The sequence below is a fragment of the Ambystoma mexicanum genome, chromosome 9, assembly GCF_040938575.1.
Source record: "Ambystoma mexicanum isolate Mex_15411 chromosome 9, UKY_AmexF1_1, whole genome shotgun sequence".
Taxonomy (NCBI): Eukaryota; Metazoa; Chordata; class Amphibia; order Caudata; family Ambystomatidae; genus Ambystoma; species Ambystoma mexicanum.
In genome coordinates, this window is record NC_090931.1 from 1,374,337,997 (window position 1) to 1,374,410,085 (window position 72,089).

Here is a 72,089-nt window from a genome sequence, read left to right on the forward strand (position 1 = left end):
TATTGGGTAGGGATCCATTAGGATGTCTAGGAGGTTCAAAGGTCTTAAAAGTTGACATAGGGCCTATGCCTCCACCGCCTAAAGTTATGTCCTGTAAAGAACTTGAAGCTTTAGCATCAACTGAATTAGTTGACTTAAATGTGCCGAGTTGTTCTAATAGCAGCCCGAAAGCGGACACCAATGACTTTGAGTCCATTCTTGATCCACCGTACATACTTGGTTGGGAAAGTGACCCCAATGTTAACGGCAAATTAACTTTGAATCGGTCATCCCTCTTAAAAGCATTTCACACAATACCTTGCCTGAGAACCATAGTATCAGATGATATTGATTGGGTAAGACTAGCTAACAGATATAATAACAGGATGACATGTGGATTCTATTCCAAACTTATAATGAAACTTGTTTGGGAACAAAAAGAAAACTTTGAATTTATTGGTTTGACCCCCTTTTTATTACAGTCTGATTCGGATGCTAGAATGTTTCTTGATAAACCAATTGCTTCCATAGTCACCAGTGACCATAATACGATGCTAATGCAGCCTCCCCAAATTAGTGGTGATCTGGTTAAACAGTTATTAGCAATGGCTGCTGTATTATCAGGTTTAAATACACTACCTCATTCTACATCGGCGACTGTATCGGTGGTACCACCCTAGCCCTGCGAATTTACAATCAATTGAATGTTTGTCATGGAACTGTTGTGGGTTGGCCAACCTGAAAAGATGGTGGGGTTCCACCGACCCAAGTGAACTTCCGGCTATTTTGCTATTACAAGAGACAATGCATGCCTCCCAGCTGTCGTTTGATGGTTTTGTTTGTTACTCTCAACCTGCAACCCAAGGAGTGAAGGGTAGACCGTCGGGTAGTCTTGCAATTTTAATAAATAATGCTTGTAAGTATCTAACGGAACTTGTCTATAAGGATCTGAATGTATTAGCCATAGAAATAGCACCAGTCTCTCCGCAAGGTAAATTCCTTATCCTGTTGTGCATATATTGGAATAGATTGACGATAACGTTTAATGAAATCACTGATATTCTGGATGCTATCTTAGAAGGTGCTTTTGCTCGACACAATGAGGTCTGTGTAGTGGTTGGTGGCGATTTTAACTCTTCATGTTTATGGCAAAATCTGTGTCCGGGATACCAACCGGCTCCTAATGCGCCTAGTTCGGCTAGGAACGGGTTGAAATGGATAGAGTTTTTCCTTAACTGGGATATTCAGGTAATTCCTACTAACTCAATGTATTATACATACACTTGGTCTAGGGGAGGTTTGTATTCACACATTGACCATTTTTTTACATCCTTGAATACTTGCCTCTTAGCGGACAATCTGAATATCAAGAATCTGGGATTTGGTGATCATAACGCTATTTCAATACAATTGAAATTAGAGGGTTGGGGTTTTACCCCATCTTACCCTCTAAAGTTGGTCGAGAATGATCGCCCAGGTTTAACGGTCAGATGGAATCCCTCGGTATGCTTTCAACTTACGGAGCGTATTAGAGATGAATTGGGGTTGATCACATTTTTGAATGTTTCCCTCCAGGACCCTGCAGGTGTTGACCAGTATATCTCTAAAATGATTGAATTCCATCTGCTGGAAATGTCCAAGTATAGAAAACCACTGCTAGTCGTTAAACCACACCGACACAAATTTAATATTGAAATTTACCACCTTAAGAAGACCAGAAATTATAAATTACATAGATTATCGAAGTTGTTGCTTGAACCAACACAATATCTCATGCAAAGAAAAACTATTCTAGCTACATATAAAATTGCTGTGAAAATGTTTAAAACGCAGCTATACATGAATGACAACTACAATATGCTTTATCACATCTTGAAAAGTGATACACGGAAAACTTGGGCTTTGTTAAGAATGATAAATGGTAACAATGAAGGGTCGAAAGAAAATGCTATCTCAGCTGATCGATGGGTCAGTTACTTCAGGCACAAATATGAATTACCCACAACGTTCTTAAATTCTACTTACTTAGTGACCCAGAATAATATACCTATGTGCTCCCCTTGGAGCCTAGATGATATTTCTCGGGCCATTAAGAAATCTAATCCCTCTAGGGCCATGGGCCCTGATGGTATCCCAGCTTGTCTCTATAGATCAGATATTCAGTTGTGGGCCATGATCCTGAAAAATAAATTTGATGCAGTATTTACTTCTCAAACTATTCCGAGCTCATGGCGCTCCGCTAATATCATACCTATATACAAACATGGCCCTATTGATTATCCCAGTAACTTTCGCCCCATTGCGCGTCCTCTAAGGTATTTTGTCTACTAATTCTGGAAGAACTCCAAGTATTTATGAAAACTAATGCCACCCTTTCTAAATTTCAGACTGGTTTTCGCCAGCAAATGGGATGCACTCTTAATGCCACCATTATCGCCCATATTGAGTGGAATTCCAAGCATAATCACTCTGGAGCAGTTTACATGGCTGCTCTGGACTTGAGCTCTGCTTTCGATACTGTGGTAAGGGACCTCCTGTGGCTAAAGATGAAGGTGTTGGGCTTCCCTGGATATCTAATAGAGCTTATACTCCTACTCCATACTGACACCACTTATAGAGTGCGCCTTAATAAGGAAGGTATGCTAACTGGACAAATACCATCTAAAGTGGGGCTTAAGCAGGGGTGTACTCTAGCAGCCGTATTGTTCAACTTGTATACCTGTGATATTGAGGAATGTTGGTCAAACGAAGTGATTTACCCAATTCGTATAGGTCGAACCAAATTGAACTATATTGGCTTTGCGGATGATATCCTTATTTTTGACAAAACTCCTTTTGGCCTACAGCACAAACTTAATGCTTTCAGCTCTTATGCCAATGCCCATAATTTGAAAATTAACCATGCCAAATCACATATTTTGATGTTTAAAGACGGTCATAAAAAAACTTGCACCTACACATGGTTTATGGAAGATACTCGGATTGCTATAATTCAAGAATTGAAATACTTGGGGTATCCACTTTCTAATTAATTTTCAAAGTCTTGGTGGAGAAATAAAATATGTGAAAAAATTAAACCCCTCATATCCCAAATGAGAGTAATAATGGGTAAATACTGTGGGTTCTCGCTCTTGGCCGTTCTTCAATTTTACACCTTAAAAGTGGAACCTTCAATTCTCTACATGTTAAATATGTGTCTATATGAAATAGACGACATCTTAGACACACTTCAAGGAGGTATTTGGAAAAATGTATTAAGGCTTCCTCCATCCGTTCCAAATGAAATAGTTCGGCATGAACTTGGTATCATCCCATTGCCAGCCAAACGGAATTGGAGACTTTTGAGTAACTATGTGAAAATTCTCAATCCTCCTGCTAATTCATTGTATGAAGACTTAAATGAGCATCTTGCTTTGGGTTGCATGAAATCCTTGTCGAAATATGCTGAAAAAAATGAATTGCAGTCAATATCCCAGTGGTAGTACAGTCATAGTACAATTGTAATATTCATATGGCCTACCCGGTTCACATCTACCATATTCAGTATTTGTATAGCCAATAATGACACAGCTTCATTCCTATTTGTTTAGAGATTGTATTAATCAGGAACAAGTATTCTATTCAACCACATATTCCAAAAAGATGTTAGCCTTTCTTCATGCCAATAATTAACACAGGTCTGATTATGACACAGCTTCATTTCAATTTGTTTAGATATCGTATCAATCAGGAACAAGTATTCTATTCAACCAAATATTCCAAAAAGATGTTAACCTTTCATCATGCCAATACCTTACACAGGTCTGATTGTCATACTCATGGGGTCTTATTGTTTCGATGCTTGGTAGATACTATGTTCCCAATGGTATTACAATATCTTTCAGATTTACATGTGATGAGATTAACCTACATTTGAAATTCGGTTGCCTCATTATTTACAATGGACTACCAGTTGACATGGGTAAAGTTCACTGTAATATGTATTCATGATGGATGTCATTAGGGGAGCCCCCTGGTCATTTAGTCAGATCTGCATGGTTTGGCGGCTGTAGCCATGCTGATAAATCGGATGCTGCTTATTGATGTATCTGAAATCTAAAGGTATATATATGTCCGATATCATAAGTGCCAATCTATTGTTGTACTACATAGGTGTTTAGAGAAATGCTCCCAAATCGAAGTCCTCATTCATCCCATATGGGCTCATACTGTCCAGTTTATCTATCCAGTAGAGTTCACGTTGGTCCAATTTTTTTGGATAATACCGCAATATTGTACATTAAAACAAATTCTTATTCTCAGTTCCATGCACCATGAAATGAAAATCAGGATGAGTTAGGATGATTCCATGCAAGGAGAATACGACTGGAAAAAATTGCATAATGAAAATATGCGCGCAATGCGAAGACGTGTATTGTTTACACGTGACGTCATCACGCACACCCGCATATACGTCATGGCAGTGAATCATACTATCGAGTGTCCCCACGGTTTGTTTTACTCACGGATAGCAGGGAGAGCTTCCTTGGGTAACCGACTCGGATTTAATTGAGGTAAGAAACTGAACACACTTAGCATCTCACTTTTCTTGAGCTGGACCACCTGAAGTTTTGGAAGCAGCTCAAAACCTTCCTTTTCTCCTCTTCTTTCTCTCCTTCCCTCCCCTGCTGACCTACTGTCTGGTGCACCAACTGGTTGCTTGGTTACCCTCAGAGTCTCACTAGGTACCTCGCTCCTCTTAACCAGTCTCCCCCACACTGCCTCTGGGCCTGTTGCATACTAGGGGCTGTAACTATAACCTCTTCAGTCCCACGCCTCCTTGCACTTGATCAGAGCAATGCTGCCCTGATTGCACTTTCCCTTTCCACCCTTTGCACTTCCCTTCCACTTCCCCTGCACTTTGCATTACTGAACTTGCACAATCTGAATGACACATGGCCTAGTAAAATTGTTTGTCTTGTCCTCCCTCAATACCCTCAATTTTCTTATCGTGCGTAGAAACACATGTGTACAGACACACAATGAATGACTTATCATCATGGGTGTTGCTAGGTCTGGAAAAGATCTGGGGCTACTCTAATTTTGGAACTGTTGGGACTGGGCTGGGGGCTAGCTAGCCTTTTTGATTGTAACCCCTGAGCTTCTGTCAGGGGCTAGAACCAAAAGACCTGATGCTTTAGCCCCCTCAGCCCCCCTCCCTAGCAATGCCTCTGCTTATCATGTCTGAAAATGCAACATGCATAGGTAAACAAAGTTCACTGATGTTAGCAACAAATTGTGGCCGATGTCTAAGCAGGGCTCAAGTGCCCTCCCTCCCCCATCACTGTGTGTGGTTCATCAATAAATAGTCAAACTGTTGAAAGATCCCACTATTCTCTGGCTAAAAAAAAGCTAAGTGTTCCGATGAAGAAAGAGTAAAAAAGCTGTCAAAATCTAAAATAAAATTGTGACTTGTGGGCATGTGATTAATACCGTATTAATTCAATGGGTGTATGCTCACCGGCTTTTGACAAATACAATCAGATTCAATAGGGCAGGCCAAACAGAAAAAGGTTGCTGTCATCGAAGATGAGGCTGAAGATATAGTAATAGATGTGAGTTGAAGCGAACATCCATGAAGCTCTATTTCCATTAGCCATTGCCCAATTCTTTATTTGAGTGTGTTTGGTAGAACAGCAGAGGAGGAATTCCATTTCCAGGGATTCCATTTTAGGGAGGTGGTTCACATCCAAGCTTGAATGAGTGAGGGAGGGACTGAGTTTTTGTTGATGTTTGTCATTGTGAGGACGACTTTCAAGTGGTGCTGGGTGATGGCATGATTTAATTCACTGACCTGCAGCGCATTACTTGGTTTTCTACCTCCTCCAGTCATCCAGTAGAGTTAATCCCATATTGTGATTGTCTTGATTTTGTCAACAGAGTGTCTTGCTATGAAATAAGGATTTTTCAGTTTTGATTGGACTAATTTACCAGTATTCCAAATCTCTGTTTAAAAACAATCTCAACGTCATTCTTTTGTTACAATTGCAATGAGCTTGAAGCAGCACCTTTGCTGTTCATTTTTGGCAAGTTATTATTATTTGCATTATGAGTAGTGTTATTGTTAGTATTATTATGTTTGTAGAATGTAGGGACTTATTTAACTTCCTCATAAAGTCTATGTGGCATGTTACATTAACACAGCAGTACCAGGCTACTATGCAGAGAGCTATTGGCAACATTGTGAGCATGGGTGATATACAGCCTAGGTGTCCGATATACAAACTACGCAGATGACACTCAGGTTGTTATTCAGCTTAGTGGTCATTACAAGAATGACGCAGCAACCCTCAACAATATCGACAGTGCCATTCAGAAATGGATGGCCTGCAATTTGTTGGCCCTAAATGACAAAAAACTGAACTCATGATTGTCACCACCAAGAATACTCGGAGCAAGTTAACATCTGACTATTCTAATTTCTTGATTGCTGATCATGTCATAACAGTATCAACAAAAATGAAAACACTAGGCGTTACTCTTGATAACAAACTTTCAATGAAGTCACATGTATCCAATATCCAGTTGAGATGTGGACTCATTAATAAACAGACACAATACATCTGATCTTTCATAACAAAGGACAACTACACTCTGCTGTCCACAGCACTTTGCTCACTCTGGCTCATAAATGTGTTTCTCTCACAAGCCCTGTATATCTATCGGAGCATTCTAAGATCAAGCCTAATAATAGGAATCTTCATTCTACCACGGCCATGGTACTTGTTCAGCAAAGATTCAAACTAGCCTGGTTTGGTGGCACTAGCTTTGACACTTAGGCTCCCACTCTCTGCAACGCACTCCCGGCGCTATACGCCAAATACAGAACTACCTTCTCTTCAAAAAGGCCATAAAAACCTACCTCTTCAACCGCAGCCCAGAATAACCGTTCTAAGTTTCTGCTCACGCACTCTCCCGCCTGCTTTCCTTTTGTGTGTCCCGTCATTGTATGAGGCCTGAGGGCATGAGGCGCATTATAAGAATTAAATTAAATAAATAAAAATAAATAGTTTAATGTCCGATTACAACTGCTGCTAAGGCTGAGCAAGTCCCCATTCATAGTGTGCATACTTTGCAATTGCCCTTTGTGGCATGTCATTCCTGTAATTCATCCCATGGTAAATCATCCATGTTATGGTTGTCAAATGGAGGAAAGAACTCTGACCAAGTGATGGAGGAATATTGCAGTGCAGTAAAACTGGCATGAATTCTGCTACTGACACATCGTAAAGCCTCCCAAATTGAAATGAGGTGTAATGCATAGAATACCCAACAAATGATACATTACATTGTACATGGTATGAACTGTGGGATGTATTGACCCACTCTGCTATATTATGTGGCCTCATTCTGCTATCTATGGTGTGAGAAACAGCAAAATGGCGGCAAAACCCTTGTGTGCGCCAAAACCTCAAAAACCGTGTTTTCAACACACAAAAATATGGCTGCACAACCCACCACGCATGGTGCATGCGTGGTGGAACAGAGCAAACGCTGCAGAAAAAGTGCAAGTGGGATCCATGACAAGTAAACAGAGAACAGAGGGAGAAGCAGCGCTTTGCAAACGAAACTCAAAAAATGTGCTTGTAAATAACATTTACTGTGCTGCTGAAACTTCCAAATGCCTGTACATAATACTTTTTCAACACTCAAAATCCTGCTTGGCGTTACAATTCATTTAATCTAATGAAGCACTGTGAATTTACAAAGTCCTAAAATGTTAAGAGCAAAACATTTCTCAGCAAAACTGGATTGCCTGGGAATGACAGTTCCTATCAAAAACCTGTGTGCAGCCACACTGAGCAACCTGTGAATGACAGCTCCTATCAGATGGGCTCTCCTGATTATAAACTTTAAAGTTGTCTAAAACTAAAGATCTGCCAGATTAGCAAGTATAAAAGGAATGTTGCTGAAAGAAACATGGATCTCAGTTGTATTGATCCCACAGGTTTAAAGCTAAGAATGTAATTTATCTATGTCATCTGATGCAACAAGTTTGTTTTGTGCTGGATTTCAAGTCAATAAATAAAATTTTAACTTAGGCTGGCTGGGCCTGCAAGAAGTTGAAAAACAGATTTCCACACAAGGGGAGGGTATTCCTCTCAGCAGATGCTCACTGACATATGATAATTGTGGGGTAGGACAGACTTGTGTCTGCTCCCAAGGACTGAACAATGACAGATTCTCCAGGCCAGGAAATAGTCACGTGAAAGGGTCGTAAACTAGGCCTGCAGAAGGACATTCCAAAAAGGTGGGGGCTACTCCTTGCTCCAGATACAGACAAAAGGATGACAATTTGCTGCAAAAAAAATAAAATAATGAACATGTTTTAGAGACTTATAACTCAATGTCAGAAGTGGTGAATATAAGAAAAAGGGCAAAATTGTTACTTTAATTTTTGGCCCTACATTGCAAAACGTAGTGGAACTGTGTAGCATATTCTGAACAGGAATGGCAATATAGTATGAGGTTTTATGGCAACTGTATTTATGCTAGAATAGTTAGACTTTGCACACACATTCCTATGGTAAACACACATATTTGTGTAAAATTGCAGAATGTTTGGAAAATGTGTTCATGGTGAAATGTACAAAATGCTGCAAAAAGGCGAAACAAGGTCTCACAGCTGTGGGATTTTGAGGAACAGATACTCTATAAAATATGTAATCCCTGTATGTGATGTTCATAGAGGTTACACATGTGTAAATATGTATTTAGGACAAATTTCGATTTTGAAACTAGTGGGTTGGGGAGGTTTCTAAGGATTGTAAAAACCAAACCATAAATTTTACATCATCTGTCCTTTATCCAATCACTCGGATGCAAGGTGGAGAGGAGGCTATGATCCAATCCCAGTTTAGAGGGGCATGCTTAGTTAAACCGCAGTGCAAAACAGTGCGGTTGACCCGTTATATCAAAAATTGCATAAGTAAAAGTTTGCCGCAAATTTACGTTTTGCAAAAGTTTTACACGTGTGAATTGCCTTTAAATGATTTCCCACTTTGCTTTTGAGATTCACAATATTTCTTTTGATTAAATCATTGCTTTTGCTTGCTTGCATCTGTTCAAAGCGGCTCCCATAGAAATGTATAATAATGTAAGCATTTTTGACCAAATTTAGTGTTTTTGCTCAGCCAATTTCAAAGAGTGATATTATGTTTGTTCTGTTTTATTCCAGAGTAGCTGCTCTCTCCTCACATCTATTTAAATTGCCTATTGGTGGGTTGAGGGGTGTTGCAGGGGGAACCTCTAACCACAGTGCTATCTTTTTCAAACAAACCCAAAAGTATTATTTTCTGTGCTGCATTATTTTTGTTTTCATTACCTGATTCCCAGTGCATTAAAGATAGTATTCATTGTTCTTGTCACCCATTGATGATTGTTGCTACCTATTCAAAATATATAGTGATTTTAAATTCTAAATAAATAAATATTTACAGTTGCAAACTAGCCTGAATCCTGGTTCAGTGTGACCAGTGGGTATTTTGAGAAGGGTGTGATATGAGTGGTATATCATTCAGAATATTGAACTTATAGACACAAATAAATAATAGAGTCGGTTAAGAACAGATAGTCACCTTATAAAAACGCCTAGACTCATTAAAAGAGGAAAATAATAAATTAATTATTAAAGAGATCCACTCCAAGAGGAGTTTGATGAGGAGCACCAGAAATCTAGTGCATTTAAAAAACAGAGGGATGACCTGGTTTAGCAGAGGGGCAGTCTAACTCAGGAGAGGGATGCCTTAGGCCAGGAGGTCAGCCAATTGAAAAACTAAGTTAGAGGAAAGAGAGCTGGCCCTTCAGGAGTTTAGTGAAATTAAAACTGATTATGAAAAACTACTAGAGCACACCAGGCGGGTGGCGGATGCTCTGGCAAAGAACACTCAGATCAAGAAGGACCAATTCAGGAGGTGAGTCATCTGCAGCAGAAATTGGCACACTATTTCCAATCCAGTCAGGAAGCACAGAGAGACAATGAGGCTCTCTTCGAAAAGAATGACAGGCTCCAAAAACAAATAGCCATACAGAAGCAAATCATTGAGCCCAGTAAGGCCTTAATAGAGTAGCAAAAGGGTCATCTTTTAGCATGTCACCAGGGAATAGGGGCTGAAAGAGATGAGGTAAGATGGGACAGAGAAACTCCTGAGAATAACCTCAGGACCCCTGTCATCAGGGACTTTAATCCCTTCAGTTCCATGCACTCTGCCACCCTCATGTCCATTGGCTCATATGAACCAAGGGCCACTGGGATGGTAGACTTCAGCACAATGGGAAATATGGGACTGACAGATCAACGCCTCCCAGAAATGGATGGGCGGGCATCTCTATACAGATTCCTAAATGTGAGGGCTAGCCTCTCTGATCAGGAAAACTCCAGTGAGGGGAGAATCAGAGAAGTGGATCCTCAAAAATATTGCCTACCAAGGGATCAGTCTGTCAAATCCGGTGGGGAACTCCATCAAACTAGACCCACCAAGAGTTTATTAAAAACCTCTTCCCAGCTAGGGCAGTGGGGGTGGACTCAGCCAATCCTGGGAGCAAGAGAGAGTCAGAAGACTCTTCTGAGCACAAGAGGTCTCAAGAGACTAGGCCCCCACATTCTGCAAGCCATTCTCAAGCCCGCAGAATTAGGGAGAGCCTAGAGGATCAGATAGCCACCTCCTGTAGCAGTGCCTCTGAGTCAGAGGATGAGTGGACAAGGGTGACCAAAATGAAAAAGGCCAACAAAATTAAGAGGGCCTTACTGAAAGATTCCCTGAAACAAATCAAGGCAATTTGTGGCGTCATAACTCCCTATCATAAAAATGCTACATGTTCAGTTTGGGAGCACCTCGAGTTGTATGAGCAAATGATGGATACTTTCGACCTGAACGATAACCAAAGTTGCATTAAATATGTCAAGTGGACATTTTCCCCTGAATACTCCACCTTCTTTGCGGGGCTGGAGGATCAGAACCACTGAAGATGGTCCACCTATAGGGCGGCCATCTTAAAGCATTTTTCCATAAATAGAAACCCTCAAGAGGGCTGCAAGGCGGCCTACAATCTGCAATGTGGGGAAGACCAGGCCCAACAAGAATTTGTACAAGAGTTAAAACGTGCCTTTGAGCAGACCAGTTCATCAATACCTTCTTTCATGCACTCCCTAAATACATCATGACCCAGCTGGTGAGGGACTTTCATGAGAAGAGATAACTAGACTGGATCATTGAACAAGCAACTCGTATTTATGAAGTGCAGAAATGATAGAAAATAAAAGTACCAATACAAACCCCAAACCAACCAACACCCATGCTGCTGCTAAGGTGGCGGGGGGGAAAGTTGCCCCCATATTAGATCTGGAGATGGGGGTCCTAAAAATATTAATGTGCAAAATCCTCCCAACCAAAGACCCAGAAGGCCCTCGGGCCAATCCCAAACAGGGAGTCAGGGAGGTAACCCCACAAATGGGGCCCCTAACTCCCCTGACTACATCAGCCCCTGTTACAAGGGCAGCAGACCCATCCTGAGCTATGTGTGGACTCTGCCAGCCCAAGGGGAGGGGGATACAACCAGGTAGCTGCCAACCCAGGAAACTTCCATCCCAATTGTCCCCATAAGGGCAGTAATCCCCCAAATGCCAGGTTGAGTTTCTTTCCCCGGTACCCGCCAAACATCAACCCCAAAAACAACCCTTCTTTCCTTCCCCACTTTCTTGAGCCCAGACAGCCCAATCCAGGAGAGGGGAGGCCAAGGGTGGAGGGGTACCAGAACTGTCCTAACCAAGGGTATTATGGAAGAAGGGACAGTTACCCTGCCCGGTATCCACCTAGGATAGACCAGAGAACCCCATACCAGCCAGAGCGGGTGTCCCAACTGGAGCACCAGGTCCAGAACTTGGCACAGGATCTGGGTTGCATGTGGAGGGCTCGGCAGAACCCTCAGATGAACATGGTGGCCCAGGACCCCTAAATGAAGGGTCTAGTACTCCAGAGCAATGATGGGGAGAGAACCCCGACAACCCACTGGTTCCCAGGGAGGAGGCACAGGGGGAAGGGGGTGTAAAGCCTTAGAGGAAGCTTCCTTCCCCACTTGTGAAAAGCCCATGTAAACCCAGGAATCAGAACCAAAATCTCCTGCCTCTGAAAGTCTGCAACCTAAGGAACAAAGGGACTAAAAATACCCATTTTGTGGAGGAGTTCAGAATCTTCCAATTTGAAGGAGAAGGGTCCTCAGGGGATTCTGGGAAAAGGATCTTCTCCTTCTGGGATGGGGGAACTCCTCCCAAAGAGAAATGGGTCCTGAGGGAATCCTAATCCAGACTGGGTAGATGTGAGGAGTTAAAACCGCCCATCATTGAACCCCAGAATGTCCAGCCAGAGAATCACCTGGCCCAAACCAATTCTGGTGACTGCCTCCATAAAGGGGGGCAGGGCTGCCCAGAATCAGAACCAAAACTTCCCCTATATCCCACTGTTCCATTTTTTTTTTTGTGCAGATTCCCAAGCTTCCACACAGCATCATGCCCAAACCTATTCTGGGGACTGCCTCCAAAAAGGGTAGGACAGCCCTGAATCAGAAAAGGAGGAGCCTGAGACTCCTCAAATCACTGAGTGTGAAATTGCTTGCTCAGATTCCCAAAACACCAAACTTCATTCTGGGGATCGCCTTCTAGAAGGGGGGCACCCAGAACCAGCACAAGAGGAACCCCAAACCTCACCAACCACTTCTGTTGACTGCCTCCAGAAAGGGGGGGCAGCCCAGAAACAGAACAAGGGGAGCCCGAAACTGCCCAAATAGCAGTGTGTAAAAATTCTGTGCTAGATTCTTTCACTCCACCACCGTCTCTTGACCCAACTATCCCGGTGTCAGAGGCAGAAATGAGCAAATTGACCATCAAGCTTACCAAGAGCACCCATTACATTTGCCCATTGAAGGAGAAGGAAGGTAGATTCTACACCTCCATCCAAGTGCAAGGGCAATGTGCAATTCCAGCACTGGTGGACACTGGATCCCAAGCAACTTTGCTGTCAAAAAGGATCTTTGAGCAGCTTAATTCAGGAAGGGGGGGAAGATACCAAATTCCTCTCACCCCTCTTCCTGGACAGCTCCAGAACTTTGACCGGAAGGAAATTCCTGTTGAAGGGTCTGCAGAGCTGGAAATTAAAATTGGGCGACACAAAATGAAGCACCCGGTCCTAGTTGTGGTGCCAGAGGGAAACCCCTGTCTATTAGAGAATGATATCCTCCGCAGGCTGTCTCCCCTCATAGATTGTGTAAACAAGGTCCTCTGGACCCAGACTCACAGGCCAATTTAATTAAAACAAAGCGTCAACCATGTTAGTCTAAATGGCACATGCCACATGGTTGAACAAATACCAGACCAAATCAGGTTCTACTTTCAAAACAATGACATACCCGACATCACCGTCATAGCTGTGGGACAACCAACTGGTGACGAGAACTCCTCTCCATTTCTGCAAATCAGCCTCCCTTCCCATCTCAAGTGGCATTCCACCCTGGAAGGGATACATTGAAATGTTATACTAATGTATAATCAGAAAGTCCCAAGTCCATAGCCAAAATTGATATCAAACCAGCATAAAACTTAGCTGGCATTTTGAAAAAGGGTGAACAGCTCTTCATCCCGATCCAGTTAAATGATGGGAAGGAGTCTGTCCTCGCCCAAGTTGACTTGAATAGCGAAGAAAGCTTCATCAGCAAAGTATTATTAAAAAAACTCCCAGAAGACCAGACCTTACCCGCCGTAGAGTCAGTGCAGCAATGTGTATGGGGCCTGGAAACGCCCTGTTCCAAACATCCTCTGCTTAGCAGTTGCATGATCCAAATTTTTAGGGATGACAAAAGCATAGTACATGCTTGCTGGGTCGCACAAGGTGTTCCTTCTGCCTTTTATATGAGCAGTGACCTCCTCAACCAACTTGAGATTAATTCGGACCCTAGTTATTGCCAAGCCCGGTCCCAACTAGAGAGTAAATCTTAGGGTCCTTGCAAACCTAATGAAATCCTTCAGGTCAGCACTAGTGCTACGGTAGGAAATGGAATTTCAGAAATGGAGGAGAGGTGAGCATCCCAGTCCTCACCTACAGAATCCGCATGCCCAAGAGCAGTTTGACAGAAGGGGAAGACAAGTGGATGCACATAAACCAGCTAAAGAGTTGCCACTCCAGGCATACTTTGGGGCAGATGGAAGAGCGTACCGGAAACCCATAGGGGGAAAATCTGGACACTTAGAAAAATTATTTTTAAATGAGTAATGCTCACTGAATAACAGATGGGGAATATTGCCAATTGTTAGGGAATGCAAGTGTCTTTCCCACTGCTGAGATCCCCCGAAGATGTGTGGGCACAGTAGTGGGAACATTTTCAGTACTGTGTTATGTTCTGTTTTCTAGTATTGGTACTAAAATCCTAAGAATCACCAAGGAGGACCACTCGGGGACCGGGAGGAAAAACCCAAGGAATCTGGAATATCGTCCCATCCCAACCCGAACTGGCGAGGAGAGCGTGTCACCTTAGTCGCTGACGGGAGAAGCAACTGAATTTCTCTATATGGACAGAAAAGAACATCCCAATCGCCCGACTCCCTCTTGACTGGAAGTCAAAATTAAGTCATGAGGGGGGATTTGTGGGATGTATTGACCCACTCTGCTATATTATGTGGCCTCACTCTGCTATTTATGGTGCGAGAAACCGCAAAATGGTGGCAAAACCCTTGTGTGCGCCAAAACCTCCAAAACTGCGTTTTTCAACACTCAAAAAGATGGCTGCATAACCTGCCACGCATGGTGCATGGGTGGTGGAACAGCGCACACACTGCAGAAAAAGTGCCAGTGGGCTCCATGACAAGTAAACAGAGTACAGAGGGAGAAACAGCGCTTTGCAAATGAAACTCCAAAAATCTGCCTGTAAATGACATTTACTGTGCTGCTGAAACTTCCAAATGCCTGTACATAATGCTTTTTTAACACTCAAAATCCTGCTTGGCGCTATAATTATTTTAATCTAATGAAGCACTGTGAATTTACAAAGTCCTAAAATGTTAAGAGCAAAACATTTCTCAGCAAAACTGGATTGCCTGGGAATGACAGTTCCTGTCAAAAACCTGTGTGCAGCCACGCTGAGCTACCTGTGAATGGCAGCTTCTGTCATTTGGGCTCCCCGGATTATACATTTTAAAGTTGTCTAAAACTAAAGATCTGCCGGATTAGCAAATATAAAAGGACTGCTGTTGAAAGGAACATGGATCTCAGTTGTATTGATACCACAGGTTTAAAGCTAAAAATGTAATGTATCTATGTCATCTGATGCAATAAGTTTGTTTTGTGCTGGATTTCAAGTCAAGAAATACAATTTTAACTTAGGCTGGCTGGGCCTGCAAGAATTTGAAAAAACAGGTTTCCACCCAAGAGGAGGACATTCCTCTCAGCAGATGCTCGCTGACATATGATAATTGTGGGGTAGGACAGACTTGTGTCTGCTTCCAAGGTCTGAACAATTGCAGATTTCCAGGCCAGGAAATAGACATGTGAAAGGGTCGTAAACTAGGCCTGCAGAAGGAAATCCCAAAAGGTGGGGGCTACTCCTTGCTCCAGAGACAGACAAAAGGATGACAATTTGCTGCTAAGAATATGTAATGAACATGTTTTAGAGACTTATAACTCGCTATCAGAAGTGGTGAAAAATATAAAAAGGGCAAAATTGTTACTCTAATTTTTGGCCCTACATTGCAAAACGTAGTGGAACTGTGTAGCATATTCTTAACAGGAATGGCAATACATGTGGTTTTATGGGAACTGTATTTATGCTAGAATTGTTAAACTTTGCACACACCTTCCTATGGGAACTTTCAAGGTGAGCCCTCGGGTATACGCTGTCCTTCTGCTCTGACGAGGCTGTATAGTTTATGGTTGCTCCGGCAACACGTAAGCATCGTATCGGTACTAAGTTAATCAGTCCGGCGCTCTCGCCTGTATTAGTACAAGCGGTCTTCATTATCTCCTTCTATTTGCTGAGTTCATTGTTGCTTCGGCAACATGCAAGTAACACTTTGACACTAAGTTAATTAGAACCCCGCTTTTACTTGCAATCAACTAAGGATGTCTGATTCTCTTTTCTGAATCGCACAGCCCAGTGACTCTCTGGAAACACGGAAGTCTTGCACAAACGATCTAACAAGGCATGAATAATGTTTAGAGTAAATAGCACTAGTTATGAATAATGTTACGGTCACATGGGAATCAATAAAGTGTGTCCAGTGCTACTCCGGCAACCCGAAACACGGCATTTTAATGTTTCGTGTAAATAGCGCCAGTTATGAATCGTGTTATGGTCTTATCTCTTTAATACTATTCTGATACTAATAACAGATCAGACATCTATCTAATCAGCAAAGATAGTTGCCTCATATTGACTGAGTGAAGCAAATACAGAGGTGACCAAACAGAATCTAAACGTTACGTGAACTCAAGCTCATGATCATTGAAATAGGCCTCTTGCAGGTGGGATTTAACCCGATATTTAGCAACCACTTGAATTGAAAATGTTATTAGTCAATATACCACTACTGGGTAAGCAAAACATTGTTATCCTATATATAAAAACAAACTCTAGTCTAATTCAACACTGCCAATTTGGAATTTCTAGCTTAGAAGTTCTGCTAATCAATTCCTTTTATTGCCCCATTTCTCTCTCGCATTCATGTTTATTATTTCTTTTCCCCTATAATATCTACCCCTTATCCCCCTTCCTGTTTTTCTGTCTTGACAATTTTTAATTTTTGTATTTTGGTCTGAAATAATGTTCCTTCACGTATTTATATGTTTGATTCTTAATTGTTTTACGCACTATCTAATTATATGTTGATGACTGAATGTGGTTACATTTATAAATCCACAAATGTTTATAGCCCTGACTGACTGGAAAAGGCAGAGTAACTGCCGAAACACGTGTCTCACTAAAGGGCATTAAAATATAAGTATTTTCCTAAACTGAAGCTCATGTGAAGTACTTATTATTGGCACTGCCTACCATGTGAAGAAGAGCTTTTCGCTCTTTTCTTTTGTTTCTACATTCCTATGGTAAACACGCACATTTGTGTAAATTTGGAGAAAGTTTGGAAAATGTGTTCATGGCGAAATGGACACAATGCTGCAAAAAGGCGAAACAAGGTCTCACAGCTGTGGGATTTTGAGGAACAGATACTCTATAAAATATGTAATCCTTGTATGTGATTTTCATAGAGGTTACAAATGTGTAAATATGTATTTAGGACAAAATTTGATTGTGATACTAGTGGCTAGGGGAGGTTTCTAAGGATTGTAAAAACCAAACCATACATTTGACATCATCTGTCCCTGATCCAATCACTCGGATGCAAGGCAGAGAGGAGGCTCTGATCCAATCCCAGTTCACAATGGTATGCTTAGTTAAGCCGGCCCATACACCCATTTTTGTGATGTCATTTGAAAGTATAACTAGAGACATCTGACAACACATAGGGACTCTCTCTTCTGATTCCAGCAAAGCACTCTGATCCAGCATTCAACATCCTTCCAGATCCAGATGCCAATCACCAGACCAAGCAGTAGCTGAACCATTTTCATCTAGGCCTCAATTAATCCTGAACTAATCCTTACAACCCAGTGGAGCGCTGTGGTGTAGAAACGCATGCTGAAACTAGCTGGCTTGCTACCATAAATGCTTGCCTGATGAACTTGCAATCCAACTGAATTGAAATATCCAGAAACAAGAAGGGCAGATCCTGTGAAGTTCCGGTGACTGGCCTAGCTGATCCAGTCCCGCGCCTGATGTGCTGTTTTTCCCTGTTAGACCCGAACCATTGACCAGAATCTTAACAGGCCTAAAATCTTAAATCCCAGTGGATTGTGAGTATTAATAGGATGCTAGAGAACTATTGTATACCTTGCCTGATCTTGTTCCACTCCAATCTCTGAACTAATCATACTTTCATAACCAGTAACAGTGTCAACATCTTTAGTGCTATCTAATTCTGTCTATTTGCTAAAGTGTCATTTTCATAGTCATTTTTATTTGTGTAACTCTCATCCAAAAATCCCACTTCGAGTGTGTGGACTGGTTCCGCCGGGGAAGGTGCTGGGGATCTTTTATTGAAGTCATAAATCAGTGTCAGAGCTTACTGCGGCCCAACTTTGTTGTCTAGTCTGCATGCTCTAGTCTTGAGTGGAAGCATAAGCCATATTTTATTTAAGTTTTTGTCCAAATTTGTGTCCTTATTACCGAAAAACATCTCTCAATAAAACCTCCAAAACTCCCTCAGTTTTTAAAGATAGAAACAAAATTTCAATTCCCACTTATACCTAACATCCTTAGCTATATCCACAACCCAAGACCGCAGTGTGAAACAGTGTGATTGAACCATTATATCAAAAGTCTCATAAGTAAAAGTTTGCCGCAAATTTACATTTTGCAAAAGTTTTACACATGTGAATTGCCTTTAAAATATTTGGCACTTTGCTTTTGAGATTCCAAATGTTTTCTTTTAAAGCATTCCTTTCCGATGATTTCAAACAGCTGACAGATTATTTTATAGGGGCCATAGCATCGCCAGTGCCAATCATGCCAGCATGATTGGCACTGGCGATGCTATCAATCCACCAGCACATTGCAAGGATCATGTTTGGCAGCCACTATTATCTTCTATGTTAGAGGGAGCAACAGGTTTACAATAGAGACTGAGCTGATCCCACCGCAGTGGCTTCATATAAGGATGTATTTCCGAGGTCCTTGGTGTGGGATCTCAATGGAATCGAAAAAGGATGCAAATAATGATCGGACCATCGAACAGGGAGAGGCTTAAAAGTGTCTAACCCACTAATTTCAGAGGCTGTTCCATAGGTTGTGGGTGGGTAGATGATTCCTCAAATCAAAAGAAGAATCTGCAAGAAGGGCAACTACGTTTTTAGCATAAGGAGTGGCAGGGCTATTAGACTATAAGTTAAATTCACTCAAATGAATAAGTTTAGGATAGTTCAGTGATAGGTCTGCCACTATTTGGGAAAATTCAGTCACAAAATTAGCCACGTGTGAGAGGCTGACCGATAAACCATTAGAAAGTGAATAGAGACATTAGAGGAAGTATGTAACCTAGCCAGCAGTAATTCACAGGGCAAATTGTGGTTCAGGGGAATGACAGAGCCATTCAGAATTGACAGGTAAATTAAGGCTAGGCCACACCCACTCGAGGTGAAGGTCTGTCCAACTGCAGAATACTATACTGGGGAGGCAGTATCTGCACAATATCATAACCCAAAGATGTTGAAAACCAGGTTTTGGTCAAGTGGAGAATATCAGGGGGGGAGGTCCTCTAGTACACAAAATGATTTTGCTCTTAGAAGACTGCACTTGTAGATGTACACATTTGTTGCACTTGGAGCAAATTGTGTAAGTTATCACACACACTGCACTTGAATAGCTGAAGACTAGCACATCTATTGCACTCAGATGTTATTTGTAGGTCAGCACTATTTTGCGATCAGAATCGTGTGAAGGTCAGCACATTTACCACTCTTAGAAGAACTATGATGATTAGCTTGTGTTTACACTTGGCTGCAAATGTGTAGATTAGCAAGAAATGTAGGTATGTGTAGTACTTGTTTGTACCTGAAGATCTTTGAAGTCTAGCAATTTGTGAAGCACATACATTAACAGCATGTTGAATAATTTACAATGTCTTCTAATAAATACTAGTCTTCCAGGTGCAGTACAAGTGACACTTGTACTACACTAGAAGACTGGTATTATTTATACGGTTTGGAGGGTCGCCAGTGTGTTGCATTAAATTGACCTGGGAGTGGACATGTGTGCTGCACCTTAATGTTGGCCCACCATTTACGCTCAAAGATCTACCATAGTAACCCTTTCATTGCACTAAATGTTCCAAAGCTAGCCATGGTATCCTGATATTGCAGTTAGTAGATGGCCGTTGGTCAAGTTTACAGATCTTGGAAGATACTACCAGGACTTTAATGGTAACCTTGTCTATGGGGCTTAGAGAACCTATTTCCAAAACCCTATAGTAGCCTGCCTCTCATGCCTAGAAGATGCACTGGAAATAACAAGGGGGTCCTTGGAGACTCTCTGCCAGACATGAGTCCTGGTTACAAGACCCTTGCCCAGAGTCTTTAGCTCACTATCTTTCACAGAAGAGAAACATCCCAAACATATCAGTCTTTGTCCTGCCCTGGGGCAGTCCAGCTCTGAAATGCTAGGCAATTCTCCTCTGAACAAGAGTACCAACAGCAACCCCAGACACGTGTTTCGTTCTGGTTGAACCTCATCAGTAGGGTGTAGCTGTGCCTCTCTAAGAATAGTGAGCAAGGGGTCCACGTCTGGATTCCTGTAGTAACTTAGGGTGAAACCCAAAGTTACTTGAAATATGCAAATGCCAGACATGAGTCCTTGTTACAAGAGCCTTACCCAGAGTCTGTAGCTCACTATCTTTCACAGAGGAGAAATATCCCAAACATATCAGATCACAGAAGATGTACTGGGACAGCCAGTGTATTGACTTTGCTTAAAACACTTGAGGGTAGCCTCTCCATAGTGTCTATTAGAGTATATGAGGGAGCTGATTTCTTCTGCACATATGATCTGATGAAACTGTGACACCAAAGACATGCTCCATCTGTGCTCTAGGTACGTATACGTGCACCACTTTGGTGGATATTTGCCGGAGGCACGGCTATCCATCCACACACATCAGAATGCAGCTACGATCTAAGACAAATTTGGTCTAGCTGGATACATAACCTGCACTTGTACACACATGCCTGACCCCTTGGGTTGTTTACTGGAGTTTAGCCAGCCCATCTAATCCCTAATCTTCACCAAATGCACACACACATTCTAAGCCTTTGAGAATATTCACATATCTGGACGTTGGTCCCCAAGGGTGTTCCCACCTCAAGCGTGTGGAGACTATAGTAATGCTAAAAGGTGCTATATAAATGACGGCTACAATTACAATTACAAAATTGCAAAGAGCTCACCAATGAAACAGCAGTGTTATGACCCTCCACTCTAATGGTCAAGAATGGCGCCTCGCATGTAAACGGGCATTGTTACGGAGACTCTATTGTTTATAACTCTACATTGCGACTTCATTTTTTGCGTCTTATGTCATATCCGACTTCAACCTGCATAAAAAAGTTAATTAAATGCTAAATTGCTGTTAATAAATAAAAAGCCTCATGGTCCAGTACTCTATTAAAATGAAGCGCATAATGCTCAATTACCGTAACCATAATGTAAAGATGCTAATGCATCTGCCTCAGCATTGTGATGACACCAGGCATCTAACATCATCTCTGACTTCAATGTTCATCAACAAAAACATGCATCACTTTTGTACGGTAACTGAATAGCAAGACCCATGATAAGGTACTCTATTGTATGTAAATGCATCATGGTCAATCATCCTAGACACAATATTCCTGCACATTGGATTCTGTCCAAGTACCCTCATCCGGACCGTTTCTGTCAACAATAATTTCAGTAACTGTGGAAGTCAAATGCTGTCAACTCCAAAAAAAATAGCTGCCATGCTTAAAATTGGCTGAAACAACATTAATTTATTTATTTATTTATTTATTTACTTGTTTTTAATCGGAAAAGAACCCTTCTTCTTCTACAGATGCGCCAAGTCGCTTTTCACAGTCGTTTTTATGATGATGACGCTTCTGAGTTCATAGTCACTTTCCGCCTTCTCTCTCGGGAATTTCGCTGTTATTTGATTATTTCTCGGATTTGGCTTGCAATGGGCGATTTCACTGTTCCAGCCATCTCTGCTATTTTCATATGGGCCTGTGTGTTGGAAATCTTTTCGAAGGCAAGGTCTATCAATTTTACTGCCGCTATGGTCCATCTCGTTGTTTCTCCGGAGATTAGCCTATTCCAGACCGCCTCTTCATCTAGCGTCGTCGCCCCTTGCAGACATGGTTGTATATATCTGTCTCTATTTATGCTGGTTTTTGGGCATTTTAGGACTAGATGTCGCAATGTTTCCACTTCTTCTTTATTTTTGCATAGGCGGCAACTTTTATCCATTTTTGATGATCTAATGGCTAGGATTTGGTGGGTCATCAGCAGGTTTAATCATGCCTTCAAGAATGTGCTCCTCATCTTTTTGTTCGGGAACTTTTTGCAGTAGTTCAGTGGCTCTTTCACCCTGTTGAACGTCGGTGGAAGGTGGGTGAGTAGCTTATTTGCTCTCGCTGTGTCTACAGTGTGGATCCAATCCATGAGTTCAATTTTTATCTTTACTCGATCTGGATTTTTTTTTAGATCTTCTTCTGTGCATGATATTTCGTTTAGTGTTTCTTGTATTGTTGTTGCCCAATTGTTGAGCGCTTTACAAGTACGCGTTTTCAATTCTTCTGCTATCACCGCACATATTGGCAATGAATCGGCCATTATGATTTTTCTATAAAGTCTCAGCTTGCTTTGCTTCACTGATGTAGCTAACGAGACCAGGCCCAATTCCCTTCTGATTGCGGGCATGGAGGTTGATTTCGGTAGGCCTAGTACTGCCTTCCACACGTGTCCTTCCAATTTTTGCCATATTGAGTTCGGTAAGTTGAGGGCGGCTTCCATACCATAGGTGATAGAAGGCACAACCTTTGCCTTGTAAAATTTTATTGCCGGAATAATGGAAAATTTCCCAAATTTGTTGTCGACCAGTCTAGTTTGTGCCGTAAGTCTTTTGACTTTGTCCCATAACTGATCTTGTATTGCGTTATTACCTGTTGATCCATCTAAGGTTACCCCTAGGTATTTGAATTTGTCGACTACTTCCAGTTTGGCGTTCTCCAAATGCCAATTTGACTGCTTTGTATTTTTGTTTGCGGTTTTTTCAAAGACCATCACTTTAGTTTTTGTTGTATTGATTTCCAGATGGTTTGTTGACATATAATTTGCCAGACTGTTCAGTTTTCGTTGCAGCCCAATTGGTGTTTGGTCAATAATGATGGCGTCGTCTGCGTACCATAGTCGTGGTATGATTTAATTTCCAATTTTTGGTGGGAAAGCTCTTATTTTCTTTTCTTCGATCTGGTAGTCCCCCAAGAAAGCGATGAACAGGGCTGGAGCTAGTGGGCAGCCCTGCTTTACACCTCTCTGGATTTCAATCTCTTCCGACAAGGTGCCTTGTTTATTCAGTTTTACTCTGATTTTTGTGTTTTCATGAAGCGCTTTTATTGGTGCCATGATGGACGTTGGGCATTCCCACTTGCTCAGTTTCAGCCATAGTTTTTCTCGATCAATTTTATCAAAGGCTTTTGATAAATCTACGAATGCCAGGTAGATTTTTGGGGCACCTTCTCTTACTTTCGCTTTCAAGATCTGAATGATCAATATATTTATTGTCGTGCCTCCCTTCTTCTGGAACCCTGTCTGAAAAATGTCGAAGCAGGGTGCAGTCTTTGCCCATGTCCCAAAGTGGGTCAACAACTGGGTTGCGTAGATTTTGCCCACAATGTCTAACAGTGCTATGGGCCTGTAGCTTTCCGGGTCTTCTCTGTCGCCTTTTTTGTACACTGGCACAATTATGGCCTTTAGCCATGTTTCCGGCACCATTTTTGTCTGGGCACAATGTGAGAAAATGTTGCTAATTAGCACTGCCCATGCCTTCGCAGATTGCTTTAGGTCGATATTTGACAACCCGTCCGGTCCGGGGGCCCTTGATGTTTTTAAGTTTTTGATGGTTTTTTCAATGTCTGTGATGTTAGCCACGTTCACCCAACTGGCTGTCGTGTCTGGTGATCCTTTAGTTGTTTGCGTTTTTGGTCGCTCGAATTATGCCATTAGATATGATTTCCAATTTGACTCAGGGACTTGATTTATCAGTTCTGGTGGCTTCGATGTATTTGTTGCTTTGATTATTCTCCAGAAATCGCTTGTTTTCTTTGAGCCAAGACTTTTCAACATTTTTTCCGCATCTTGTTGGTACATCCATAGTCTATGTTGCTTTAGCCAATGATTATATTTCTTAGCCTCCATCTGCCAATTTTCCCAGTCTTCCTGCTGGTTTCTTTTTATTGCAATTTTTCTTAACCTCCTCACCACTTTTCTTCTTTCCACCACCAGTTTATCATATGTGTGTAATGTGTTTGATGTTTTCTTCTGTTGACTCCTCGCTGGTTTTTTGTATGGTGTTAGCAACGGTATGTAGTTCGGTCGAGTTTGTGGGGCTTTTTCTTGAGCTTCCTCTGAGAGTCTATATCTTGCTGTTATCGTTTTTACCTCTTCTTCTGTTAGACAGACTCTGGTTGTTTATTTCGAGATTGTGTTTGTACATGTGATTTTCTGTTTGTGATCCTGTCCATTTGCATGTTAGCAGATTGTGATCACTGTGAGTGGTTCTTTGAACTTTGTATTCTTCAATTCTGGGTATGAATTCTGTTGACACAAAGATGTAATCTAGGGTAGCTTTTGCATTCAAACTCTCCCAAGTTGGAATGTTCTTTTGTTTCGGAAATAGAGCTGCGATGTTATGAAGATTTCTTGGTTTAATCAGGGTCTCCCATGCAACACCTCTCTCGCGGGTTGAATCTTGACACTTTCCCGACTTTGTTTCTTTGTTCCCCTCTCTGCAATCGGCGTTTAAGTCGCCACATATGATGATGTCCGCATTCATGTGCTCTATTTTGATTTCGTCTTTCACCTCTGCCATTTTTGCGCAGTACGTTTTGTTTGTCATTTTTTGGGGGTTCCAATACGTGTTTATTATGATGACTTGGTTGCCAATCCTCTTGCTATTTGATTTTCCTTCGTTGGTCCATGTGGTCAGTATTACTAACATCTCATATGATTCGTGTAATTTTATCGGTGTTGCCAGGCCTACTCCCATTTTCGTTGCTGTCAACAGGCCTGAGGATGGTCGGCCTAACAAGCCCTTGCTTGCAGGTGCTATTTCCACTACATAGCCGTCTAGGCCGGGTTTTTCTTGTAGCCAAGTTTCTTGTAGGCATATGATGTCTAGTGCGCCTAAGTCCACGTCGCCCGGTCTGGTTAAGTGCGTGTATCCTCTTGTGTTCCATGACCCCAGGATGAAACATTTCTTGGTTTCTTTTTGGTCACCACTTCTTTGTTCATCCCACATAGGTGCCGGTGACCGTGTTAATTGCTAATTTTCTGTTTTGCCCATTAAGGCTGCTTTTAGCCATGCTAGCGGGCCCGTGTTCATTGACATCTCCTTTGTTTGTCTCGGAGGTGATTTCTTTGCTCTCTCGTTTCTACTGTGGCGGCCAGTTCTCTCTGGGCTAAAATGTCTCTGAACGCGTCTTGGTTCCACTCTCCGGTATAGGTTCTGATATTCTGCGCCCGTGTCCTGGTGCTCCTTCCTTGATTGCGTGTTTTGTTTTTCGTCCTTATGGGGTCTTCGGTTCTCTTTTCTGTCTTCCGTTCGTCCATACTCCACTTCCCAATCGATACCCCTTTCTTCTCTATGTTTTCCTAGTCTATTAGATCGATACCGCTCTTCTGTCCGTGAAGTGAAATGGTATGGTCTTCTTTCTTTTTCATCGTACTTAGGGTCTTTCTTTTCTTTTTGTATTTCTCTTTTTATTTCTGTCAGCCCAAACCCATTTTGGAGCATTTCAGTAGCTGCGTTTGCTTCCGTTTCTTGCCGGATTGGTTCTTTCACGTGAATGTATGCCTTTGCGATCTTTCCTCTATGATAAGGCTCTACTAACGTGACATCTTCTGTTTTTATCATTTTCAACGCGTTCATTTTGCTCATTAATTTCAAGATCGTCTTCCTATTTAGGATCATGTATCCACTTTTTAGATCTAATTGCTCAAGTTTGAATATACGTTCCTGTCTTTCTGCTTTCGACATACCAGTTCTTCTGTTATTCTCTGGGCTTTTTATCACCTGTTTTCGGTGCGTTGTTGACCGCTCACTTATTCTTTGATCTTTTGAGGGCTTTCGTTCTTCTTCTCTGTTCTTTTTTTGTGTTTCCGTTTCTCTCCCCTTTTGGGTCTCACTTGCCTCTCGGCTTCTTTTTGGTGTTTGGGGTTTCATGTTTTGTCTAATTTCTATTTCTTTCTCTGGTTCTTTTTGTTTTTGTGTTTGCTGATCTGTGTTCACCTGCATCACTGAGTTGTTGGAGGCGGTCTCCCAATGCTGGGACAAGTTCATCAGGTTTGTGTCGCTCATAAAATCTTCGACCGAGAGGGGGGAGCTTCTCATTTTGTCTCTTTTCCTTTCTTTCTGGCTTTTTTCTGAACTTTCCTCTCTGATTTCTTCTTCTTTTTTTTTTTTCTTTTAGTTTTTCTGCTTCCTGCTGCTCCGCCTTCTCTGTCATCGGGTCTTTGTCAGCCTTGTCATTTTTCTTTAGTTTCAATATCACTGGGACTTTATTCTGGGGATGATTCTGGAGTCCTGATTTGATTGGGTATGTTTGTGGGGGTTTGGACCTTTTCTCCATCACTTCCTTTATCTCATGGTCTCCTTTGTGTCTCTCTGTTATTGCCGCATTTTTACTTTCCCGCTCTGATTTTTTGGTTTTCTCGTTCTCCTCCTCTGTCCCTCTTTTTAGGCACTCAATTTGTTTCTTAAGTCCTCCAGTTCTTTTTCCCACCCTTTCTTGTAGGCGTCATTTCTTTCTTCTACAGCTGTGATGTATCCTTCTATATGCGTGATTTTTGTGGACATTGAAGCCAGAATTGATGTGTTGTCTTGTATTCCTTCTTTTATTGTTTCGTATAGTTTGCAATATGGCGCCAGTGCTATCGTTATTGCAGACATGATTGTTAGTAGATCTAGTTTTTTGCTTGGGCACTCCTTTTGTATCGGCATGCCTAATTCACTTATCCTTCTATTTTTCGGCGATTTTGGAGTACTGGCTATTTTCCCTGGCATAGCCATTATTTCTGTGAATAGGCTATCGCTTAACCTGGGTCTGTGTGCTTTTTCCTCCAACCTTGTGCACTTAGGTTTTTCTTTCTGTGTTTCTCTTTGTTGATTCTCTCCATGTAGTTCTCTTACTTTCTCCGGGGTACGAAGTAACTGGTCTGAATTCGGGTGTGCTTTTGCCCCATCTGGGCCATCCACGTTTTGTCGTTGATCTTTTGGTTGGGACACCCTCTCCCGGGCCAGGGCCTGTCTTTGGTTGTCGTCTTCAGGTCTTGCGGTATTTCCCCTCCTTCAGGGGGCTCCTCCTGATGTTCTTTTAAAGTGCTTTGCTTCCGTCTTTCTTCTCTTTCTTCTATTTGTCGCCGGATTGCTTTTGCCGCATTCTTTTTTTCCTGCAGGAGCTGCGGCAGACCTATAGCTGGCAATCCTTCTGGCCCCGGTGAGACCCCGGGGGTCTGTTGGCTATCTCCTCCGGAATTTACCTCAACCGTTTCCAGCAGTTTTCCAGTTCTAATTTTCATTTCTGCTGGTTAAAGAAAAATGCTTTCAATGTTCCTGACAAGGATACTGGCAATGAACCTTTTTGCAATCCCTCATTTTTTTTTTTTTGCGCTTTCTTTTTTATATTTTCTAATGTCGTTTTCGTTTTTCCTAGCTGTTCACATCCTCTTTCTTTATTATTCTTTGTTGTTTTCATTTCGTTTGTCTTTTCTTGGTTTTTTCTTTGCGTTGTTGGTTTATTGGTAGTTATCCTTTTTTTCTGTTTTGCTTCTAAGGCTTTTTTCTCCTGTTCTATTTCGGAATCTGAGTCTGACGTCCCCGTTTCACTTTCATTCCAACTTTCTTCTGTGCTACTTTCTTTCCCCTCGTTGCTGATGGATTTGTTACTTGGCACTTGCGTCCGATTTTCTTCCCTTTGTTTTGTCTCTTCTTCTATTACGTTCTCACTTATGCCTAGCTCCTCATCAGTGTCAACAAACCCTGGTTCCCTGTGTACACTTGCTTGTACGACTGTTTTGGGAACCTTCTCTTTTGGCCAGTCTAGCCTTCTTCCTTCTTCATTTTCTTGTAGTAAACAGTCCACCTCCACACTTTCCCTTTCTTGAGTGGTGGTCAGCTTGTTAGCCTGGCTCTTGGCCAATTCCACTATCTGCGTCCCTTTGGTGTTTTCATTTGGGCTGTCTATTTGACCTCGAACTTTCTCACGGCGTTTCTCTAGACCACTCCTCTCCGTGTTCCCCATCCGCGTGGGGCTCCTCCTCCCAGCCCGCCCTGAGTCAGGTGAGGAAGGCAGGGCTGGCTGTCCTGCTCCGCGGTTTGTTGTCTTTTCCGATGATTTCTTCTCCCTCCGTTCCCTCCGGTCCTCGGCGTCACAGCGCTCCTGCTGAGGGTCCGTCAGCGGCTGCCCTCCGGCTGCCGTTTCCGGAAACCCACTCGCCTTAGGCGCGGTGTGCAGGGCACTAGTCACCTCAGATCCCGGTAGGTCTTGCTTACTTTCACCGCTTAGATTTATTTGCGGGACTTGTGGTTCTGTTGTTACTGGTTCTGTTGTTACTTGTGCGTCTTTCTCCTTTGGTTCGAAGACGCACAAAGTTGTCGTCGTGCCCACCTCTCTGAGCTCGTTATTCGTACTGTTGAAACGAGACCTCGGCGTATGTAGCTCTTTTTTTCCTTCGTGGGCGGTTTCTTCACTGAGAAGCGTCTTGGATTTCAGCCGCATGGCTGGCGATTTCACACTCCTTAGACGCCGTTTGTTGTTGTCAGTGTTGTCAGTGTCCGAAACCGCTCCCACCTCGTCCGGTTTTTCATTTTTACTATTTTTTCGCCCTTGCTGTAACGATGGTCTCTCATATTTCTGGGCTGCGTCCATATTACGTCTACCTCTGCCTACGCCCTCGCGGGCTCCCGCGGACTCCAGCAGACTCAACTCTCCTCACCCAACTCCGCTCACCGCTCTGCTCTGGTGCAGGGTTTTTAAGCCCTCCCACACGCTGTAGTAGACAGGGGAGAGAGACTCCAGCAGACTCCAGCAGACTCAACTCTCCTCACCCAACTCCGCTCACCGCTCCGCTCTGGTGCAGGGTTTTTAAGCCCTCCCACACGCTGTAGTAGACAGGGGAGAGAGACTCCAGCAGACTCCAGCAGACTCAACTCTCCTCACCCAACTCCGCTCCAAGCAAATATGATCATTTCTGAATCTGGCGGTAATCTTTACTCCTAGTCCTACTCTTGCTCCAACATTAATGCAACTTGTAACTATTAATCCTACACTTTGAATTATGCAGTCATTTCTTCTACTATAGTGTTGTATGATGGAATATTGGGTATGCTATTGTGAACAAGTAACAGGTTTGATCCTTGATTGGTCTTGCATATACAAAAAAATCCCCATAATTGAATTAGTAAATATCCAAATACCTAATTTCATGTTCAGTGTTCAAACCAGAAATCACAGTCGTGCATTTGCAAATCATTCTCGCCTCTGTCTGGCAAAGATATCGTTCTCGGTCTCCTCGTTGGTTGGTCATTTTTACTGCATGTAGGTAATCAAGGTTAGGAATAAGCTAGCCAAGGGGTGCATGTATATGCATACAAGACACATCTCAAAAGCTTTACTTCTCCTTAAAACGAGTGTTGGATTGCTAACACTTTGTTTTCTTCATTGTTTTGTATTTTGTTGTCCTGTTTCTTTTTTCTTTTAATGTTGTTTGTCTTTTGTTTAACATTTTTTGTTGTTGTTTGGGTCATGACTACTATGCATCATTTTGTGCCAATATCTTTGGTTATTATGGTTAATATGATCATCATGTGGTTACATGTATATTTCAACATTTATTGTTGTCATTAGAATACACAAACATGTGTTGTCAAATTTTCCATTATGTGATCACATGTACATTCAGACATTGCAATGCAGATTTTTCAAATTTGTGTCAAAATGGCTTTTATGTTTGTCAATAAGATTGTAACAGTCCTGAGGAGGACCTTGATGGCCGAAACACAGCTAGATGTTTCTTTTCAGTACAAATATAGACACAAAACATATCAAGGATCGTAATTGATTATTGTGTATTCTTTAACTTATTGATATGACATTTTTGACAATTTTGAGCATTGAGTGTGGAGGTTTGTCACATGCATATTTTAATTTGTTCTTATTGTTCATTTATAATGCCCTTAATACCGGCAAGTGTTTTTGAAGCATGGGATCGTGTGTTGCATTGTCTTTCTTTGAAGACAAATACCTTACCCCTGAGATATCCTTTGTCGGGTTAATTTCCCGGGGGTCGGCAGGGCCATCCACGGACCTCCGGGGTTGGGGCGGCCCAACTCCTCCCGCGTCCCAAAGGAGTATGAGGCACACACAAGAGCAAAGAGTCACTGCTGTTTATTGCACAAAACAGACACAGACAGGTTCTCGGAGCATAGGTACCCAAGAACATCCCAGTAGTGATGGGCTTGCAGGCCCTTTTTCTAACCGGATGACGCAACTACATACGTCACCTGGGAAAGCTTGCTCCTAAACCTAATGCTACCCCGGGTTGGCTCCCCTGTTGGTAGGGTCAGTATGGATCAGTATAGGAACAAATATTAGTGGTGGAGAAGAGGTCAGGTGGTACGCTTGGATCGTCCCTAAAAATGGCTGCATAGAAAGTGTTACATGAAGAAAGTTAGTGATTGGTTGAATTATAGTGTCGTCAGTGATTACCCCCTCGTATTCTGATTGGTTCATCCACGAGCCCCCAAGCCTGGGACCATCATCGTTCCCATGCGATGTACCTGGTGTTGGCAACAATGTATGACTATGTGTCAGTGGCGGACAATGGACAGGTCTTACTACTGGCTGTTGAGTGTCCCTGGATCCCAGACGTGAGACCCCAGAGCTTCTCTGGTCCTTGGAGATTGGCATCGTATCAGGTTGGCCTTGTCACGTGTTGAGAGACCATGGATGAAGCGAAATTATGGGGATTTGATTTATATTTCTGCTCCTAGGAGTGTTTAGCAGTGTCAGGTGCAACCTGGGTGCTGGGAGTGCAGCGTGTAGATTGCAACTTCGTGGCCTTGGCTGTGGGGCTCCCGTCAGGGTTTGTTCTGCATGATCAGCACCTTGCCACTCCGTCTGTGCTGCTCCGGGCCTGGGGACTCTGGTTTGCGCCCTACCTTGGCCTAGTCTATGGGTGGCGGCATACCATTCATAACACGGGGTCGCGAGGTACGACTTGGGTCCTTATACATTTGTCCATCTACAGGGTGGCATCTTCAGTGTTCTTAGTAGCAAAAGCCTCTGCAATCATATACACAAGCTCTTCTGACGTCTTACGTTTCTGCAGTGCAGTAGTTAGCCTTTGTGAAAAATAACAACGATGCATGTCTGTGAGCGTGAGCGGTCCTCTATGTCATAGCACTGAGTATGTTGTTTGTGTGGGTTGGTGTGTGTCTGATCCAGGTGCTTGGTGGCATGTGTGTTCTTGTCCATTGGCTATGTCGTCATGTCACCTCTAACGATGGTGATATTGGTGGGTGACGTCTAATCGAGTTGGTCCACATGGTCAGTCTCAGCTCCACCTGAGGTCCCACCACATGCTTTGGATGACGCACAGCTGGCCTGGGTGTGCGGGCCATGGCCACGGTGGGTCTTGCCGTCCAGGGCAGCAGTCAGAGGGCTGAACTCATCCCGCGGTGGGTGCTTAGGTCGTGACATCATAGGCCATGGTCTGGACGGGAATCGGGAAGGGATTGTCCCATTTTCCCTCTTCAGTCCCCCCACTGGATGACTTGTTGACCACAAAATGATCACTCTTTTATCTCCTCTTGCTCGCCATACCTTCGTTATTCCTGCCACGTGTCCGTATCAGTCCATGTGATCTTCAAATGACCAATACATATACAAACATCCACCACCAGGCTTACAATAAACCCATTTTCCAACATAGCTCTTTGGATTTCGTGGATTTTCAACTTTTATCGATGGCAGGTACAGGTCTGCTTCCACTATCTGTTGCCGCAGCCTCTCACATTCCTTTATTATTATATCTGCGTGTTTGTCGACTTCAGCGGGCATTAGCACGTGCATGCCTATCATTTGCTCAGCAGTACTCTTTGACCTTCTCATCCATAGTTTTATCCCCATCAGTGACGTCATTCCCAGGATCATGCATCCTGCCACAACCTTGAGGCCATCCGACAGCCATGATGGCATCCATGACCAGAGGTATGAAAACCAGCTACCATCCTTCTTCACCCCCTTTGCTTCTTCTTCCATTTTGGCATGCATCTTGGCCAGCTGTGATACTGCGGCAGATAAAGTGCCGTTGTCCTTGTCGTTTGCAGGAATGAACGTGCAACAGGAACTTCCAATTTTTGTGCAAACAACTCCTTCCATTGCTGTCAGAAGGTCTAGCACATACCTGTTCTATAGGGCCACCATCCTTATTGCTCTCAGTTACTCTTTAATCGCGTTAAATCCGTTAATGGTGGAGTTAAACGTCATCATTAGCTCCCATCTTGTTATCTGTAGCCATTTTGCATTCGCATATGCCTGCACTCCTGGATGTATCTCAGAGGAAAAGAACATTGCCGCTCTGCTAAATAGTCTGTGTGCTGGTGGAATCTCACTCAGTGCTGTTTCTGACCTTCCCCACAGGTGATTTCCAGTCCGTGGTTCTCCTTGTCTTTTTACTCTGGATACTTTATTGTCTGTAGTAATGTCACTCTTCCTGCTTTTTCCAGGGACCTTCTCTTCCTTTTGTTTCCTTCGTCCATCTTAGGGAAAGTCTCCAGGTTGATGTGTTTTTGCGGTACTACCAGGGATGGTACGTTGACGTGTACCATGGTACATACCCCATTCCATGACTGTGGTAAGCTGTTATGAGCTTTTCTTCTGCAGGCCCAATAGTGATCCATCAGCACGGCTGTTCCTGATCCCCCCTCAGGAATCTTTATTGTTCTTTTACATTCTTCATTTACTCCAACATCAACCTCACCATCGTGCTGGTAACATGATGTAGGTTCTGCAACGGGTTTTATCATTATGGGTTCCTCCTCTTTGTCCAACCATGTTAGCAGCGCTGCACTCTTTGACCATTCCTTCTAGCACTTGTCGTTTTCCTCTTGTACTGTCATCACTGATGATTTTGCCAATGTCACTACCTTGCTTCCTACTACTCCATCCACCCATCCATTCTTCATATATACTTTGCCATATACTAATATTAGTGGTCTCTCCCAGCACCCTGGTTCACCGCCAACCTCTCTTGCATTCCATTTGAATGGCAGGTAGTTCAATGTCACTTCTTTTGTGTCTCCCTTGTCGGGTCTATCGGTAATGTATTTAAGTCCTTCAGTCAGCTGCCAGTAATTGTCATACATCGGTAGTGTCTTGATGAAGTTGTCTTCGTAGTGGTATGTTGATCTTGACTTCCATCTTAGTGTTGCCTGTTTACCTTGAAATCGCCTTAGTGTTTGAAAAATTGCTAAATATAAACGGCATTCTGCTGTTGCTGCTGGTACTTCAGTAGCCACAAATGTTCTTGAGGCGCACATGGCGTATAGGATCAACAAACACACATAACAGTTGTCCTTTGTCGTGTCCTTACAGATTTTGAACTTGTGCTTATACCACATGTTGTTTGAGACATGTGCGGATTCTGTAAAATATGTGTCCACCCCATGTACATCTATAGAAACACTACGTTTACCTCTTTCTACGTTGGGTCCCGTGTTACTTGTACCACCTGACACAATTCTACTTGCAGCCGTGGTAGGGGAAATGTTAGTATTGGGAGTTGCAATCACATTAAAATCATAGTAGGCCTGCCAGACAGCGGCAGTTATCAGACCAGTGGTGAAAAATATCCCCAACATCTTTATTACAATTGCTATTACCACTGGCATTTTTATCTTACCTGTGCTGCCGTCCTGCAGCTACTTTACTTTAGATGATACCGGTGTCCACCAGAAAATCTCTAAAAAGTTGCATTATTTCTGTTAGTGTTTGTTATTCAAGCCCTGCGTATCAAGTGGTCATTTAATGCCCAGGCAAAAAGCTCCTCCCACACCTTCCTTACCATCCTATCTCTCAAGGCAGGTAATGCTGCATGGAGGTGTGGAAACAAACGTACTATTAGCATGAGAAACTTGTTATAATAGATGCGTATTCTCTTATAATGTATACAAATTGGTGTGACAGGGCTTCTGGGATATCGTCTGTGGGTAGCATTTGCCTTTGGACAGTGGCGTATGTTCGTTATCAGATATTTTGCATACAACAATAACAATGCGTGATACCTGCATGTGCGAGACAAAAAAGAGAAGAGATCATGCACGTGTTTACACAGTGTGGTGTATATTACAGATCTCTTTGACAATGTTCTTATTTTGCTGTTGGCGAGTGCTTTTTAGTTAAACTTATTTTTCCAGTTCTATTGGCAGTTTCCTAATTAAAATAATTTTATTGTTCTGGCATGGGGGCGTATTTGGTCTGTGACCTCGTGACGATGGGGTGGGCTATGGGTGGTTGTTTGTTTGTGTCTATTGGGGTATCTGGCATTTGTGCTGTGTCGTTGTTGTTGGTTGTCGTTGCTGAAGCGTTGGTCGTGTTGCCGTAGTGATTGGGGCAGGTCTGTGCTTTGTAGGGCTTGATGTCTTGAATGTGTGTCTGAACGTCCTTATCGGACAATTTGACGGCCATAGGGGCCACTTTCTGGACTGTGTGTGTCCCCGTAAATCTAGGGACGTTCCACTTTCTCTGATAGTTTTTAAGGAGTACCGTGTCTCCTTCTTTGACTGTCCAGTCAGCTCCTGTTCCTTGTTGTTTGCTGTTTCCCGTTGGTTGTTCTCTGACCCTTCCTGCATCTGTTGAGAGATAAAAGCAGCACTAGCAACCAGTGAAGAGACATACTCATGCATTTCTTCACCAAAAATAGTACTTCCTCTATGACAATCAGTCATAGCCCTTGATGATGGTATGAGGGGAAGGTGCATTTGATGTTTATCTTCAATTCAAACAGAGCCAGAGGAAGGCAAAGGAGCCAGCTCTTTTTGGTTGTTGGATCTTAGCTATTGCTTCTTTCATGAGGCCGTTGAGGCATTCACAGATGCCATTGCTTTGTGGGTGATATGCACAGGCATATTTATGCTTGATCCCCAGAAGGGCAGTTACGTGCTGAAATAATTCATTGGCGAAGTGGGGACAGTTTTCTGACATTAATACTTCACAAACCCCCACCTCGGGAAGACCTCCCTTACTAAAAATGTAGATGCTCTAAATGCATCTGCATGACAGCACGGGCTGACCTCAATCCACTACAATCATGTATCAGTATCCTTGACATACTTTGATCATGTCGATGTAGTCAATGTGTAGGTGCAGAAAGGGTCCTTCGGGCCAGGGTATTGTACCTTTCATCACAAAGCAGCATATGACCGGGCATACATTGTTGGCAGGTGAGGCAATTGCTAATGAAATTTGCATCGTGCGAGTTTAGCTCGGGGCAGAACCATGATTATTTTATTCATGCTGCAATTAATTGCTTCTTTCCCTGTATGAGTGGGGTGGTGTAGTTGGGCCAGAACTGTTTTTAGTAGGGCCAGGGGCATCACAACTTTCCCTGTATTATTCTGTCGCCATAGTGCATCTGTGGGGGACATGGTGCATCCTCTATTAACCCACAGTTCCTTTTCTGCCATTGGAGCTGCCGCTTGCAGTTCCATAATCTGTGTCTCTGGAATGTGTGTGTGTACCCATCCTTCATTATCATCTGTCTTACCCTCCCCTTATCTTTTTGTTTTTCTTGTAGGTCCCATGTCTCGCCAAAGTACGCAGCACACTTTACATGTGCATCTGCCGTTTCATTACCTCTTGATATTGGATCTTCCCCATTCGTTTGTGACTGACACTTCATCAGAGCCACCTCTGCTGGTTATGCTATTACTTCTATTAGTTCACTCAGGAGGAGAGCATGTTGCACTGGAGTGCCATCTGCTCTCCTAAATCCTCTTCTGAGCCACTTTATTAATCCTGAGTGTACCGTTGAGGTGACATATGCACTATCAGAATATATACTCTTTTCCTGTTGCTTTCTTCTAAAGCTATGATCAGTGCTACCAACTCTGCTGATTGTGCTGAGTATTGTTGGGGTAATATAACACATTTTACTGGAACGAATGTCCAATCTTCCCTCAATCGCACTACAGCTACTCCAGTCCTCCTCACACCATCACTTTGGTCAATTGTTGATGACCCTTCAATGCACAACACCTCACCCCCCTCTAGGGCATTTTCTTCTACCTTTCGGGTGGATGAGAAATATTCAATTGCATGTGTACAGTCGTGTACATATTCTCCTTCGGCAATTTCCTCTGCTATAAACTGTGCTGGATTGACATTACTACACCTTACTATTTTCAACTCTAATAATGCAAAGATGAATGGTTCCATGCATAGTGTGGTGGAGCAACCCATAGTAATGGAAGATGATATTTCTACTGCGAAAGCTGCTGCAGCCAAGTGTTGTTCACACGGGAAGTGTCCCATCATTACTGGATCCAAATGGCTACTGTAAAATGCTATTAGTTTGTGTCCCATGCTTGCCTTTTGTGTAGGCACTGCTTTCATTACTGCACCATCGCAATGTGAGAATATGTAGAACTCATTATCATAGTTAGGGGTACCTAGAACTGGTGCCGTGGAAATTGACTCTTTGAGTTCATTAAATGCATCAGTCATCTCTCTTGTCCATCCCAACTTTCTCGTCCCCCTTTGTGCCTCTTTGAGAGCCTCTAATAAGGGTCCTATATATGTGCTGTAGTCAAAAACCCATGCTCTGCAATAGTTGCACAGGCCAAGAAATTGTTGCAGTCCCCTTATCGTGTGTGACTGTGGTGTGTTCTTTATTGCTTGTGCCCTTTGTGGTGCAATGTTCCTTCCCTTTTGTGAGATGATCTGCCCTATGTACAGTAATTGCTAGTGACAGTACTGCAGTTTTTCCTTGTCAACCTTGTATCATTTCTCAGCCAGCACTGTGAGCATCTTTACAGAGTCCCTCCTGCACTTTTCCTCATTGGTGCTGCAGATGATGATGTCATCCACATACTGCAGCACTGTGCTCTCCAGGTCGATGTTCCCTAGGTCCATTTGTATTACTCTGTTAAAGATGGATGGTGACTTGCAGTACCCTTGGGGTAGTCTAGTGTGTTTCCACTTGGTGTTGCGGTATGTGAAACTTGTTAAATCTTGTGATTCAGGGTGTAGTGGGATTGAGAAGAATGCATTTTTGAGGACGATCACAGTGAACCGTGATGCCTCTGCTGGTATTCTGCACAGTATTGTGGCTGGGTTAGCTGCTATTGGGTACTCTGACTCCACAATGTGGTTAAGAGGTCTCAAATCTTGTATGTTAAGTGACCTCAATTCAGCTAACCCACTAAGTCAGTGCCTCGTCTGGGACACCCAAGGGAAACCCTTATTTATATATGTTTATGACAAGTTAGAATGTAGATGATAAACCCTTATATAACGCCCCTCTCTTTGAATCCCCCTGACCTCACTGAGCGAAGAAGTAGGTTTTCTTTTACAAATTAAAAGGTTTATTGAGAAAGTAAATATATATATATATATATATATATATATATATATATATATATATATATATATACATATATATATATATATGTATGTATATATATATATATATATATATATATATATATATATATATATATATATATATATATATATATATATATATATATATCACTTTTATGAATACATTAATATTTGATAGCACACTTAGGCATATGACAATGATCAACAATGGATGATGTTACACTAGTACACTGATTTAATTACTTAGGAGTTAGTATAGGGGGGATATGGTAGATGAGAATACTTTTATGATTTCAAGGAAATGCAATGATGAATAAAAATGCAGTACAGAAATAAACTGATAGGGTTTCACAAGAGATAATATGTTCACTTTTCCCCTTCTGGCAATTCACCCCCCCCCCCCCTATGCAATATAAGGAGATGGAAGTAAAGCACACAGTTTTCAGGATTACAATCACAATACAATACGAATTTCAGTTCCCCCTAGCAAGCTTAGAGAAACAGGGATGGTTTTAAACACAGGCAAAAGTACTTTTAAATGTGGTATGCAAAGAAGGGAAAATATGCTAAAAATGATTTTAATTCCCTGTAGGAGGTTCAGGGTAGGTGATAGATATTTAAGATTAGTTCAAGTCACACTGGCAATGATTCAGGAATGATTATCAGAGGGAAAATGGATTTCAGCAGTTGCGAGCAAAAGACGGCTATTTTTGACAGGAGCTAATTTTTCAATTTGCTGCAATTTAGTTGCGTGCGTTCAGCATGATTATGGAATAAGTATAAGGAATAGTTTTTAGGCGTGTTGGAAAGCTTAGAATCTTAGCTTTAAAATGAAAGTTAAATCTCGTTCCTAGCACGTACGGATCAAAAGATACGGACAATTTTGTGGAGGTAGTTTCTCGAAATTAAAGTAAACTTCAGAATGACAAAATTACACTTTTACAGCTTTGAAATGACAGAATGAACACCTGATTCCTATGATGCAGTTCTGGACAGGTTCAAATGTGTGAATCAGATTATTTTAAACTAAGAGATGGGTTCTCCACAGTTCTGGCTGGATACTCACTCCTAAATTTGGACAGGAATGCAACTTCATCACAGATCGGGTCAGGATTGGGCTGCGGTTCACTCTCCGGACAGTCTCTGGCACCGGTTCCATTCACAGCGTGGCCTCGGGTCTGGTCTGCGGTTCAGGATCTCTGGTTCTGGTCTGGTCTCTCTGGATACAGCTCGGCTTTCTGGGTCTGGATATGGTTCTGGCCCAAGGTTCTAGCCAGAATCAAAAAGCTTGCACAGCTGTTGAATAGTTTGGTTAGGTTGCTGGGTTCTGAAAGCCTGCTGAGAAGAGTTCAGCTGGTTGGGTTAGGCCTCTCTGCTACAAAGTTCTGGTTTGGTTCTGGATCTATCTGGAGTTGAGTTCTGGATCTGTGGAGATTGTCTGGATTTTGAAGTTGTCCGGCAAAATGCTTTGCAAGAAAGTGGAAAGTGAATCCCCTCCCTGGGTTTCAGTGTTCCTTTTTATGTCTTTTGAAAATGGGTGTGTGCATGGGCATAACTAAGCCTGCCCCTCACAACTTATCATTGGCCAAGTCCTCCTCCCTCCCTTGATTGGGGAACTGAGTTGTGTGTCATTTTTATGGCATACAGAAAGAACCTCCCCTTTGGTTTCAGTTAGAAAATCAATTTGTCATACCCACACATGCTTCCCAGATACACAAGTTGTTGAAATTACATGTACACATCACAGATGAATTAAGGTACATTCTTGCCCAACTTTGATCTTCCTAAGAGCTTGGGTTCAGAAATGACAACTTATTTTCGTTTTTGATTGGTTTTCCAATATTGGACTTTTAGCCACATTTACACAGAGGTACACCCCCCTTCTGGGCATATTAATATAAGTTATCATGTCTCTAGCATAAATACAGTGTCTGCAGCATTAATAAATTGTGGGGTTCGGTCCCAGAACACCGTACAAAGTGGAGTTTAGACTCAAATTGTAGGTACATTTCTCATATTAAGGATCTCCAAATTGTACATTCTTGTCAGTTTGAGAGAATATTTTATGAGCGATTTAATCAAACATACATTTGGTGCAATATGAAATCCACAATTCAGTCTGGGTCCGCCCCCAGGAACTTGGTGAGTCAGAGATCACATGTCTCTCCTTCCCCCAGAGCAGTGTTGACAGTAAACACCCAAAATCAGCATATTCTATTCAGCAGAAAGAGTCTATTGTGTTGACTGAGGTCAGCAGACCAGGGGGCCACTCTGCATTTGGTTAACAGAAACCTGTGATTTCCTGCCTTCTTGTGTGGAGTTCTGAGGTGTGAAGGCTTCCCAGCCCCTTGGACTTTTAATTGAATCAGACTGTCTTCTGGGAACAGCAGGTGTTAAGAATTTTCATTAACCAGCAAGGCTTTGAAGTCCAGGCTGGCTCAGGCTCCTTTGTCAGCTACTGAAATACAGTTCTCCTGTCAGAGTTTAGACCGCTAGCGCCGGTTAGTGTCCAATGCCGGTACTGCACCTATTTTTGGGAGCTGTCTTGAATTAATATATTTAAAAAAGAAAGGATTTTACTTGATAATATATGATCCTTGCTTGACATGGCATTGATGTGGATCTGCAGTAGAGTAAAGTAGAACACTCAACCAGAGTTGTATTTTTGTTTGGTGGTTTCGTGCCCATGATCTTAGCAATTTTTGACATTAATAAAAACAGATTTTGAACAGAACCATCTTTCTTTGCAATGATGGGTGGCAGGTCAGGTGACCATTTTGGTGTGCGCAAAACTGTGCGGTTTTCCTGGATCTTGACGCAAATGTGGGCTTTTCGGCCATCTTGGATTTTCTAAGCCCACAGCACCAAATGTTGCAGCATAATAACTTGAACGTGGGTCAAGACACCCAACATGTACAAAATGCCAAGACCCTCCCTTTGCCTTGCGCACTGGGTATACCGCAGTGTTGCACAGGGATTATGATGGTACTAATATTCCTCTTTCCAGGAGGGCACTTATGGTCTCATAAATCCCTTCATCAGTTTGTTTTAATGGTGGGTACTGCTTTACTCTGGGCAGCATTGCTCCGTTTTTTAGCTTTATTTTCACTCCTCCAATGCTTTTTATGCATCCCACATCATAGGAACTTGTAGTCCATAGTGAGGTGGGTACAGCTGCTAAGTCTTCCTCATACAAGTCTGATTGTGTGGGATGGGTGATTCTAGTGCCATTGCCATTTTCTGTGCTACCTTCTTGTAGGTCACTCTCAACCAAACATAAATCTTCATCCGGAACACCATCTCCCCATCTCCTATTTCGTCTGAGAACAGTTCCTCGTCTAACACCTGCGCCAGCCTGCATCCTTCAGCCAATGCTATTACTGCCCTCCATGCTTTCCCTTCTCCATCCTGGGCCTGTGAACAGCAATGTAGTCTTTGGTTGCCACAATACTCTCAAAGTCCACTGATATTATTGCCCCTTCTTTCTCACTAGTGTGCGTTTCCGGTATGAAAAGGTATGCTGCCTGCCTCCTCCACACCTTGCCCTCAATCCCCGGTAGCCATGCTATTGCCATGTCTGTTCCGTATTGGAAGATGTCCCCGTCCACTAGTTCTGCCCTTGCCACTGTTTTACCACAGTAAGCCTGAAGTATGTGTTGTGCGCTGAGCATGTGTATGCCTGGTGTTGAGCATAATATTCCCTTGTCAGTGAAGGATATAGTCATTTTCAATCTGCTCATGATGTCTCTCCCTAGTATATTTACTGGTGATTGTTTTGAGTATAGCAGTGGCAGAGATAGGTCGTGCTCTAAGCCAGATAAGGAGATGTTATCAGTAAAATGAATCAGCCTTGTGCATAGCATCTCCTGACAAGTTGAACTTCCCTTCCCTAATACAGGATGTAGTTGCCCCTGTGTCAACTAGGAAAGAAAATGTTTTGTCTCCTATCGCCACCTTTATGCCGACATTAGGGGACACAACAAGGACGTCCTATTTGGGGTACAATGATTGTCCGTTCCCTGTATATGGGTTGTGACCCAGTATCGTCACTTTCCCCATTTGTGTCTGTGGTATTGGTGTTTCTGTAGGTAGCTGTGTATTGTCTTGTATTTGTGTTAGCTGTTGTACCTTTTAGACGTGTTGTTGTGCCGTCATCATTTGTTGTTGTTCTTGGTGTTGGGCTGGTTGGTGCTGTATTTGTTGTGCGGTGGGCGTCACGTATGTTTGCTGCTGTGGTTGTTGTGGCACTTGTTGTGCCAGTCTCTCTTGCTGTTGCATGTGTGTTTACCCATTTGTTGTAGCTGTGGTTGTTGGTAGTAATTTTGTTTCCCGTTGTAACCCTGTTGCCCTGCTCTCCCCATCCTGCTTGTGTCGGTCTTGCCCTTCATGTGCATGATACGTGTCCTACTAGTCCACAAGTCCAACATGTTGGCGGCTCTCGTGCTTGCCACGGGTATCCTCGAGCGTTGTCTAAATACCCCTGCTGTCCGTATTGGTTAAACCCTCGGAACCCTCCCCCTGACTGCTGTGCCACTTGACCAAATCCCCTCCCTCTTGTTAACACACCCCTCCCTCTGTAGTTTTTTGTGTATGCGTTACCCTTTGACGTGTTGTGATGCTTGAGCAAAAACATGACGCTGGCACGCAGTGCATTCTGGGGCACTCAGAGCCATAATGGATATTTATTCCATGCCTCAGTGGAAGCACACTTGCTGAAAAAACATGTTTTCAACGTGATTTGTTGCTGAGACTGGTATACATGCCTCACCCAAGGACACAGCACTGGGAAAGCTAGGATCCACAGGTGCCGCTGGTACCAGATAAAAAAGGTTTGTTATGACTTGCTATGTCTGTGCCAAGGTCTCAAGATGAGTTACGGAATTGTTTTCTGTGGTGCTTTAGGAGAGGGAAGCGCTTTGCTCCTTGGGGTTATGGCCGGCAGCCAACAGTCACTCATCAATGCGCAAGCGCTAATGCCAGAAGGTTCGAGAAATTGCTACCCCTTCTGAGGATTGCATATATGCAGAGCTCTGGAAAGGTCAGGCGGTAAAAGCACAAAAACCTCAGTCGAAGGAAGGACACCTTGTTCCGACATACCTGTGGGCTGTTGTGCTCTCGGCCTGGGTGTTACTGGGGTCTTCCATCCGCTTGTGGCAAGATGAAGATTTCAGTTATGCCCATGGTGATGTATTCTTGCTAACTTACTATCTTTTCTGTGATTTACTTCTGTGTTATCACTTATGGCTTTATGGATGTTTAACTATGAATAAATAGCTGTATAAGTGCTCTTTATCCTCTAACTGTGCGTGTGGGTGTGAGTTATTGTTCTGTCTACCTGCGTTCAAAGTATTTGCTCTGCTCTGCAAATGTACTGGTGATAAGTAACTGTCTGTGCACTCTTGGCGAGCATTACACGTATATCCACCCCCCATTGGTGGTGGCTATACGTGTTGTGCTGTGTATGGGGTGGGGGTGGCAATTGCTGTGTTGTAATTGGTACTTGCTGTGACAGTGTTGCTGGTGGTTGTGACTGCTGGGCAGCGGCTGGTGTCAGTGGGGCGGGGCATGTTATCAGTGCACCTTCCATGGCATATTTTGACAGTTTCTTCTGGACCAGTTTTGCCTCATCTGCCTTCCTATCTTCCTCTTTCTGTTTAATCTTTTCTTGCCATAACCAACAATGGTGTAGTGTTGTTAACTGTATTTCTGGCCACGCTTTTGCTTCCATCTCTACCAATTTTTTCAACTGCCTCCGTACTGGTTCTGGGAGCCCCTGTATCAGTATGTGGTAAAAAATTGCTAATGTTTTGTCCCATGGCTCCCACATTTCCAGGAGCACTTCTCCTGAATTTCCTGGATGTAAACAAGGTCCTAGTTCTCACACATTTTGCATGATGTTATTGCCCCATGTCTATATGTCTAATGTGTCTGGATATTGTACCCTCAGCGCTTGCCATAGTGCTTGTCTGCAATTTGCAAATGGTGCTCCATCATACGAGGAGTCACTGATGGTCACCCCTGGGAATCCCGCCCTCTTCCAAATGTCATCTGCTGCGTCACCCAATATTGACATTAATAACCCATTGACATCTCCATCTGCTAACATGTGCCCTGCAGTTAGCTTCTCCATTTCATATATCCATTTTCCCACCCCTCCGCTTAAAGATGGTAGTCTGCATTTAATATTCTCCTTGTCTGCATGCTTCCATGGGACGTATTGTGGTCTTGCCCCCCTCTCTCTAATAATGGCATCTGTGTGTATTCTGTTATTTACTCTGGCGTGCGTCAGTGTGGTGATATGTGTGTGTGTTCACTCTCCTCTTCCATGTCAGAAAATTCTTCGATAAATTCAGTATGGTGTTGTGCAAGCCGTGTGTCCCCTACGCCCTTATGCCCTCTCCATTGACCTGCTTGGTCCTTGGTGTGTGTGGTTGCTGATCCCTCCATTCTGCGTCCTGGGAGGTCTCTAAGCCTGTTGACATATGGCATGTGCTGTGCTGGTGGCGTCATTGTTTGTAGTGTCCCCTCCCTTTGTGAGTTTTTGCCCTCCCGTCCTGTTATTTCTCCTTCTTGTGTCCTACATTCCCATGACGACCTGCAGCCTGTGCGTGTGATATATAGTTTACTTAGCCCTTCTCCGCTCCCGTCACTCTGACCTCCGCAGGATCCCTCCTCCTCCTCACTACAAAAGCCATCTGAGAATGTCAATTTAGTGCTTGGGCGTGCTCCTCCCACCGTTACAGTTTCCAAATCTATATCCGTGTCTCCCCGTACTTGCAGTATCGCTACCTCTTTACTACTACATGCATTGATCGTACTCCTGGGTGCTTGGTTTGTTCCTCTTAGACCTTGATTGCTTTGTTGGTCGCCTTCATTCTCTAACTCTGTACTTGCCATGCACAGTTAATTCACTATCACGTCACTTACCTGTCATAGCACCCTCACGTTTCCCCGTATAGCATCACTTACCTGTCCTAGCACCCATGCGTCTCTGTCCTTGTCGTTCCACGTCCCGCCCTCTTTTGCCAGTATACTCTCTATTATTCCCCCTTCCTCGTACTTACGTGCGCTCTCTGATATAATATTCTTCTTCCATAGTGTCATCTCCTCAGCACTGGGAGGAGCTTGGGGCGCGCTAGACCGGTCCCCATCACTCACCTCCTCCTTTACCTCCTGCGTGCTTAACAACCCCAGTGTATACCCCCAAAACATTCTCCAGAGGTTGAAAACTTCTAGGTGGCCTGCTAACATCTTCTCCTTGTAGGTGTTGTGTAGGTACACTAGCAATGAATGTTGAGTTGTCATGTCAAAGCTGCTGTTGGGCGGCCAGTGTATCCTAATTTTTTCATCTGTCCCTTGAGTCCATTCAATACTTTACTATTTTATCTCTGTGCGTATTAGTGTTGCACAGATGTGCTGGAATGGTGTTGTTAATGTGCTAGCCCAATATCCTGCCCATATCCCGTAATACACAGACATTTTGAATTTCAAATTTTGTTTACCACCGTTACCTGGCCCCATAACTGGGGACTCCCGACTTTACGCTCCAAGGAAATGCAATGTTGTTATAACAATACTTTTGTGCTGGTCACCACCACTCTCTTATTATTCACAACGCTATCGCCCCCTTAACACCCCTCCTTTTGGAGCTAGGGCCCCCTTCGACCCGTGGCACGTGAGGCCCTCTGCGTCCTCATGCCCAGAGCTGCGTGCTTTTGAGCCACCCCTCCTTCTCATTGCAGTCGCTACTCGGCGTGTCTTTGCTATTCTTCTAACCCCTCCTCCTCTCTTTCTGTCACCACTGCCTGTCCAGTGTATGCCCGTCTCTTCCCCCTCCCACTGAGAGCACCGCTGCTCAGCGCAACCCCTTTGTCTGAGGATGTGCCAGCATTCTCCGTGCACAGCTGCCTGTCCCCTTTCACACCTCCTTAGCTGTGTGACATTGCTCCAATTATGCTGAAGAAGACCGTGGTGTCCCATGCAAACCCTATGGGTGACATCACCATCTAGCACAATGTGTTACCAGTACGTACAGTTGCAGCATAAAATGTGCGCCAATTTTTGACAATGTTATTTTCCCACAATCCCTACAGCTGTCTTCCCACCGCACCGGAAGTGGAGTATTCATTAATCACTTTCGTTATTATATTTGTGCTGCACCCACTGTGTCACCTCACGCGTGATATGCCCCCTCCCTAGGGGGCTTAACCAGCCAACTATAATCCGCACTGAGAAACAATCTAGCTACCTCTTGCATGAATACGTCATCTATTCACCGAGCTAAAACACTCAATTATAGGAATCCTCATCTATTCATCGACCTACAACGCCAACTCATAGGAATGCCACACCCCCTGTACAAGTTTCCCCTCCTCTGGACCACGTCTGGACACTCGTCTGGACACTCGAAATTGCACTGCCTGGTCATCTCGCAGTTCTGCGATGGTCCTGCAGGCCTCCAAAGGGGGCAACGGAAGAGGGGTGGCGTTGCCGGGCCACCTTGATGCAAATGGTCTCGCTGTGGTCAATACCACCATCTATCTCAGCAGTGCCTCCAACATGTCGGGGTAATTTCCCGAGGGTCGGCAGGGCCGTCTGCAGACCTCTGGGGTTGGGAAGGCACCCAACTCCTCCCGCTTCAAAAGGAGAATGAGGCACACACAAGAGCAAAGAGTTACTGCTGTTTATTGCACAAAACAGACAGGGACAGGTTCTCGGAGCATAGGTATCCGAGGAACATCCCTTTTTCTAACTGGATGACGCTACTACGTGCGTCATCCGGGTTGGCGCCCCGGGTGGTAGGGTCAGTATGGATCAGTATAGGAAAAAAATATTAGTGGTGGAGAAGAGGTCAGGTGGTACGCGTGGGTTGTCCCTAAAAATAGCTACATAGAAAGTGTTACATGGAGAAAGTTAGTGATTGGTTGAATTATAATGTCGTCAGTGATTATCCCCTCGTATTCTGATTGGTTCATCCACGAGCCCCCAAGCCTGGGACCATCGTCCTCCTCAGCTTGCGATGTACCTGGTGTTGGCAACAATGTATGACTATGTGTCAGTGGCAGCCAATGGACAGGTCTTACTACTGGCTGTTGAGTGTCCCTTTCCCATCACCACCGGTGTCCAGCTTGTAACTTCGTTGTTGCAGTTTGGGTCCCAGACGTGAGACCCCAGAGCTTCTCTGGTCCTTGGAGCTTGGCATCGTATCAGGTCGGCCTGGTCACGTGTTGAGAGACTGTGGCTGAAGCAGAATTACGGGGATTTGATTTGTATATATGCTCCGAGGAGTGTTTAGCAGTGGCAGGTGTTACCTGGGCGCTGGGATCGCGGCGTCTAGATTGCAACTTCATGGCCTTGGCTGTGGGGCTCCCGTCAGGGTTTGTTCTGCATGATCAGCACCTAGCCGCTCCAACAGAGCTGCACCGGGCCTGGGACCTCTGGTTTGCGGCCTACCTTGGCCTAGTCTATGGGTGGCGGCACACAGTCCATAACACGGGGGTCACGAGGTGCTACTTGGGTCCTTATACATTAGTCCATCTACAGGGTGGCATCTTCAGTGTTTTTAGTAGCAAAATTGTCTGCAAGCATATACACAAGCTCGTATGGCGTCTTGCGTTTCTGTGGTGCAGTAGTTAGCCTATGTGAAAAATTACAACGATGCATGTCTGTGAGCGGTCCACTATGTCATAGCACTGAGTATGTTGTTCGTGTGGGTTGGTGTGTGTCTGATCCAGGTGCTTGGTGGCACATGTGTTCTTGTCTGTTGGCTATGTCGTCATGTCATCTCTAACGATGGTGATATTGGTGGGTGACGTCTAATTGAGTTGGTCCATATGGACGGTCTCAGCTCCACCCGAGGTCCCACCATGTGCTTTGGATGACGCGCAGCTGGCCTGGGTGTGCGGGCCGTGGCCACGATGGATCTTGATGTCCGGGGCAGCAGTTACAGGGCTGAACTCATTCCGCGGTGGGTGCTTAGGTCGTGACGTCATAGGCCATGGTCTGGACAGGAATCGGGGGAAGGGATCATCCCATTTTCCCTCTTCACCTTCCTCCCCAATACCTACAATCTTTAATTGCACTTGATAGGTCCTTCAAATATTTGCCAATCCCAAATAAAGAATTTTTTGGGAACATGTCTGTTTAGAGTAATAAAGACTTGATAGTCCATTGCTGAAGAAATTCAAAAACGATTTACATTCAAAAGAAGGTTACATCCTTGCAAATAGGGCAGCTTTGATAAGCCTGCCCGCATTTTCCAAGAAACATCTTCTTTGCTCCAGTAGTGATTCCATCTTAGTACAACATTCCATTCAATATTCTTCTAAGAAACTTATTTTTATAGTCCATCTATAGTTGTTGTGGTGTTCTTCCTTTTTTACTAGTCAGCTGATGACTACAACCCAATAAACAGGCAGGCATTTCACTATTGTTTGTTAGACACCCAAAATCAAACTCCCTTTACTACAACACTCCAAGGTGAGGTGTAGGGGAAATGCAGCATGCAACATTCAATTACACACAGGGGGCCTGATTCATGGAAAGTATTAATTCATCCTGCAGTGCCTGAACGCCAAGAACGAGACTGTGAGAGCCAGTGCACCTGATAAAAAATGTGCGACCGTCATATTCATGGAATAGTTCCCACAAAGTAGCCCTATGTGCAAGTCGCACCCGGAACACCCCCGACACGTCCACACGCAAAACCAGAACAGGCGCATTCACTTACACTTGCGGGATGCCAGGGCGTGAACAAATGCATCCCGTGAACAGTGCATTGGGTCCCCCCAAAAAAGCCTGCACCTCGGCACAATTGCATGGGTTCCCCCGTACCTGTAACCGGCACCTCGAGGACATGCGTACAGTTTCCCCATAAGCATGTATTTTTCCTGTCAAACTGCATGCAAACCCCAATAAAAAGACCCTGCACCCCGCGATGCTGTGTACACGCACCCCTAAGTACGATCGGAACCCCATCTGCATGCACGCATCCCTAAATCCAACATTCAAACTCACCTTCAGATTTGCGATTGCTCTGCGCAAGTCCGTACTCCTGCTTCCGGGGGTGGGGGGATTTCAAGGGCACTGCATTAGCATTTCGCAGGCAAGAGATTACGCTGTCACCTCCATAAATACGCTTAGTCGTGTGCATTTTTTTGCATTTTTGGGCGTTTTATGGAAAGCCCGCTTTCTGGCTGGTTCTTTCCGATTTGGGTTTTTTCCGCTCCTTATTCTGGCCCCTACACAGGGCATGCCCACCCCCTGTCTGGAGTCTCACGCAAGACACTCGGCTGCCCGCAGAACGTGCCAAGCCTACGTGAACTCCAAGCAAGTCCCAGACAAGTCCAGGGCAGTCGGTTCTACAGATCCACAAGCTGTGTTTTGCACACAGTTTGACATACAAGTTCCCCGTTTTACGCACAAATAATTCCATGAATCGGGCCCAGAAGATTTTAAACTCTAAAAAGATGAAGAGCTAACTTTCTTTTCAAGATCAATGTTACCATTCTAAGGTCAATCGGAAGAGCTCATTCAAAGCAAAACACATTTTTTATCGTGAAAAAAAAGGAGGAGATTTCTTATTGTCAGTGCATTTTATTTCACAATGGTAAGTGTATCTGAAGAGTGTTGACGCCACATATTGCAAGCATCAGAGGCATAGCCAGGATTCTCTAACAAGTCAGGGCTGAATCCAACGTAGTTGGTCCCAAGCAGTGACTTTAACATGTGTAAATGCCCACACAATGCTTCTGGGTGGGCATTTACAGATTTAGGGTGTGAGTTGCCCACTGAGGCCCTGCCCTGTCTACGCCTTTGTGTTGGTATTGTATGTCACAAGGACATTGATGTATGTGCTAATGTATGGTTTCTATGTTGCACTATTATAGTGCTTTGGTAGAATGCCATGTAGGTGTGGTTGTGGATGCGGCAAGTATGTTAATTTCTTAAACAATATAGCATATTGTGATGCACTTTTCAATGTTACACTTTCACCATTATAATCCTATGAAAAATGAGAAGTGATTTTGTAACACAACATAATATGATATATCAAAACAACATATAACAATGTGTTTTGCATTTGTATTTCCACATATAAAAACAACCTCTGAAATGCATTACAGAATTTGGCCCTTAGTGGCTGGACGCCTTGCTCGCAGAGCTATCAATTGCATAGGGCCTCAGAATATATGTCACTCATTTTATTGCACATACTACATAGTCAGAAAGACACATGTTGACATTCTTTATTTTTAGCTGAATGTGTTTGCTGGTGCAAGTGTGTGTAATGTCCTGTTATAGGGCATTGCTGCAAAAGGTGCACTTGTAGCAACAGTAGCATTGAAAATAAATGTGAAACTTTGGTGTGCTTAAATAAGATTGTGGCCCAATTTCAAAAAGGTTAAGTGCAGTGCAACAAAAACACACATTATGCCATGCTAAATGGCTTTTTCCGATTCACAAATGAGAATTTGCTCTGGCCTTTCCCACTCAGCGCCCTGCGTGGGACAGAACATAGCCCACTGGAAGAGCCAGCGCAAAGAATTAAAAGGGGGCTGAACATGCAAAATCCTCATTAAAGGAGGAAAATGAGGAATGACATGGGCGTGGGGAGATGGGCACCATGTAAACAACAAACAAACCCCTTCAAGCGCTAAGTAAACACTATTTAAAGAAGCCATTGCTCTATCCGTTTGCTTACAAAGGCGAAAGATCTCACCACTACCGTCTCCAGGGTCGGACTGGGACAAGAAATAGGCCCGGACAACAAAAAAAAAGTGGCCCACCCCTCGCCTCAAAAAAGTGGCCCACCCCTCGCCTCAAAAAAAGTGGCCCCTTTCGGGATACCAATGCCCCTATGCCCTCGACAAAGACACTGTGGGGTGCTTCCGAACTGCACACAGTCAGCAACAAAGGCTAGCTATCATCCGGGGTCAGACTGGGCCATGCAATTGTCTCAGGCACCAAAGAAAAAGTGGCCCGCAGTTGCAAATGGCTTTTCATTCCTTTTGTGATACTGTTTGAATAGTACCCAGGCGGAGCTTTTTGATAAAGTGACATGCAAATTGTATATTTTAAAAAATATTTATTCAGCAAGCAACACTGGTCAAAACTACTAGTCGCAGTGTGAATTAACTCATCAAACTGGCCCACATGGGCCAACAAGGGTCCCACTTTGGCCAAAAAAACGGTCCCACACCAGCATTTTGTGTTTTTGGTTGGCCCTGGGCCTATAGTCCTACAGGCCAGTCCGAGGCTGCTCCCAGCTCAACTGACTTTTCAGTACTGACACTTTTTCCCTCATCTTTTCCCCCAGTTGCAACCCCTCCCCACAGAAAAAAAAGTCATGTTTTACCATGGGCAGGGCCACAATCCATCTCTATCAAGGAAGCCTAAATGCTTTGAGAGCAATGTAGCAGCATGCAATACTCTTTACCTAACTATTCATGCCAATGATCAGGTACAGCCAGCTTCCAAAACGGATACGGTTACATTTCGCTCATGCCCACATTGCCCAACAAATACAACCAGCTCTGATGCCCAAGGAGCCGTACAGCATAACTGGTACAGCCTGCTCCCAGCTATGGTAAAGCCAGCTCAAACACAATCGGCTCCTGATCATTCTCTGTGAACGTTGCTGCACCCATTTAGTAACAGAGCGAATTCCCACATATGTCAGGCAATAGATAGCGCAAGGTAACACCATTTCCATTAACAGGGACAGCGAGCTACTGCTCACGTCCAGTAGCTTTTACAACCCAAACTCCCCGCACTCATCACCGGAACTGGTACAGCTATAGCCTTCAACATGCCCAGCCCCACCCCACCCCCCTTAGCTCACAATGTCCATACTATAGGCTCCGTTTCATAAGGCATGTAACACTGGAAACTGATGCGGAAAGGTAGGGAGACTAAGCATGAAAGCATGGCAGTAGGGCAATACATTGGCCCATGGCTGTGCCACCTAATACTGACTGCTGCCCTCACCAAGAACAGCTGAGCTCAGTCTTGCAATAGACCAGTGAAAAAATTATGACATACTTGTCGGATGGTGGAAAAATAAAGCTCGTAACTGGATCAGCCCCAGACTGGTCCCCAGAGGCATAGGCCCCTCTGGAGTGTTCCCAAGTTCCTTATGGGCCAGTCTGCCACTGTCGGCCTCACTATAAGTATGGTGGTAACAGGTGGCATTCCAGAGTAGCGCCCATCTTGCCAAAACACACAATAATGGCCTTAGCAGCCTATGCATATGCTGCCTGCTTGTTGCCTCATCTTCAATGCAGGTCTTGCCCCATGCAGTATTACCACATGTCCCCAATGCAGTTCAATTGGCCTCAAAAACGGGCAATAACTTGTACTGCACCAACCCTAAATCAGTTGTAGTATTATCGTAGCCGCATGCAGTAATAGGAATTCAGTTGAGCGGTATTACCATAGTTGATACCGCCAAACTTACAATGTGGCGCAGAATTACAGAAACAGCTTGTCACATGATGGAAACAGAGTGTAAACATAGCGGAGTCCATGCTGGACACACACAAACATACACAACATTTGAGGTGCACAGAGATGGAGCCTGCCCTGGGGCACGAGAGAGACCAACAAGGGCAGGAGGAGAGATGGAGCCTGGGGAGGTGGGCTGGGGCAAGGCAGGCCAATAAGGGCAGAACCTGAGATGCAGCCTAGGGAGGAGGGTAAGTTCTAGAGGGGCAAACAAGTGCAAAAAGAGCGATTGATGGGCCCTGGCGGGGGCTGGGAAAGAACACAGGTATGCTTTTGGTACTCAGGCAGGAGGCAAAAAGAGAGTGGGTGTATTCAGGCAGAGGAAGTGTACGGTAAGGGTGGGGTCTAAAGAAAAATAAGTTTGGACTATGGAGTAGGGATATACACAATGAAAGGAAAATGAAATCAGAAACAAACACTTGGTGACTTAGCAGGGTAGGAAAATAGTTTGAAATTGATAAATATTAACACAAAAGAGAATGTAAAATTCGAAAAATAAACGGAAACAGAAGTTTGCAAGATAGGTTAAGGACAAAAAAAGGTGAGTCTGAAGAGAGAGAAATTAAAAGACGATGGAAACTATAAAAGGCAGGTGTGCAGAGGAAACTGAGTAACATTTGATGAGAGAAAAGGAAGAATATTGAACATTTTAAAACAAATGGACAGAAAGCCTTTGGTCAAAGAAGAAGGAAAGATGGAAAGACTTGAGCTGGAATTGGGACCAGGACTGGGGAATTACCCGACTCGGGAAGATTCGACTCGTTTGTTCGGTGAGAGGGTAATAGAGCGAGAGGGGGAAGGGAACAGGGGTAAAGGGGGACTCCGGTGTCGGGGAGAGCCCCTGGGGCAGAGGTACCACCCCGTGTCAGGCTGCAGGGGTCTACTGTCTACAGAAGGTATACACGCGTGAAGCGAGGGAAGGAAAGGGTTTGAGAAAGGGGGGCTCAGAGTATGGGGCGAGCACAAGGGTCTGGGGGAGCCCCATCCGGCACTTCAGGTAAAGTCGTGCACCATTGAAAGGAATGCGCTGCTTACGCCTACACATATAATGGAATGGTGACTAAAGAAAGGTTTGCGAATCCCAGGCTAAATATTAAGCTATAGATCTGGGCGTTATGCGTTGCAATGTGTTTGAAAAACAAGTTGCTTGGAGCTGGCACCCAGCAAGCAGATGTAGCCGCACGACCACACCACACTGGGGCAGTACGAGCTGCTCAAGCGGGGGTGCATCACATCATTACTGCATTTGGGATTCATAAGCCAATCAGAAACCCGTGTTATGTCTTGTTCTGCTGAGTTAATGGGATCCATGTGATCGCATGATAACGTTTGCCTTTGGTGCCACAGAGAGGTTAGCTGCCTTTCTGCAGAGGGCTTCACTGTCTGTCATAACGCACATCAGTATCTAATAATTATTAAACAGCGTAGATGCACATCTTTTAGGGAGTGCTAGTGGCCTACTAGAGTGCCATTTTGCCAGGGATTGGCAACCGACCATTGACCAACATGTTGGAAGTCATGAATTGGTTCTCCAATTGCTTTGATTCTCTGTGTCCAAACCGGAGGCCGCTATTATGCATTAATCTCCGTGGCACGAGGGTAATGAGGAGGGATGGGTCTGCGGGATGTGCGAGTGCCGAGTGCATGTGGGCATCACTGGCACAGCAGACCTGCATGGTAAACCCAGGATCAGAGGATCAGAGGCAGCAAGTGGGCAGCAGCAGTGCCTCTCACCTTAGCAGGGAGGTGTCCGGCATTAAGTGCTATGTAATAATACACATCATTGCCCTGGTCAACGGCTCAACCGAACTCTATTTGTATTATGGAGGACACTGGAAACATTGTGCAAACTAAAATAAACTATAGCTAAACCGAACGGGAGGCGTCAGCCGACACAATTATGTATCTCACTGCACATATGGTGACCATTGCATACACATTTTATGAAACGGGTATTTGTAAATCAAACCACATCTGGCAGGGATATCAACTCATGTAGGGGTTGCCAGGGGTCTGCCTGGTGACCCCTGAAGCCTCCCTTGCTACCCCTGTGGTCTCCCTTGCTACCCCTAATTTAAAATTGGGGCTCCTGGGCTGTGGTCAGCAGCATGTGGCTCTATGTTTCTTTAGTGGCAAGTTTTCTGATAGCTATAGCCGGTAAGATAGCTCAGTGGGTTCAGCGCTCACTGCTGCAATGTGCGTGTGCTCTGCAGGTTGCAGGTTCAGCTCCCAGAGAGAGAGGTCAGGTCAACTCAGCCTTTTATCCTCCTGAGGTTGATAAGTGAGTACCAACACAGGTTGGGTGACTTTGTAGGTATATTTGGTCTATATGAAGCTCTTACAAGTAAGTGCTATATAATAACACAACATTATCATTTGGCCTTGGACATCTGCTTGCACTCACAGTAATTTGGTAAATTGGCCCATATGCGCTGATATTAATGATACATATGGTGATCCATTCTTGTATGAAATGTATATCACTTCACAGCAGACCTGCATGCAGCCCCCCCCGCCCCCCACCCCAGGCACACTCACATGGCATGGCATGGCAGGGAAAGCCCCTGGAAAGGGACCGTGTATAGAGGCAGCAAGTGGGCAGCAGCAGTGCCTCTCACCATAGCACGGAGGTGTCTGGCATGAAGTGCTATGTAATAATACACATCATTGCCCTGGTCAACGGCACAACCAAACTCTATTTGTATTATGGAGGACACTGGAATTAAACATTGTGCAAAATAAAATAAAATATAGCTAAACCGAACGGGAGGCGTCAGCCGACACAATTATGTATCTCACTGCACATATGGTGACCATTGCATACACATTTTATGAAACGGGTATTTGTAAATCAAACCACATCTGGCAGGGATGTCAACTCATGTAGGGGTTGCCAGGGGTCTGCCTGGTGACCCCTGAAGCCTCCCTTGCTACCCCTGTGGTCTCCCTTGCTACCCCTAATTTAAAATTGGGGCTCCTGGGCTGTGGTCAGCAGCATGTGGCTGAGAGTCCCTTATTTCTTCATTATAAACCCAGGACTAAAAGACCCAAAATGCAAAGTTAACCTAACGACTGGACTAGCATCTCCGCCTGGAAAGGGGCACATCGGCATGCATTTGTAATCGGGTCGCAGCCCGTTGGCACGTCAGCGGCTGCATATCACATGCTTCTTTCTGTTTATTTGGCCCAGGTCATGTGACACCCTATACATTCCAATGTTTCAGACAGGCTACAATCTCGATCCGTCTATAGCTGGTGGATGTACTTGCAAACTCTGCCCGCAAAGCCTCAACCAGAATGGCAGACTAACGGGTGGCAGAAAACGTACTGCTTTACAGATTAACTGGTTGCACGCTGCTGTGCCTTTAACGGTGCCTAATGAGGCGCCAGTCAGCGGCCATAGCTACTAAATTCAACCGCTAGGCTAAATGAATGTCGTTGAGTGCTTGCACTTAAATTGCACCCCTGCCTATCCGGTGCTCGCAGAGTCAATGCTAAACAACTGCAAGCCATCAGCAAGGCGCTCTGTCCTATATGCCCCCCTCATTAAAATGAGATTAGTGGTCAGGCACTTAGCTCTTCAGTATTTAGGCTCTGAGAAACGTTTTGAAGAAACAAAGTAGAGCAGTGATATCCCCTTGAAGCATTGCGGTTCTGCACCAATAATTGAGCAGTTGCCAGGGTCATTAACGGCGTGGCTCTGTGTTTCTTAAGCGTTTCATTTTCTGATAGCTATAGCCTGTAAAATAACTCAGTGGGTTCAGCGCTCACTGCTGCAATGTGCGTGTGCTCTGCAGGTTGCAGGTTCAGCTCCCAGAGAGAGAGGTCAGGTCAACTCAGCCTTTTATCCTGCTGAGGTTAATTAAGTGAGTACCAACACAGGTTGGGTGACTTTGCAGGTATATTTGGTCTATATGAAGCTCTTACAAGTAAGTGCTATATAATAACACAACATTATCATTTGGCCTTGGACATCTGCTTGCACTCACAGTAATTTGGTAAATTGGCCCATATGCGCTGATATTAATGATACATATGGTGATCCATTCTTGTATGAAATGTATATCACTTCACAGCAGACCTGCATGCAGCCCCCCCCCGCCCCCCACCCCAGGCACACTCACATGGCATGGCATGGCAGGGAAAGCCCCTGGAAAGGGACCGTGTATAGAGGCAGCAAGTGGGCAGCAGCAGTGCCTCTCACCATAGCACGGAGGTGTCTGGCATGAAGTGCTATGTAATAATACACATCATTGCCCTGGTCAACGGCACAACCGAACTCTATTTGTATTATGGAGGACACTGGAATTAAACATTGTGCAAAATAAAATAAAATATAGCTAAACCGAACGGGAGGCGTCAGCCGACACAATTATGTATCTCACTGCACATATGGTGACCATTGCATACACATTTTATGAAACGGGTATTTGTAAATCAAACCACATCTGGCAGGGATGTCAACTCATGTAGGGGTTGCCAGGGGTCTGCCTGGTGACCCCTGAAGCCTCCCTTGCTACCCCTGTGGTCTCCCTTGCTACCCCTAATTTAAAATTGGGGCTCCTGGGCTGTGGTCAGCAGCATGTGGCTGAGAGTCCCTTATTTCTTCATTATAAACCCAGGACTAAAAGACCCAAAATGCAAAGTTAACCTAACGACTGGACTAGCATCTCCGCCTGGAAAGGGGCACATCGGCATGCATTTGTAATCGGGTCGCAGCCCGTTGGCACGTCAGCGGCTGCATATCACATGCTTCTTTCTGTTTATTTGGCCCAGGTCATGTGACACCCTATACATTCCAATGTTTCAGACAGGCTACAATCTCGATCCGTCTATAGCTGGTGGATGTACTTGCAAACTCTGCCCGCAAAGCCTCAACCAGAATGGCAGACTAACGGGTGGCAGAAAACGTACTGCTTTACAGATTAACTGGTTGCACGCTGCTGTGCCTTTAACGGTGCCTAATGAGGCGCCAGTCAGCGGCCATAGCTACTAAATTCAACCGCTAGGCTAAATGAATGTCGTTGAGTGCTTGCACTTAAATTGCACCCCTGCCTATCCGGTGCTCGCAGCGTCAATGCTAAACAACTGCAAGCCATCAGCAAGGCGCTCTGTCCTATATGCCCCCCTCATTAAAATGAGATTAGTGGTCAGGCACTTAGCTCTTCAGTATTTAGGCTCTGAGAAACGTTTTGAAGAAACAAAGTAGAGCAGTGATATCCCCTTGAAGCATTGCGGTTCTGCACCAATAATTGAGCAGTTGCCAGGGTCATTAACGGCGTGGCTCTGTGTTTCTTAAGTGTTTCATTTTCTGATAGCTATAGCCTGTAAAATAACTCAGTGGGTTCAGCGCTCACTGCTGCAATGTGCGTGTGCTCTGCAGGTTGCAGGTTCAGCTCCCAGAGAGAGAGGTCAGGTCAACTCAGCCTTTTATCCTGCTGAGGTTAATTAAGTGAGTACCAACACAGGTTGGGTGACTTTGCAGGTATATTTGGTCTATATGAAGCTCTTACAAGTAAGTGCTATATAATAACACAACATTATCATTTGGCCTTGGACATCTGCTTGCACTCACAGTAATTTGGTAAATTGGCCCATATGCGCTGATATTAATGATACATATGGTCCATTCTTGTATGAAATGTATATCATTTCACAGCAGACCTGCATGCACCCCCACCCCCACCCCAGGCACACTCACATGGCATGGCATGGCATGGCAGGGAAAGCCCCTGAAAAGGGACGGTGTGGCTGAGACACACAGGCACTTGTTAGACTCTGCCCTAATGTTTACGTTGCTCAATGCTCACAGTAGTCCCACTCCAGTCCACTCCTTACCTCAGTTGGCTGGCTGTTGGCTGGGCTGCTGCCTGCTGTCTGTGTGGCCGGCACTGGCACTGGGCACACTGTCTGTCTGCTGGCCGGCCGCCTCAGTGCTGCTGTGGTCCTCCTGTCCTGTGTGGGCTGTGGCTGTGGGCACTGGCACTGTCGGTCTCGAGGTCCACTGCAGACGGACGGTTTGTGCTTGTGGGGCACTGGGGCTCATATAGCAGCAGCCCAGCCAGTAGCATAATGTATGCATTGGCGATTTCGCCGATTTGGCGGCAAATTGGGTGGGCAGGCACTGCCTGCCCAGCCGAATTTTCATTGGGTCAATGGGTCCGATCCGTCCACGGCGCCGGTGGCCGGCGGCCCAGGCCAGCCAGCCCCCAGGCACACAAGTTGAAGACAGTTGCTTTCAACTTTGCAAAGAAGTGTTACTTACTTCCTGCAGCAAAGTTGAAAGCAAGTGTGAAATGTGTCACTGTGTTTTACAGTGCCAGGCTCGGCCCCAGCTCAGCGGAGCCCTCAGTCAGCCTGCAGGCAGGCTGCACCCCCCAGGGTCAGGAGGACTCGGAGGGGAGGAGGGAGGCAGGTGTTACAATTGCTTTGTGTTTGCAATTGCTTCAGCCTGCCTCCCTCCGGCTCCCGAGTCCCACCACAGATTAAACAACTAAACAAGTCGTTCTCTCTGTGGCCACGCCCGCCGCAGCCGCAGGCCAGAGGCTCGTGAGCTGACGGCAGGCGCATCGGCCCCCTGCAGTGGCACTGGGCGGGCGGCGGCATGCCGCCGGCCTGGCCAGGCCCCAGGCCCACCAGCCTGTGAATTATGCACATGCATCTGCATCTGCATGCATCATAAATTATGATGCATGCATGATGCAGATGCAATCATCAAAGCAAGGTAACTGACTAGTGTTACCTTGCTATGATGATTGTGCAGAGCTGACTCTCACTCCCCCTCCTGGCTCCCGCCTCCCGCCTCCCACCCTCCACTGACTGGCTGGCTCACCCAGCCCAGAGCAGGCGAGGCGACTCACTCCTCCAGCCCCGGCCCCCCCCCATCCGGCCATCCCCTGACTTGCCCGCAGGCCGCGAATACTCGCGACGCCGCGGCTCGGCACACTGCAGCGCACACACACACACACACTAGGCCAGCCCGGCCTGCCAATAAAAAAAATGACATTTAAAAAAAATAAATAAAAAGAAAACGGCCCAGAGGTGGCTGCCGGAAAACCGGCCCCAGGGGACCCCAAAGTCGTTCGGCCACGGGCCGAAAGACCGAAAGGGCCAGTCCGACCCTGACCGTTTCCCGTCACAAAGCACAAATTGCAATGAAAGGATATTCATAAAAAGCGCATGTGGGAAGAGGTGGTGCATGGAAAATACTGTTTCAATCCCCAGTTCATCCTACACCTGGTCAGGGAGTGGGAGAATGACCTGGCATCAACCAGCATGTGCTCACAGGCTGTGACACCACTAGTCCAAGTGCTATTAGCCTTATGGTTCCTGGCCAATGTATCATTCCAGCATACAACAGGCACTGTCGGGGGTATATCACAGTGCACGCAATCAAGGGGCCTCTGCCAGGTCTTGTCCTTCATCCTCTCTTGTGTGCACAGGCACATTCACATGTCATGCACACTGAAGGCAAAGCAAACAGTCTGCCAGAAATTCTATGTAGTTTCACACTTTCTTGTGGTCCTGGGAGCCTATGACTGCACCCATGTAGCATTGAAACCCCCGGAAGAGTAAGCACATATATCTAAACAGGAACAATTGGAATTGCATCCATGTACAGCTGATCTGTGATGCTAAGGGACACATTGTGCACGTGAATGCCAGTTACCCTGACTGCATGCATGATAGCTACATTTTATAGCATTCCCCTATTCACCAGAACCTGCCTTTGGGAACCTTTGGCAAAACCTGGCTCATCTATGAGTATCAATCATAACACACACACACATTCACATGACACACATAAACATAAGAAATTACGCTTCATGTAATAAACAATATCAATACAAGCGAGCATGGGCTTATGTTTTGGAAGCAACAGAGTGTTTCATAATCATAGGGGGAAGAACACAGTGAGAGAAGCAGCGAAAAAGGGAGCTGGAGCAACCGCAGGTGTGTGAGGGTGGGCATTTGGCAGCAAGGGAATGACAAGCAACCAGGCGAGGAGACAGTTGGGAACATATCACAGAGTCTCAGGAACGGCAGGTAGAGCATGTTGTGTGGAACTACATGTTAGGTAGGAGCCATTTCTCAAAATGGAACATCTTCAGCCCTATGCTGAACTCTGAAAAGTGATGGGGCAAGTCTGATGTCAATGGGGAGGTGGTTTTAGAGGCTTGGAGTGTAGACAGAGAAGGCTGTCCACTGGTCCTTTCCTTCCTTCACTATCATAGTTCTAATTTGCACATCACCTTACTTCTGTTGGATCTCAGGCCTATGGTGATGCTCAGTTTGTCATTGGGGTAGCCAGGCGACCCCCTTGTATATGATACAATAGGATGCATACATGATATGGGCCTGCAGGTAGAGGAACTGCAGCTCGATGAGTGTTGCACTGATGGTGTCAAATTTGATGAGTCCTTTGATGAGTCTTGATGCCACATGTAGGACACAGCTCAAGCTTGATAGTTTAACTGCTGGAAGCCCTTCCAAAAGGGTATTGCCACCAACTAGGTGGGAGAGGATCAAGGCTTGGACAGCAGACCTGAAGTAATATTGTGGAATTAATGGCTTAATTTCACACATAAGAGAGATGAGCTACCAAAAAGTGCCTTCCTTGCTATCCACTGTTTTTACTTGAGTTGTCTGTTGGTGTTTCACCCAAGCATCTTGGTGAAGGTGGCCATCTCTGGTGTGAAGCCCTCAAGGTTCATAGCAGAGATTCAGGTCTGGATGTCAGGGATTTCTCATTAATGAAGATATAATCCAAGTCATGTGTGTTAATGAGGCTGGCGATATCAGATGCATGGTTGATTGCTGCAGACATTGGGGAGTGTCAGTCTTCTGGTATTAGTGGGAGCTGGAGTTGTGATGTGGAATATATTCACGTGGTTGACGTGGTGATCATGATGCTGCTGTTAAGTGGTGTGGCACGTTAAGAGTGGCGATAGTAGTGATGGACTGTTAGGAGAGAGGTGTAAAACACATATTCCATGACAATCCTATCAATGATCATTTACTCCTCAGCCTATTCCTGTTGACACCAATCAGGAATCCAGACACCCCAGGTGAGGTGCACTAGAACACAGCACATATAGCAACTAGGGGCATAGTGGAGCTCACATTCAGAGTACTTTAGTCATGTTTTTGCTCCCTTGACCACTCAGGTGGTGTATTGCTATATGCACCCACTGTTGTATGCAGAATCATTGTGACATGTTGTGTCAAGCATACATTTGTCAAACTTCATAGTATAGAAGTAGAGGTGCAGGAGGTATTTCATCCTAATCCACAGGCACCATGTATTCCCTTGGCAGGCTAGAGGGCTGAGGGACTAGACACACACAACCAGGTAGTACAAACCTACTTCACATTAATTGCAACCCCTGTTGAAAACACACTGTTAAGCCACATCTCTGATGGCCTTCAATGATGCGATTGGGCTGATCCAGTGTGCCCATAACAATACCCCAAGAATATGTCTCTTGGATTGGCACTAATTGTATGCCCGATAACATTAATACTACATTGCCACCTCATTGCACATCCACACTCATGTCAAGTCAGAATAAAAGTGTCCATGTCACACACATAAAATCACACACATAAAATGCCAGATACAGCAAACTCAGCCCCTACCATGATGTCTCTTTCACATGTGTTCCCCTGAATCACATACATCAAGTGCAACAAAATGTGTCTCACATAAATGGGAACACAGCAACAACATTACACATGGCCATGAAAAAGACATTAAGGCCTCCAGCTACACCTCACCAGTAAGGCGAAGCATACTACATTCACCGTCCACATGCAAACTTGTCATTAGGATCATCCTCTTATGTGGATTGTGAGAGTCAGCTGTGTTGCTGTGTTGCACGTTCATGCATCATGGACAGGGGTGGACTGGAAACCAAAAGCTGGGAAAATGTACAATTTGCCACCATATTATACATTTTCAGCAAGCCCAACCCTTTCAGTATGAGAAAATGATGAAATACCAGACAAAAGAGTGCCAGGGTAGAGAAGTGTACCTGGAAAATTTCTGGCGCTCCCTATAGGCCAGTCCACCCCTGATCAAGGAGCAGCAACTTGACATGACATATGTCAGGAGACGGAATGCAAGGCTAACATGACAGGAGTGTAAATGTGATGTCACACAAAAAAGAAGCTACTGCATCTGCCCTCACCAAAAACATGTTCACAGGAACATCCAAAGTAGGTTGACTCCAAGCATCATATTGTGGAGGTGTAACACGTAACACAAAGTACATGCATAACTGATGAAGGAGAAATGAGCACATCCAAGTATGTAGGACAATTAACATCTTAAGTGACAGTTACATCTCTCGCCTGGTATTCCTCCATAGCCTGTTCTTCTGTGGGTGTCCTGTCAGGTTATATGACCTCATTTGTCATAGAGGGACAACCAAACCTCAATTTCACCTCCACAGTATGCATCACAGGACAGTCAGAGCTCAGATTCACCCACCAGCCTCAGGTGCAGTATGTCAGCTAAATCTACCAGCAACCCCAAGGTTGCGTGTCTAAGGGATGTTAACATCTCTGCTGAAGAAGTTGCCATCCTGGTTGAACAGTTCCTGGACCATTATGATTCCCACTTCAATGTGCAGAAGCAATTTAGGACGTGCAGCCAACAGAAAATCTGGATGGGCATCATGGTGCCATTCGTCGTGGAGGGGGTGGCAGTCTATAAACTGGACGACATGAAGAACACGGCAACAACCTCAGATACATAGCCTAAGAAGGCAAAGGTGACCTTCGAGGCAGGTGCTTCCATGGAGGTGAACTCTGCATGCCACCATGGGGTGACACAGCTTCACCTCTGGATCCTGGACAGGATGAACGAAGGAGTCCATGTCCAGGTCCTTCAGATGAAGGCTGGTATCCAAGCTGTTGGTGAGTACTAACACAGTGAACATTTTCAAAGGTGTAGTATGTCCTGAATGAGTATGCATGACTTGAGCAAGTTACTGCTTTTCATGGCACGGGTGTTGTACAATTCGTAACTTGTATATGTTTCATGCAATTCACACATGTGATGTAGGTCAGGTCTGTTTTATAATAAATAACCATGTTGTATCATTTTTACTGATTCCAGTTTCTAGAATATTTTTGTAAATTCTAGTTTAAATAGTAACACAGAAACCTTTACCACAATTGTTGTTTGTCATCGATCCCATTTTCTAGGCCCCTGTTTGCAATTAGATGTATGTGGGTTGCCTCTCCTGTATGTTTTACACAATTATTAACTGGCATGCAGCCTCATTCTGACACTGAAAGTATTGCATGGTGCACATGTATGAAGCAGACAAGTGCAGGAATTACCACTTGCAGCTGTTGGTGACAAAGTATACTCATGTGCATTGTGAGAAACCTGAGGGTATTCTCACTCCTAAATCCCCTGGATCCTCTTCACAGGTGGGCAGGGAAAGGCCATCACTATTGGATCCTGACCCTGGGGGTGGAGAAGCAAGGGAGGATCAGCTGTGTGGCGGGTCGTTGGGGATTGGGAGTGGGGTGCACACAGGTGAGACATGGTATCCCTCTTCCCCTATTGATGACCAACCTAACCCTCCCCCACCTCCATGGGCTATTGTAAGTCACCTTCCCTCATTTCCGCTCATGTGACACTTGAAAGTACTGAGACAAGGAAGAGGAAACTAAGAGTGATGAACACTATACCATTTCACCAGATTAGTACTGAGACGAGGAAGAGGTGACTAAGAGTGGTGAACACTATGCCATTTAACCACTTTAGCACAGGGACAAGGAAGATGCGTTTAGGGTGATGCGAAGGTCAGGCATGTCCTCTTAATCAAAGTCAGGCAAGCTAAATTGAGAAAGAACACCTCCAACCTGTCAAAGGGTTGCAGGTGTATTAAATGAAAGGCAGATAATACCACAGGGAGCAACAGCGAGGCCTGTGTGGGGGAGACCAGCAGGGGTCCTTGTTGGAGAGTAGGCAAGCCGTTAAGAGGGAACTGCTTTGAGGTGGTCTGCCATTTTCTGAATGCCGAGATGCTGAGACTGCAGAGAGAGGTGGTCTTACAAAGCCTGGCATGGGAGCTGGCGCTCCTTGGCATAGACTGAAGGGTGAAAAGGGCACCGTGTGGAGAGGCTGTCACTTTCTGTTTGAACAAAAGTACTCATTCTCCTGTGTTGGTGAGCAGACACAGGAGTGTGCAAGGGGCAGTAATTGGACCCTGATAATGAGAGCAGAGGTTTGTGTGCTCCACATTGCTGTGGAATTTATTGATGGGCCTTGTGAGTTTCTGACGGATGAAAAACCTGGTATAACTTGGTACGCAAGCGCATTAGCAAGAACATTTCCATTGTTGAAGTTTGAGAATTAATACTTTGTATTGGAGTGGTCGCGTGTCTCAAGGAGAACGTTTTCAAATGACTCCGTTTGTTGGAAACTTTAATTTAAGTAGAACAAATGCACATTGAATACCGAACTGAAATGAAACTTAAACTTCAGCAAAATAAATGCATATCGAATGCTGAATTGAATAGGACCTCAAAATTAAAATTAGGCTAAACAAATTCCTATTGAATACTGATCTAAATGGATTTTTAAATTAACCAAATGCGTATTTAATACCGAACTGAATGAAAACTTAAAAAGTAAACAGCATGAATACAGATTGAATGCCAAATGCAACCCTGAAGTTAGGCATATTGAATACAGAATGGAATAGAACTGTATGGGCAAAGAAATAAAGAGAACAGCCAAGGTGCCCATGTGAAAACAAATGATAGAAAAGGGCGCAAGTGTGACCGAGAGTCATAAGAAGTTGAGGTACAAACAAAATACCCTCAAAGTGAACCTTTATGAGTGTATGCAGTTTGACAAGGCCACAGACTGGCAAGAGGTGTGTGACACGTGATGGCAGTTCCACGACACTGACAAAGAGAAGAGAGGAGTGTAAATTAACACACAAAGCTTAGCAGCCAATAAAGAGGAACTGAGTGAAGGTGACTGGGTTCACAGGAACCAACTACAAAGAACATGTGTGGGCTGAAGAGCCCTGGGATCCTGGTTGCGCAACCTGTGATGGGTGGACCGTTTGTTGTAACAACTGCACTTCGACAGTGAATCCTGAATGCTGAAAACAAAGGACATTGTGGTGGTGAAGTTAAAGTCTTGGGGAAGAGTTGTGAGGAACTACACTTATTGTCTTGGGAACAGAGCCTCAAGACCTTTTTTGTGTTTGAACTATGTTGCTTGGAACATGGGGAAGTGAACCACAAGGATTGTTTGGAACTGTATCACCTTGAACTTGAGAACGGTAATCTTGAGCCTTTTGTGGAACTATCTTACACATGGGGGAAGGGCAGCTGAAAGAGATTTGCAAACTGGAAGAAGCTCAGAACTTTGAGTTTAACACTATTTCTTTTATTATTGACATACCTACACATTGTTTAGCTTTAATTTTGAGGGCAAGAATAGGTTTTGGCCACATGCAGACTTTTAAGTTGAACTCTTTGACTCAGACTTTACTCAGTTTCATTCAGGTAGGGAAATCCCAACATAGGGAACCATCCTGACATTTGATTTAATAAAGTATTTTATTTTAAACTTTAAGTCTGCTGTCTGTGCCTTGTTTCATGATGCCTTCACAGCTTGCTCTGTCGGATGCTGACATCAATGGCTCACCAGATTGAGATTTTGAGGGCACTTAAGGTACATTCATGCATACCCCCATCTATTTGTTGTTCAACTGGGTATGGCGATTACATAATTTCCACTCAGCATTTGAAAATGACACATGCCTTTGGATGTCTGTTCATGGCAATGTAGTGCATCTGGATCAACATTGGGGCCTGCCTGGCTACTGAATGAGGTGGCATACATCGCATGTCATGATGACATATTTTCATATTGGGACTGATAGCATTGCTGCTTGATCCTCGGCAATGGTGCATGTACGTGCTGCATGCTTTCGTGTTGGACTGTCAGGGGTGCATATTGCAAGATGTGGTTAGATGGAGATGTGCCTATGGTGCTAGAGATAAAAGTTGCCAGGTACCCTTTCCATGTCTGTGACTTAAAGATACATTTGTGTGACTGCTTCATTTATATTTCACTGTGAAATTAGTTGTTGTCACGTGTTTGAAGCCGCAGGTGAATGTGTTATGTTCACATGTGCATGTCTCATCATTGTGACTTGTTATTTTGCGTTCACTTGTGAGACTGAATTCATTCCGATTTCTGAGCATGGGCCTGTGTGTGTGAGGCAGTTGCTTCTTGACTGATTCTGACAGCATGCTACTGATTAAACTGATGAGGGAACACATGCATTGGCTGTTATGAGTGATTCCTATGATCTTTCTTCCCTTTTCCACAGTTGCAGTGGCTGAAATAGAGGCTATGACCTGTGCCATGCAGATGCATCCCAGGGCTAATACTGCCAGAAGCAGGCTCAGACCCTTTCTGATGGCACTGCTGTTGAGGAGGAGTCCCAGGATTCAATGTTCATGGTGGACACCTCAGCAGCAGAGGGACAGGGTGTTGGTGACATTGCTCCATCGGGTCCCCATGGCATGGGGACCTTATTGTAGGTATCATGGTTAATGCAGGTGGAGAATTAGGAAGAGGCCATTGCAGGCCTGCCCACAGTGGCAGGTGGGAGTATCAAGGGGGTTATGCAGGCTGCACACCTGGACTAGAGACAGGAGGCTGAGCTCTTTACTATGGAGGGGTTAGCACATTCTTTTGTCCCAGTACCACCTGCTGTAGCGCTACCTACCTTTGCAGTGGTGGAAGTCGATTCAAGGTTGAGGGAGGACCTGCAAGCCCTCCAGGAAACAATGGAAGCCCGCCTGCAAGAGACAGACGCCAAAGGGGAATCGGCCTTGGCCTAGGAATTATACAGAGTTCTGTAGTTGAAGGTTTCCTTTTTTTTTCCTTTTTTTTTCATGAGGATTTTTGTGCATATAGTTTTGCGTTAATACATATATATTTTATTATTCAACACCACTGTTTGCTGTCTCTTTGTGACATGTGTAGCATGTCTTGGATTTCTGGTGTATGCATGATTTTGTGCCTCTTTGTCCATGTGCACCTTTTGCTTGAACATGATCTCCAACTGGGTATGTCCGATGGCTGTCATGTGGGTTTAGGGCACAATCTATGGGTCATAGTGATACTGGCCTATCTGTTGTAGGATATGTGTGCATGCTTCATGTGAGTGTTATGTTTAGTATGATGCCTTCATGGACAATGTAAGTATGTGGATTGTGGTAGCTGTAGGGAGATGGCATGTTTGGAGTTGCAAGTGTTTATCATACACATCTGTTGACTGGCTACTTCTGTGCTTTTCAGTACAGTCATAAAGGTAATTTATGTACATGGTGTGCATGGGTGTACCAAACATGTATGCTGTGGTTGGCATGGCACTTCCTTTGAAAATGTTTTCATGGGTGGTGCGTAATTCTGGGGGTTGTTTGAGGTAGGCACGGTGGCATTACTTTGTGAGTGCTGAGGACTGCAGTTCTGCAGTAGGCTCTGTCGTGGAAAGTCACAGATTGCTAAGCTGCAGAGGAACAGTCTTTTTTCAAATTCCTTCACTGAGGAGGAGGAGTTTGCTACAAATCCTCCACCCCACATGGTACAGGCAAGGTGATTTCTGAGGAGAGCAGTTCTGCAGTTCTGCTGGCTCAGCTAGAGGCGGTAATTGAGGTAACCTCCCATCATTGGAAATAACAGTGGTATTCAAGTTTACCCCATTACTGAATGCATGATCTGAGGAGTCGAATGGGACTGGGAAAAAAACTCTCTGGAGAGCTGAGCTGATATGTGACCAAGATATGCTATTAGCGGTTAGTCTGCCACTGCCACTCTCTCCTGATGGCATGATAGAGGATGGCACTCATCACTGTTCGGTGAGTGGTGACAGTCCCCTGATCCAGGGGTTGCAAGAGTAAACACAAAGAGACCAGCAGACCATCCCCCCACTTGGGACAAATGAGGTCCTTTGTTTCCCTCCATTCAGTGACACTCTTTCTGGACACACAGGTCCAGCTTTTTTCTTCAGGGCCGGAAACACAGGATATCGTGAATAGCTTAGATCAGGCCATTAGAGTTGGCCTGACTGCCTATGTATACAATGTGCAGAGGCCTTATAGATGTTAGCAGTTCCAAGGGATAGTGATTTTGTGGTGGGGCTACTAGAGGTCAGTGCGGTTACTAAGAAAAATGTTTTCTAAAAAGGTTGTAGAAAGCATGTACATGTCTACGTTGCAGAGATGGCGGAATGCAACAGAGGCGATTACAATCATTGAGAAGGGAGAAAGAGTTAACAGACTTGGATAAGATTTCTAGGATTAACGATGTTAGGGCAATGCACTCTCCTTGGAAGCAAGACAATGCAGAACAACACAGGTTCGACCCCCGGGTCGACACTTAGAAACCTCTGGGTATAAGGCGAGTTGTAAATAACCAATTATAATTAAAGCTACAATTTATAAGAACGGCCTGCGGTCTAACCCCACAAACAACCTTTCTTAATGGTTTTATATGGAAGTCAATCCTTAGCCAAGTATGGGATGGGAAATCTAAAGCTGTGTCTGTGATCTTTCAGCATCCAATGATACAGTTGACAATGGTCTACAGTGGACAAAGCTGCAATCATGGGAAATTCCCCATGGTTTGGTATGTCTCTTAATGGGGCTACACGAGGGTGCAAACATCTGGGTAAGGTTGGATCAGAAGGGGTCTCTTTCACGTAACGTGGCAACATGCAGAGGTCTCAGAAAGGGATGCGTTTTAGCCCCCTGCCTGTTTAATCTTTATATATGTGATTTTGGTCACAACATGAATGTGCCAGCATTTGCAACACCTAGGATGCAGGGGCTGCAACGGTACGTTTGGCCCATGCAGACAATGTCCTTCTTTTTGATTGCACGTCAATTGACCTTCAACTCTTAGTCAGTGCCTTTACTAAGTTTGTGCAAGCCCCTTCACTCACAGTTAGCATGTCCAAAACAAGATCTTGCCATATGTGAATAAGCAAAACAAAACTGGATTTAAAAGGAAATTAGGGAAAAGTTGAGAAATTTATTCATCTTGTTTTTCCAGTCGTTGTAAAAGAAAACACGTCCCAAGTTAAGGATTGGTTGTTGACTCATACAACCAATTTGTACAACCAAATGAGTAGAAAAGATTATACGATTGGAAAGTTTTCCCTGATTTCTATCATAAAATTTTACGAGAGAAAAGTCCAACCCAAACTACTCTATGGGATTGAACTTTTTTCAGCTTGGATTATGGATTGGCTTGTGCATTTAGGGGTCTTTTTATGGTACTTCTTTGAATGCCTGGTTCCATTCCAATTGCCTCTCTAAGATATGAATTAGTAATATATTTTCCAAAACATTTACATTTATTTTCTATAAAATGTTAGTCTCTGCAAAAGAGTCACTCTCCATTGATTTAAAAAGTCTAGTTGCATGCGGCTGCAATAAATTAATTAGAGAAAATGCTTTGTAGTGTTCTGCGTACCCTGAGTCTGGGTGTTGACGATCTGGTCCAAAACCCAGGGAGAGTGAAAGAAATTGTATATCGCTTCAAGTAGGCCTGCACCATAGACACTATGCATAGCTATGTCTCTCCGCAGCACTTTTTGCTAGACTATAAAACCCCACGCTACTTGCTCCCTACCTGGCTATTTATCCTGACAAAAGTATTAGGAGAGTGTTTCTAAGATTTAAAAGGAACCTCATACTAATGAGAGAAGTTTAGGGAAAATGCAGTGTGCTCCTGTTGGATCAGATCTATTGTAGATTTTGTAATGAAAGAAATCAGATAAAGACCTTGAAGCATTTAATCACGCTGTGTCCTGCAGTTAAGGGTCTGCGTCTACACTATTTTATAAGATGTGTGGATGCATCAAATCAGGATGAGAATGAAACGATTTGGCAAGCATGTCTTGGGGGATAAACAACTTCGTTGGTCCTGGCCGTAACTAGGTTTGTTAAATTCTTAAATCTTGCAGCACCTTATGTAGATCTTCATTGTCAATTGTCTTGTTCTAGTGTTAACTTTTGTGAGTTTAAAGTTGTTAGCGTGAAACTAATGCACTAAATCAATGTATGATTGGAAAAGCTAAGAAATACATTTGAATTTTAAGAATTTTAGTCCACCCGAGGTACTTGAGGTTATCTTAATATATAGTTTTATCGAATGCTCTATTTTCCTAATGTAATCTAATGTAAACAAATCAGGTTATTAGGGCATCAAGAACATAGCAGTCACTAAAAAGAAAACCTAGACAAGGGTGAAGAAACAGAGCAGTCTCTAAAAGTAAAAACCTAGAGGAAGGTGGAGCACGGAAGAACACAGAACAATACACAAAAGAACAGAGCAGTCGAAAATAAAACCTAGAAGATGGAAGAATGCAGCAGAATATGAGGCAATTCATGCAATTAAATGCATGCAGAAATATGCTTCGCAAAGAACAATTATTATCGCCCTTCACATACACAACCATCCCCCAAGGCGCTGTGGAACAACTTTTGCACTGGACCCATTGGAAAGACGTAATCAAGGATTACTTACCAACAATCAAAATTACTTCTACTCCTCTTCTATGACCAAAAAGTCCAGGTCCCAGTACCTCCACTAATTTGTGCACCAACACCGTAGATTAAGGCACAACCCAAAAGTCCTCCCCATCCCAGTACCTCAACTAATCGGCACCCCAACACCCTACACTAAGGCACAGCCCACTACTCCTCCACGTCCTGTTAGCTCCACTAATCTGTGCCCCAAATATCTACATTAAGGCAGAACCCACACATCCTCTCCATCCCAGAACCTGCACTAATCTGCGCCGCAACACCCTACATTGAGTCAGAACACTCAAGTCCTCCCTCATCCCTTTACTAATCTGCACCCTAGAGCCCTACGATTAGTCAGTCCCCACACATCCTGCCCATCTCAGTACCTCCAGTAATCTGTACTCAAACACTCTGTATTAAGGCAGAACCCACAAGTCCTCCCTCATCTCAGACTCCACTCATCTGCGCCCCAAAACCCTACATTAAAGCAGAACCTGCAAGTCCCCCATCCCGGTACCTCCACTAACCGGCTTTCCAACACCCTATATTAATTAAGGCAGCACTTAGAAGTCCTCCCTGGTCCCAGCACCTCCACTAATCTTTGCCCCAACACCCTTCATTAAGGCAGCACCCACAATTCCCCCCTTGTCCCAGTACCTACATTCATCTGCGCCCCAACACCCTACATTAAGGCAGAACCCACACATTTTTCGACATTGCCCTGGGGGTATGTTGTGGGTGTGACAGGCGCTAATAATTTTTCTTTCTGCGTGCATTTAATTGCATGAATCAGCTCACAGTGCTGTAACATTTGGGTGGCGCAGTCTTCGCGCTGGCGCTAACTACTTGGTACAGACTTAGCACTGTTGTTTGTTAATTAGGCTCTGTGTGTCCATAGTCTTAACAGAGTCATCTCTCAAAACACAGTTGAAGTCGTGTAGTTATCCACTATTTGTCGCACTTTATGACTGATTAGATGGTATTTCAAGATGCCTGTAATGCAATTCATGAGGGAAGGTTTCACTAAACTGGCTAATTATTGTTTACATATTTTATTGGGTGATTCTGATTGGACGTTTAAGGACTATTTCCTGGTAAATCTCTATATCTGTAAATATTCAGATTACCAAACTTTGATATTAGACAAGACAGTTAATAATGGTTGAAAGGGTGGCTACTCCACATAAACCATTTCTAGCAATGCATGCTTGCTTCTAATAAATATTGCTTCATTAGATAAAAATAGTGAAACAAGTATCCTGAAAAATGTTTTTATACACACCTAATTTGATGGTACAATTAATGGTAGTATAAAGCTCATTAATACGTGTAACAAAGTGGTCTAGAGATGCCTCGTCACCTTACTAAACAAAAAGATGTTTAGTGCAACCAGTGCTGAAACGTTCAGCTCTCCCCCATTCCATGGAGTTAAGTATGAATTACTTCTCAATTGCCTGCAAGAACAGATTT